The following is a 72,089-nucleotide window of genomic DNA, read 5'->3' as shown; positions in this document are numbered from 1 at the left end:
ACCCAGCAGAGACGCAGCTGTCCCAGCCCCCACCCCTGCCTTCCTGACCTCTCCAGCCCCCATAGTGGTCTCAGGAGCTCCAGTGTCGGTTGGAGGAGAGGTGGACTGCGCCTTCCCCACCCGCAAAGATAGGGTGGGGGTTGGCAGCCAGTTCTACTGAAAGCCAAGTGAGATCGATTAAGCGTAAGATGCCCATCTGCCTCAAGAGACAACTCGGGGTAGGGCGTCGGAGCGAGCAGCTTAGGGGGTAACCCAGCCTACACGACTCGGTGCCCGGGGCGCTGCCCACCCACTCCATTGTTCAGGGTCTCGGGTGCCCTGTAGTCCATGGGTGGAGAGGAAAGGAGGACAGTAGGGGGAATCTGGATCCAAGTGTATATATAACTGTCACCCAGCCCCACCCGTTCATTCTTCTCATGATCCCAGGTGCTCCTCGTTCCTATTTTAATGGCACCAAGCCTACTGTGGCCCTAGATTCCCAGGGGGAACGAGAGGAGGAACCTCTGTCCACTTCTACTGGGCGTTCGCTGCACCCTTCCAGCAACAGGCAAGGCACATGTCCTCTAGCTTCTCTCCCCCCCCCCCCACTCCCGCCCAACTCTCGTCCCTCTCGGGAGGGGTGTTCACACTAGCAGTTGACTGGCCCCTGGTTCCCTCACCCTAGGATTCCTCCTAGCTCATTTCACAGATAGCCGCTATTGAAGATCATCAGTGCACCAGAGTATATAAAATATTTCACGTGGAATAAACAGGCGGAGACCAAGGGATCAGGCACTCTAGGTAGACGGTTGCCCCCGCGGATACCCGCGGAAGGAGGATGTTTTGGAAACCGTGAGGTCACGGCGTTTCCCCAGTGTTTGGCGCTTACTGACACACCCCGAAATCGGGACTTATTCCGACTTGGCACGCGAGAGGGAGATCTGTCAAGGGCAATTTACAGAGAGCTGGAAAAGGAGACTAGACAAGGAGCCCAGGATCCTGGCCGAACAACCAGGGAGTGCAGAGAACAAGTGGGAATCACGCGTCTCCTCCGCGAGCACTAGGGGCGTTGGTTTCAAATCCCGAAATAGTGGTGCCCAGAGAAATACTCTCAGTGCTGGGTCCCCGCGCTGTTTGTCTATCTCCTTGGGGGCTAGAGGATGAACTGGTACGTCAGTTTCAAGCCCAGCCCAAAGCACTCACCCAAACTGCCTGCTGTCTCCCCTGCCCCCGGAGCATTTCCCCTTGCGCCGCCTGCTGAGCACCTCTCACCCAATCTCCTCACCTGAGACCCCGACCAACCCTGCCCCCGGCACGCCTCCTTGCCCATCTCCAGCCCTCAGATCCGCCCCTACTCCCGCCTCCCCAAAGGAGGCCGCTGGAGGCGCTGCTAGGGAAGCTAGACTCTGGCTAGGGTGCCGGCGCTAGGGAAGCGAGGATAGGATGTCTGGTGGCTTTGTAGTAACAAGGCATAACGCAGCCTTGCCCACCTGACCGAAAAGCGGGAAAGGTTCCTTCCCTGAACCCCAGGCTGGCGTTCTTTCTTGTCCTTCTATCTCCACATCTCTCTTCCTCCTTTCTTCCTCTTCTCTCCAGCCAGCCTAGTAACTCAGCTCCTAATGTTCTACACGGAGCCCCGCCAGGAACACAAAGGTCTGAGGGTCTGCTCGAACTTCAGCACGCCCCTCTTTCCACCACCCATTCAGAGGCAGAGACAGAAAAACAACCCTAGGGTTCAGGCAGGTTGACAAATGGTTGGGCCGGTTGGAGGGGTGGGAGATTAGAGTGTCCTGGGGACATCCGGGAGTCAGCTCAGTCTGTGCTCAGCCAGTGTTTGTCCCTGTAGTCCGGCACATTCAAGGCTGAGCCAAGCGGGCACGCAAAGAATAACCTTGCTCCTGTTTTTTTTTTTTTCTGTCTGTTTTTAGAAAAGTGCTAGTTCCCTCTTCTTTCCTTGCTGAGTACTGCCTTCCTATCATCTACCCCCCAAAATATGAGATTTGAGATGCCCTTCTATGCCACCCTACCCCCTGGCAGAACTGTTTGATGGATTCAAAGCAAACTATTCGCTTTTCCTTCTCACCAGCTATGGGCATTTGTGAACTCCTTCCTCCGACCACCTTAAAAAAAAAAGGAATAAACTCTGTAATATGGATAAATCCTGATTTCCAAGTCCTGTTATTCTCCTTAGGCCCACCCCTTAAATCCTGCCACGATTTGCTAGTTTTAGCAGACCAGGCTGGGGCTTTTGTTCCAGCCTCCCCTTGATTTCCCCACACGCCTGCATGGGGGTTGGTTCAGAGTAAACTATACTTGCTTATTACCTCTTTTCTGACACCCCCAGTAATGATGTAAAAAGCCAATCATAAATTTCTACAAACTCCAGAAAGAGGTGGGGATGAGAACACAGGAGTAGTGGGTGGAAGGAGGAGAGATTGCCGTCCATGAGAGAACAAGGGAGAGACCCTGGAGGAATTTAGCACTTTTCCCTAGGGTGGCATTATTTTAAAGTCTCACCTAACTCTGAGTTTAGGGCCTGATGAACACCTCATTCAAGCTTAAGTCCAGCCAATATTCTGAACTGGTCAGACTCAGTTTCATTGAATTACACATTCATCCACTAGCACTCTTATTTCATTGAACCAGAGCTTGGTCCTTGAATCAGCAATATCCAGTTTCATTGACGCTCGCAGAAGCTACTCAAGCCTCAGAAGCTGGCTTTGATCCCATTGAGCCAAACTGGAGTCAGTGGCCTTTTTTTTTTTTTTTATGAATACTGTGTAGTAAAAGCTCAATATCTTCCATCATCTTATCAATTTGTCAGAAGTTAGTTTAGATCCACTGTCCCCAGAAGGCCATTTTGACCCTCAACTTTATCAAATAATTTTGGGTTGAAGCAATATGGAAAATCAAGTTGACATTTTAGAATTCAGCGAAAGACTGTAAACACCCGGACACAGTAATATTGAAAAGAATCAACACAGAATATGATTAATACTCAGAAGAGTGGTTAATCGTAAAAAGTTTAACACTAAATCATAATTAAAGATGAACTGCAATTAAAATTTATTCCATTTTAGGCTGAATGGCAATTATATTAAGTGGCACTACCATGTAAATGATGTAATTTGCAAAGAAAGCATGTAGGACCCTATTTACAGCTATCCATCTCCATTTTAACTAGTGGCAGGGGAAGAAAAAAATAAACCATCCTTTATGACAGTTTATGTTAAACCTTTGAAAAAGGAATATAATATTGGAGAAAACCCCAACAATATGCACTTTAAATTTAGTGTAATGCAATTTTTTTTAAAAGTAAGGGATAGAAGTCATATACTAACAATGTCCAACTTTAAATATTGCATCTAGTCTGAGCCAATAAGAAAGTTCCCTAAGGATAAGAGATCTAATCTTATTGTTCTGAATTAATATGTTTAGAGTCCTAAGTTATGAAGTTTCTCTGACTGAATTTTAAAACAAAAATCATTAAAGGAAATTAAATGAAATTAAAATAATATTAAACAATATTAAATTCATTAAGCAATTAAATTTAAAAATCATTAGGTGAGAAAACATATGAATGATGATTTAGAAAGAAATTATGTTCAAATTATTAGAGAAAATTAAGAATATCATTGAACAATACTCAAAATATAAAAGAAGTAACTTCCCGCTAAGATTTAACTGAAATCTTATAAAATAAATTTTAAAACAAGTTTAGAAAAATGTTAAAACAGCAAATATTTTACTACTTCATAGAGAACTTAAATGTTGAATCTATTTTTAAAATATAAAACCAACAGACTCAAAGCCACAACCACTTTTACCTTTTATGGCTTCCTTTACAATTTACCAATATAGGTAGTTTCCAATTTACAAGACTGTTGCGGTCTAAAAGTTTCTTTTTAAGTAAGTTGTTTAGAACTCTAGTAATTTCCCATGGAAAATATGGTGGTTCTCAAAAACCCGCAAAGTGCTGTTTAACCTACAGTGTAGCTGTATCATAGCACTAATTTTATTATTTCAGAGTTTGTGTAGGAGGTGTGGGTGTGGAGGGTGTACTGGCCTGGGAATATAGCCACTATATTAACACATTTTCTTGGAAAAGTATTCCAGATTATGTAGGGAGAAAGAAACTCAGGGAGATGTGGAACACATAGTTCCCCCTTCCCTTTTGCGTATCATATCTGTAATGAACATTGATACCTAGAATGAGACAGTAATAGGGAAGCATCTCCTACCATTCACCCTCCCTTCAAGGTAGAAGAGGAAGCCACTGATGGTCTTATCTGAATCCAAAAGGGCAGTTTTGTAAACTTGGAGAAAATTTACTATGTTCCAAGAGGAACCAAGATCCCAAAAGAGGGAGATCATTAATGTATGTTGATGTAATTATTGATGTGTATGTGTATATATATATATATATATAACATGTATATGTGTGTGTGTATATGTGTGTGTGTGTGTGTGTATTCCCTGTGAGTCAGGGCATACCTGTAATGAAAAAATGCTTTGGTTATTGAAAATTTAAAATAATATGAAAAGTATTTTCCATTTAATTTTCCACTTTCTTAATAATTCTGGCAAAGTAATGTTAGATTTGAGGTTGATGTCACTTATGGGAAAATGACAAATCTTTACTTTTTAAAAGGAGCTGATCAGGAGATCCCTGGTTGATTTGATGAGTTCTCCTACTTCCCCAATCAAATTGAGATTCCAAGAGTCTAGACCTTTGTCTGAAGGCCACTTTCCATATGGAAAGATATGCAATCTAGCACCCTGGGAAGAAGACTCAGGGAATTCCTCTGATTGGTTCCCAGTGACTCTAGCTACTTCCAAGATAATTAGGACCTGAGTTAGGAGTGTGGAGGGAGGGAGGAGACAAGCAATCTGGACCTTACCAACCTCTCTATTGCTATGAGTTGCTCAGATGATACAGGTGTAAGATGAATGGAAAATATTTGCTTTAATCAAAAAAAAAACATTCTGGGGTGCGTATCTCTGTGTGTATATGTACGTATGTATATATGTATAGGTATGTGTGAGCCTAGTGGACCATTGGAGTGGTTTATTTTTTTATATTTGTTCATGTGCTCCTATGAGTCCTTTATGTCTCACGCATTTTCGTAGTGAGTGAAATGAAGGCAGTCTGTTCCATGTAGTATATTTAGCGCCCACTGAGGAGATGGGGGTTCCTGTTACCAATATTTGGAAAAACTTAGTCATCCTTAAGTCATCCCTAAGATTTATTCTGGAGATTTCTCAAGAGTGAGACTTCCAGGGAGGGAGCAAAAGCCAGAGAGAAAAAGAAATTATCCTCTTGGGCTGGTAGTTAGACCTCTGGAGTAGACTTGGGTCTTTGTGAACCCAGAGTCTGGGAGATGGAGAACACTGACCTTGGGCACTATCTAAATTGGATTCAGCATTTGAGAGTATAATGAAGGCAGATTGTCAAGTGAACTGCAGGTAGGTAGGCATGAAGGAGACAAATAAATATTAAGCACCTGCTGTGTGCCAGGCACTGTGCTAAGTTATTTACAAACATTCCTTCATTTCATCCTCACAACAACCCTGGGAGATAGGTAGTATTGTTATCCTAGCTTTACAGTTGAGGAAACTGAAACAGACTGAAGTTAAGTGACTTGCCCAGGGTCACACAGCTAGGAAATGTCTAAGGTTGGGTTTGAAATCAGGTCTTTCTGACTCCAGGTCAGGTACTCTAGCCACTGAACCACCCTGCTGAAATGCAAACAAACCTTAAAATGAACAAAATAACCCAGAAAAAAAGATGTGGCTGTGGTTATTTTGACCTAGTAAACATGGCCTCATTCACACCTTCAGTTCAGTTTCCGTGTCAGCTCTTCAGATCTGAGCAGTGTCTTGTGCATACAAGGTACTTAATAAGTATTGATGATTGGTCCTCACCTACATTCTACACTATCTCAATGGAACTGCTGGAAGACCAAGTAAATGGATTCTGGTCTTTCTACGGAGGAGTGGAGAAGAACAGGGCTTTCTTGGAATGTTTATAGACTAGAATAGCATCGGCTCACACATAACAACAGATTCTTAGCTTTTTCCGGCAGTTTCTCCAAGTTGTCAAATGGTTTTAAATACCCCCAACAAAAATTCTAAGTAAGAATGTTGACAGCCAAAAGAAATATCTAATAAGTTCTCAGAGTGGGTTTCCCTCTGTACTGCCTTACTTTGTCTTCCATCCAGGAATTTTTCAGTGAGAATTCTGGGTATGGACTAGGCCAGGGATGAAGAACAATGGTCCCCTAGGTCCTCAAGTGTGGCCTTTTGACTGAATCCAAGCTTCACAGAACAAATACTCTTAATGAAAGGATTTGTTCTGTAAAACTCAGTCAAAAGGCCACACCTAGGAACCCAGAAGGCCACATGTGGCCTCAAGGCCTCAGGTTTCCCACATTTGGGTAGACAAAAGGAAATGTGGGCAGTAAGGGGGTGAAATTTTAGAGCAACAGACTACTAAACTATACATATATATGTTTATATGTATATGTGTATATATATTATATATATGTATATATGTATGTATACATCTATATATTTATGTCTCTATCTATGTATCTATGTATCTATCTAAACATTTTTTTGGGCAAGGCAATCAGGGTTGAGTGACTTGCCCAGGGTCACACAGCCAGTAAGTGTCAAGTGTCTAAAGTCAGATTTATTTGAATTCACATCCTCCTGACTCCTGGTCTGGTGCTCTTTCCACCATGCCACCTAGCTGCCCCAAAATATCTATTATCTTGAAGGGCAGGAGTCAGGAAGACTCATCTACCTGAGTTTAAATCTGGCCTCAGACACTTACTAGCTGTGTCACCCTGTAAATGTAAAATGAGCTGGAGAGGGGAATGGCAAACCACTTCAGTATTCTTGCCAAGAAAACCCCAGATGGGGTCATGAAGAGTCAGATACAACTAAACAACAACAAAAATATTGTTTTAAAAGATGAGCTCCCTTGGAGCAAGAACTGTTTAACAATTTTTTTCTTCATAACCTCAGAACCTATCACCCTTCCTTTGCCCATGCTTAATGCTTAATAAATGAACAATATGGACTATAGCCCTAAATGTAAAATAAAAACACTAGCAAAGCAGAATTTCTGTACTGATCACAAATTGTGCTCATGTAGACACTGGATCAAATATTTTATAAGCAAGTCCTTACTCTCTAGATGGAGAAGCTGAGACACAAGGCCCTCATCTCAAGAGCACCTAGAACAGCAGAGCTAAGCCATACAACCAGTTCTGTTTCCAGCCCAGTGCCTGTAAGCCATCATCCAGTGAATCAACCTTGGGAGGATCAAATTTGTCCATTACTTCTGCAAATGTTGCAGACTCTTCCTCCTTTGGAAATATAGCTACTGAAAACTGGGAAAAGGAAGTTCTCACCACCAAACTCCACTACCAAATAGTTCAACATTCAGAAATGGTTATGGTTTTATCAGCGGAAATAACATTAAAGAAGATACATTATTATCTGCGTTGCAGTTCTTCTCTAAAGACCATGGTGCTTTTCCATCTGATTTGCCACTGAAACTGCCTCCATTTGCCTCCCTCCTTCAGAATGTGAGCTCCTAGAGAGGAGGGTCCATCCTGCTTTTCTAATTGCATTCCCAGGTGGTTAGCATGCTGCTTTGTACATAGAAAGCACTTAATAAATGCTCTTTAATTTATTTATTCACCAGGATTATCGAACTTGGCAAAAATCACATAGTTTTGTCACAATGGAGGTGCAAATGGAAACTTGGCATTCTGAATCTAAATTCAGTGTCACAAAGAATGTGGACCTAAGATTTACAAGTCAAATAGGATGAAAATCCCAAATTTATTTTTGATAAGTTCTTGAGAATTTGAGCAGATTTATAGTTTGTAAAGTCAACTGGAGGAAAAGATATTATGCCAGAAGTTCTAATGGCTGCTTTAAATTCATCTTGAAATATAGTCTAAAACCCTGAATGAAAAGGTAAATTGAAAAGTTTCCTTAGTTTCCTGATTTTCAAATATTTTGAAACTGTGGGAGCTTTCATTGCTATTCGAAATCTTAAGCCCTTGTATAATATTGGGGTGGGACCTGAAGCTGATGGAGGGACATAAAGTGAAGTTTGCCTGCTATGATGAAAATGTTCTTTCTGGTAACTCCTAGACCTGTATCTTTGAACTATAGGATTCTATAGAACACAAATCCAGAACCACAATCTATCAGAATTACTCAGATAGAATGTTGTGTTTGTCTCTTACAAAATCTTCTGTTATTGCCGGATCAAGACTTTTGATGACACTAAAACTATTAATTTGATATTATTTCATTGTGATAAAATATTCCAAGCGATTAAAATATTCCTCGGCTATGGCAGCAGCTTTCATATCACCTCTAAAAAGGAATTTCTCGCTTATAAGCTTAGTTTATACACATTTGCTTGCCTATTTAGGCATATATGATCTCCATGAGGGCAGAAAGCATCTTCTTCATCTTTGCATTTCTAACTACTTCACAGAGTACCTTATACATACATATTTGTTTAATTAATTCAATTTAATTGAACACACATTTATTAATTCAACAAATGGATGATGGAATGAATCAAGGAATCAAGGAATGAATTCCTATTACAGTGAAAAGAACACTCTATTTGAGGTCAGAGGACTTGTAGTCAAATTCCAACTGTCAATTACTACTACCTGTGTAACTTTGGGCCAATCGCTTAATCTCCCTGGGCCTGTTTCTATACGTGAAAAAGGAGGGGGGGTGGACTAAATGGTCTCTGATTGCTTTAAATTCTAAAAGCCTTTGATTCTGCAAATGAATAAGAACATGTAACATCAGATATATGTCTAGGGATTACATCCTTACTAGTGACAAAGGCTACATGGTAGCATCAATTTTTACCTCAACTTCAGTTCTTTCTTGGGTGTTTTTAGACAGAAAAGATAATAGAAACCTTAACTGTCTTTGGTATTTGTTTGTTTGTTTGCATTCTCGTAATGATGACATTGCGAGAGCATGGACTATCTTGTTTTCATCTGATTTTATTTTAGCTTTAGGGAACCCTCTTTTTTATATATTTATATATACATATGTATTTATTGTTTAATTTATCATTTAATATTTTATATATACATATATATATATATATAGGAGCAAGAACTGTTTAACAATTTTTTTTCTTCATAACCTCAGAACCTATCAGCCCTCCTTTGCCCATGCTTGATGCTTAATAAATGAACAATATGGAATATAGCCCTAAACATAAAATAAAAACACTAGCAAAGCAGAATTTCTGTACTGATCACAAATTGTGCTCATGTAGACACTAGTCTCAAATATTTTATAAGTAAGTCCTTACTCTCTAGATGGAGAAACTGATGAACAAGGCCCTGGAGACTGAGGAGCAGTAATAAGACCCAGCCCAGTGGTAGCTGAGACAAAGGTTTATCCAGCAGTGATTAGATTTGGATATAAACTTGGTGGGACTAATGTTATGTAGAAACTGTGCTAAGTCTGGGTCTACTCTCCCTAGAGACAGAGGTGGTATAGGGGAGATTGTACCCCTGAAAATTTGGTGGGGAAATGTTTGGACTCCACTTCTTGATGTATCTTTGAAATAAGTATTTCTTTGTAAAAGCCAATTGATGTGAGTTGATTAGATATAGCAAGGTGCTAGTCAACAGGTGGTGGACTACAAGGGAATAGGAGCACAAGAGGATAGTATTAGAAAAGAGTTACTGCCAGCCCCCTGGGGCACTCATTGCCAGCCTTGCCCTAGGCTAGTGAATTCAATATATTCCCTACAGAAATTTTAAGTGGTTTAAAATAGGGGGAAGAAGGAAAAGGTTGGTCACACTAACAAATGGGAAAATCTGGAAGGGCCTTCTAAAGGATGTGGTACTTGAGCCTAGCCTTGGAGGGTTCCAGGAGGCAGAAATGAGAAGGAAGAGCATTCAAGGAATGAGGGACAACTTGTGTAAAGACACAGTTCATAGGTATGAAGGATGTCATGCCATGGACAGAAATGTGTAGGTCAGTTTGCCTAGAACACAGAGTATATGACGGGGAATAATTTCTAATAAGCCTAGAAAGATAAGGTGGAGTCAGATTGTGAAAGATGGAGAAGTGAATGGTTTATTGTAGAGTTAATGTATAGACAGTGAAGTTTCCTTATCATGGTCAGATCTATGTTTTAGGGATATCAATTTGGCAGCTGTGTAGAAAATGGAGGAGAGATTGACTGGACGCAGCAAGATTAGTTATTAATGGAATCATTAATAACTCATCACTTCTTGACTGGACTATTACAATGCTCCGGGCAAGAGGTAATGAGGGCCAGGACTAGGGTATCTGTGGTGTGAATAAAGAGAAAGCTGTAGATGGGAGAGATTTTGAGGGGATAAAATTCATAGGACTTGGCAACTGAATGAAGAAGGGGGGGGTAAATGAGAGGAAAGAGTAGAGCATGATTTTGAGGTTGCAAAGCTAGGTAACTGGAAGAATAGCATGGCTCCCAGTAGAAATGGGAAGTTAAGAGGAGGGGTGAATTCAGGGAGCTCAGTTTGGATATGTTGAGTTTAAGAAGCCTAATGGAAATCAAAGAGATGTCCAGTAGGCAGTTGGAGATGCAGGCCTGAAGCTTTGGGTAGGGAAAAGGGCTATATATGTAGATTCTAGCATCATCTTCACAGAGAGAACTGGGTGCCGATGAGATCACTGAGAAAGAGAAAGTATAGAGAGAGGACAGGGCCCAGGACAGAGCCCTGGACTGTACCCAATATAGAGAATGGGATATGGACAATGATCCTGCCAAGAAGATTTAGAAGCATCAGCCAGGAAGACAACCACAACAGCTTGCAGTTAAGAAAACCAAGAGAGGAAAAAGAAGATGAGGGCAGCCAACAGTGCTACACGCAGCATAATGAAGTTTGAGAAAACATCATTGGATTTAGCAATACAAAGATCACTGATGGTCTTGAAGAGAGCAGTTTTAGTCCAAATGGTGGGGCATGAAACCAGGTCTCATTGATACATGAATAAGAGGTGAAAAAGTTGTAGCAAGGAGGTGTAGATAATTTTTTCCTTGGAGTTTGGCTGTGAAAGATGGAAGAACTATCATATTAGAATATGGTATAGAATATAGATTATAGTACAGGAAGATAGGATCCCTTGATGGCAATGATAGGGTCAATGAAGGATTTGAAAAAAGGCCTGAGGAGATATGGGCATATTTGTAGGAACTAGGGAAGGCACTAATGGAAAGGGGGAGATTGAAAAGTAGAGGGAGAGAAGAGATGATTAAAGGGACAAAGTGCCAGAAGAGATGAGACAGAAGGCACTGAGGGGCTGCTTTTGGCAAAGAGGGCTTCCTCAAACTTCAAAGACTAGAAAAAAAGGAAGAGAATGAGGAATAATGACAAAGTGATCTGAATTGTGGAGTTGGGGAGGAGAGAAAGATTATGATGTTTGAGGGAAGGTCCTCCACTGAGCAAGATTTTATCAGGCGTGGTGTTTGTGGCTTGAGAAGAAAAGAGGATGTCTGGAGTAGGTGTCGTAAGGTGTGCAATGGAAAATCCACTGGGGAAGTGGAGTAGGGTTGGAGTGCAGCAGTGAGGGCCCCACTGTGATAGAATAAGGTAAATCTGGAGTGACTCTAGGCAGCATGGTGCTGTGACTGCCTCCCACTTAAGCAGGAACGGAGAAGGCAGGTGGTAGGAAGAGTCCAGACCATGGCACCAGGGGGCTTGAAGGGACTCAAGGGTCAAGGTTTCCATACATAGAAGTGAGGTTGCAGAGTCTGCAAACCTTTTATTTCTTGTCTTTTTGAAACCTGAGCAGTATTTTCCCATTAGATTATAAATTCCTTGAGGGCAGAGACAGTCTTTAGCCTTCTTGTGCACTTAGCACAGTGCCTGGCACATGGCAGGTACTTAATAAATGTTTGATTGATATTTTCCGATATTGTCTTTTACTATAAATGTGATCATTATTATTATATTAATATTTTGTTATATTACATTTTCTTTTATTCCAGGTGCTCACTTTTGTACTGCTCATCAAATATTGAAATATATGTTCCCATGGTTTGGAAGTATCAGATCCTTCATAAAATTTGTCTCCCTCTTCAACCTATAGAAGTGGCGGCATATAAACTCTCGTGATCTTGATAGTGGGGTTTGTCTGTTTTTGGCTCCTAGGCCATAGCAAGATGAGATGGCCAAGTATCCCATGAAATGATGTTTGATGCCCCAAGATAAAAACAATCCCATAGGTTCACTTGTGAACCCTACTTAGCTGTGATCTCCCTTTGTCCTCCATGTTAGCCCATTGTGAGAATGATCAGTAATGATGTGCTTCAGTTCTTCAACTAACAAGTTAATTCTTTGCTCATTGGACAAGGGTCACTTATTTAGGGATCCACAACTGATGGTCTAAAAAGTGTGGGATTCTTGCACCTTCTGATTCCCTTCTCACTAATGTGACACAATTACTCTGGCAATGAAATGGGACTGTATAGGTCAGCTGTTTAAAATTTCTTTCTGTTTAGTGCATTGCCACAGTCAAGTAATTCATCACCTAGTGGCCAGTGGGCTAGCAGGAAGCCTCTTCACTCATTCAGTTTAGCTCTCTGATTGTAGATGAAATAGCTGGGATTCTATCTGACACCTTTCCAGCTTATCAGAACCCAACCAGACTTGAGGAGACAGGAAGATGTTTGGAACATTCAAAATGGGAAATTAGGCAGGGATTTGCTTCATCTGCAAAGTTTGACCTTAACATCAACTCTTGGAACAAAGGATTTGCCAGAATATGCTGAAATGTTTTGGGGACACGGTAGTACCTGGGAATAGTACAGTTTTTTTTTGGGGGGGAAGGCATTACTTTTGAGAGGGGTTATTAAAATGTATTCTTTTTTTAAAGGGGCAATTGGGGTTCAGTGACTTGCCCAGAGCACACAATCTGAGGCTGGATTATGAATTTAGGTCCTCCTGACTCCAGGGCCAGTGCTCTATCCATTGCACAACCTAGCTGTCCCTTAAAATGTAAGATAGTAATGTATGAATGGTGACAGCCTTTAACGGAACACATTTGACTACTAGATTAGGTTCTAGTAGAAGACTGTTTCCCATCATTGTGACTTTGCACAGGCTGTCCCCAGTGCCTGGAATGCACCCCTTTTTCATCACTACCTCTCAAAAATCCCCCGTTTTGTTCAAAGCTTAGCTCAAAACCACTTTCTATGGGAGGCTTCTGCCTCCTCCTCCCACTTACCCCATTACCTTGTAATTATTTTCTGTTTATTTCCACGTGTGCATGTTGCCTCCCCCAATAGAATGTAAACTCCATGCAAGCAGTGAACATTTCATTATTTTGTATCCCCAGAGCACACAGCAGACACTTTATAAATGCTTATTCATTGATTTATAGATTGATTCTTGTCCTAGCTTCTTCCACTGTCTATACATTACCTTGGGTAAGTCACTTCATTCTTCAAAATTTCCTACCAAGACAGTAGGTTTAGAACATAAGAAGTTGGGCTCCAAGGTCCTTTCAGCTCTTACATTCTGTGAATCTCTGATCCCACTGTCTCGGTTGATAAATTATTAAAACATTGCAGTAGATTTAGCACTATCAAATATCTATTAAGGGTCTATGTTCATAGAGTGCTGTGTCAGGAGTCCTGTGAACCAGGTTAAACTCACACAGCCGTTGTGCATCTCGGAGATATGACCACCTTCTCAGCTGGTATTTTTTTTTTCCTGCTTGAGCTATTTGTCTGCCTAACTTAGACCGTAAGTCTCTGGGGTCAGGAACTGTGTCTTCTATGTATCTTGTACGGAGCATACTGTCAGCACTCAATAACCAATGATAATAATAAAGAAAACGCTATCTAGGGAATGTCAGGAGATGACAAAAAAAATTCTATGCCTGTTTTTTGTTAAGTGAAGGCCAAGTGAGTGCTTGTATTTATCTGAGAGTGGGAGGATGGAGGCAATATAGGAAAATTCTGGACATTTTTGCAAGGTAGCTGGGTTAAATAATCAAGGAAGAGCTCCGTGGAGGAAAGGTGGAATAGCTACATTTTCCTTTTTTTGATTAGTAAAACATCAGGTAGCTCCTCTGCTTAAGTTGTAACAACACCATTAAAAAACACACCACCACCCTGGGTGCTCCGATTAATGGTAACAGCACATCAGCAAACTGAGTTTCTGCTCTCTCGTTTCCGGTTTTAATGAGAGAACAGTCATTGGAATGCTACTAGTTCTAGGTCAGGTCAAAGGCAAATAATGAGTGGTCTGTGTTTATGAATGACTTTTGATATAGTTTCCTGCTCTTTGCACCCTGTGGCAAATCCTCCCCTCTCCCTGGTATTTTCTACAACAATTCCCCAGACTTAATCATTGACTTAATTTTTCAGTTTAATCCCTGTTCTGACTTGCTCATGGTAGACAATGAATGGGTCAAAAAGAATTATGGAATTTGGTAGTTGAAAGGGACCTCACTGACCATCTAGTCTAACTCATACCCAAAAGGACAGCCCACTTTACCATATCTGACATTGAAAGGCAGCATGGTATGATAGTAAGGCCGTGGATTTTGGAGTCAATGAACCTGGGTTCAAAATTCAGCTCTTTTATTTACTGTTTTTTAGGGAGGTCACAACCTTTATGGGTTTCAGTTTCCTCATCCTGTGAAGTGAGAAAATTGGATTCGATGACCTCTGTGGTACACCTAACTCCAAATCTTTGAGCCTATATATGGTCATTCAGTTTATACTCAAGGACTTCCAAGGTGGGAGAACCCACAACCTTCTGAAGCAGCCCAGTGGATTTTTTTCTTGTTTTTCTTGTTAGGACATTTTTCTTGATATCAAGCTTAAATTTACCTCTTTATAACCTCCACCCATTGCTCCTGGTTTTGCCCTTTGGGGCCAAATATAACAAGTCTAATAACATGCGACAGCCCTTTAGATACGTGAAGAGAGCTATCATGTCTCTTCTGACTCTTCTCTTCTCCAGACTAAACATCCTGTTCTTTGCCCACTATGGCAAATTCCCCCTCTTCCTTCTTCCCCCGTGAAAGACATGGGTGCTTCAAACCACCCTCATCTAATACAGACTGAAGGATCTTCTCTACCTTCAATGCTTTCCTCTGGCCTTTCTCCAGCTTAATAACGTGCTTCCTGTAGTTCTTAGATCTGAGCACAATTTTTGAGACATGATCTGACAAAGGCAGAGAACAGAAGGACTAACACTTCATTTTTTCCTAGAGGCGATGACTCTTTCACGATCCAAGATTCCATTGACTTTTTTCTTTTTCCTTCATGGCCCTATCATACTTCTGACTTACACTGAACTTGCAGACCACTAACCCCTCAGATCTTTTCAGAGAAACTGCCGTGTGGCCCCCATCCTATATGTGTGAAGTGGATTTTTGGAACCCAAGGGTAAACCTTTATATTTATCCCATTGTGTTTCATCTTATTTGATTCAGTCCAAAGCTCCCTTCTGTCAGGATATTTTTGGATGACTCTGGATGACTCTGTCATCCAGGGTGTAAGTGATCCTTCCCAGCTTGGTGGTATCTGCAAATTTGATAAGCATACCTTTGTCAAAGTCATTGATAAAACACACTGAATATTTTCTCAGGGCTGGAGCATAATGTTTAGAACAGAGAAAGCTCTTGCTGAGGTTATTTTAATTATTTACTTACAGAAAGGGCTTGCCATGACAGGTTACCTGTATGGGCACATGACAAATCCTCACCTTCATGGATTCAGGATGCTATTTTGTGCTGATGACATGGTGGTTTTAGAATAGTTTGCTACATCTGGGTCCCAAAGGATAAAGAAGGATGAGGATAAGAACTATTGTTCCCTTATGACATAGTTACATAGTTTCTTCACCCACCCTTCCATTCCCCCAACATCTTTATGCATCTTTACATCTTTGCTACAATTGTTTCATCCATGGCACTTAGTAAAAACTGTCCTTGGAAAAAACAGGTCAGCTGTATAAAGGCTCCCAACAGTTCCATGTTTTCTAAGCTATAAAGACTGCTTGCTTTTTACTAACAACAACCAACCAACAACAAAAAAGGGTCTTTTTTTTTTTGGTTATTGTTGCTGCCTGTGAATTTTCCCATTTCATGCTCCCTGGGTGGATCTCTGTAAAATAAGTCTGTGGAAAATGGGTAATGAGGAAATCATTGCCTTAATTGAAGGTCACATCTACAAAGATTCAGGTAAGTATACTTTGGCTGATGGAAAAATCCTCCAGAGTGATATCCTGCTGCCCTAAAATAGAGGCTCTGTAGTAATTTGTCAGAGCCACCTTGGTCCCCTGGCTGGTGTTTGACCCATTGTTTTCCTTAATCTCACAACCAGGTAATTTCCATCACTAATGGCTACCTAGAGTTGAGGGAGTAAGGGGAAGAGACTCCAAGGGGGTTCTTAAATGAATGGGAATGTTTTGGACTATGTTTAAGTTCCCTGGACACACATTCATTCTAAATCCTCTTGATGCTGCCTTGATGCGATTCGCATACCACATAACTGTTTGCAACCTTTAACGTGCCCCTTTTTGATCCAAGTGGTTTATCCTCTGGTTGTGTCTTTGTTGTGCCCCCTAAGTAGAGTTTTACTCTTAAAAGAAAAGGGAAAGAGGGAGTTGTCATTCTTCGTGACAGGTATTGAAGGTTCAATTCTTAGGCTTAATCTCAGAGAAAATTCCAAATGCAAAAATTGTACTTCCGTGAACCCCAGTTTCTGAATCCACAGGTGAATCCTGGGATATGTCAAACAACATTGCAGGTGTCTCACACTAGCTATGTGATCCTAGGCAAATCACATAAGGGCTCTGGGTCTCAGTTTCCTCATTTGTAAAATGAGGTTATTGGATTCAATTCCTACAAAGTACCTTCTAGGTCTAAATCCATAGGGTAACAGGTAGAAATATTCCCTTACCACTGCTATAGCAGTGATGTCTAGTGAAAAGAGCACAACTGTAATAAGGCAGAAGATCTGGGTCCTAGGTCTAACTTCACTGCTTGAGCTTCCTTGGGCAAATCATTTAACTTTTATGAGCCTCAGTTTCCTCCTCTAACAAATGATCACTGTGATACCATTATAGGGCTATCTCTAACAGAGGTTTAGTGGGTATTGAATATATTTGAAAGTGTTTTTAAAACTATAAAAGTGTCATGCAAATGTAAAGTATAATTACCAATCACTAGTTTCACCTCACACTTTTATTCATTGCAAAGTTGGCCCTCTCTCCCCACCTTTTTTTTGGGAGACTTAGTTGTCCTTATCTTAGAGAAGGCATAAATTCAGTGACTACCCAATGGCTTAATCCTAACGCTGATCCGTATGGAAGGTGTAACCTGTTTCATTTTTCTCACGTAGGCCAGTCTGTCCCTTCTGAGGCACTCTAGTAGCCTTCCTTCCAAGGGTTTCCCATATTGGTGTCAGGCTACATAGGAATAGCTGATTGGCTTTAGTTCTCTTATACCTCAGAAGTCTTGAACTTAAGTGATCCACCAGACTCAGCCTTCCCAGAAGCAGGGACCACAAGAACCAGCCCCTTTTGAAATTCAAGTGGTCTGACAAACTAAAATACATGACCTCAGCAATTATGCTTTTTACGAAGATGTGTGCTAGCTTCTCTCTCTTCTCCAGAGGAATGTTAAATTCCATAATTTTAGTTCTTTATTTGGGGAGATGGATAGGCAATTCAAGACTTATAGATTTTGTGTTCCAAAAGTGTGTTTATAAAATGGTTGTTGGAATTCATAATACAATTGGCCACCCAAATGATATCATAAGTTTCAGGCCTCTAGGCCAACCCACAAAACCTATTTGACACATAATATGATTGAAGTAATAACCCAGAATTTGGAACCTGAATTCAGATTCCTAAGATCTTAAAACCCAAGCCTGGAATTCTGGGCCTTGGGCCTCCACTAAAGTCCTGAGCACCTCCCCCGCTACCCTCATGAATCCTGTGGGTAATCAAGAAGTACACAGAGTAAAGAGCTTGGGATGGATAGATTCTGGCAGCGAAGCAGCTTTCATGGCAGCACTAGGGGAAAGCTGGGATATCATGGAATAGGAATCAAAATTAAGGGGGGACCTTGGTGGCTCCTGAAGACTAAGGATGTTGGTCAACTAAGAGTGCCGGTATTAGGGGATCATGTCAGGAAATGTTAATAAGTGTTGGGTTGTTAGTAAGTCTCAAACCACCTGTATTGAATTTATACAGTATAGTTATGGATAGGTGATACGGTGTAGTCGATACCCCGGTGGCCTGAAAGACAGGAAGACCTGGGTTCGAATCCTGCTTCTGACATATATATATAACTGTATTTGTTGCTCAGATGTGTTTGACTATGAGCCCACTTTAGGGTTTTCTTGGCAAAGATACTGGAGTGGTTTGCCATTTCCTTCTCCAGCTCATTTTACAGATGAGGAAACTGAGGAAAACAGGGTTAAGTGATTTGCCCAGGGTCACACAGCTAGTAAGTGTCTGAGGCTGGATTTGAACTTAGGATGAGGCTTGCTGACTCCAGACCTGGTGCTGCATGCACTGTGGCGCCACCTAGCGGCCTATAGAGCCATATAACCCTGGGCAAAATCAATACTCTAAGCCCACTCTGAAATTATAAATTAAATAGCTGTCTGCTTATGTAAATAGGGTTTCCTTATCTGGGAGTTCCCTAAAAAATGAAATCACAAATCTAGCACTTGTCTCTGTCTCTATCTATCTAGCTATAGATACTTCCATTACTATAATATCAACCATATTTCACTTGTAAAAAGATTGTTCATTGCTTTCAAATATTTTATGTGCTCACAGTCTTTTAAAGTAAAAACTTTCCCTTTATTATATATTTATCATGTATTGTCAATTTCACCATGCTACAGGCTTTTCCCTTATTTCTTTTAAATGGTATTTCAAGTGCTTTCTAAGTAACTTTAAAAAAAAAGTAGCCTACAAAGCAATGAAACTTTTTTTTCAGTTCAATCTTATTTTAAGATTTTCTTCACCCCAAATTTCTGTTTGGTAGAAAAAACACCATCATTCCAATGCTGTTTGGACAATTGAAAATTCTTGCTCTCAATCTAGCTATAATTTTTTGATGTGTTTCTATTGCTGAAAATTGTTTGAAACTACCTTTTACTGACTTGTTTCTTATCCCTGTGGTGTAAGAATATGCAGATAACACATCTATCCTGAAATGCCCTTAATAGCTATCATATTTAGAGAAATGCCTCTTTCCCCCAGACCAATGTGGTGTTTTATATATCCTCTGAATAGTTTCTAGGATATCTGGGTGATGGATTTGATTTTGAGCAATAAGTCAGTTATAGAATCGGTAGAACTTCTTTTTTTGTTGTATTTTTAAAGCAGCCCTCACTAGTGATATAGTCTTGCATAGCAGCCTTCAGCTGGGCAACATCAGGTTGTGCTATGATAGTTGTTTTTTTTCTGTCTCTTTTTCTCCTTCCAAATGATAGGCCTGGAAGAAAGCTTGCCTTCTTACTGAAAGTGTCCCAGCCACATGATAATCTATCCTATTTTAAAAGACCAGCCAGCGGAAAGAATTTTAGAACTAACTGAAAAACAAATCTATTTTGTACTTACTATGTATAAGGCACTATGAGGGATAAAAAAGAAATCACCTGTATTAAAGGATCTTACAGTTCAAATCAATGAACACTAATTCAGTATTTACCATGTTTTAAATACTATAGTAAGTGCTGGGGATACAGAGATGAAAAAAATGACAATCCCTACCCTCAGCAGGCATACAATCTTAACGATGTCAAGGCATGTATACCCTAAAAGATAATGAATAATAGTGGGGAATAGAATTCTATAATGATAGAATGTTAGATGCTGGAAAGGGACTTGGATATTATTTAGTCCAGCACATAGAATTTGCTGATAAGAAACTGAGATTCTTAACAATTAATACAGTTGGGGCAGCTAAGTGGTGCAGTGGATAGAGCACTGGCCCTGGAGTTAGGAGCACCTGAGTTCAATTCTGGCCTTAGATACTTGTTAGCTGTGTGTCTCTGGGCCAGTCACTTAACCCCAATTGCCTCCCAAAACAAAACAAAAAAAGAAATTAATACGGTTAATGGTAGAACTTGATGTTAGTAGTAGAATGTAAGCTTTCCAAGGACAGAGACAATTTTGTTTTTGTCTTGGGGTTCCAAGAACCTAGTATAAGGCCTGGTATAGAGTAGGTACTTGATAAATGCGTATTCAATGGAATTGAATGTAGGCTTTATTTCCTGGCTCCACATAGTTAAGTACTTAATGAGCGCTATGAGGATTCAGAATAAGGAGGCACAATGGGGGTGAGGAATGATCAGAGAATACTTTACAAAGGAAATGGACTTCAACTGGGCCTCGGGAAATTAGATAAATGGGGCAGATGTTATAAACAGAAGACATGCCAATGAGCAAAGGGATGAGCAGGGAAATGTGGGCAGGATGGCATATTCAGGGGCAGTAAGGAGAATAATCTTGTAGGGTAGGTAAAGTTAGAAAAGTAGGTTGGATCAGATTGTGGAGGGCCTTGAATATCATCAAACTAAGGGGATTGAAATTTTTTCCCTGTGGATAATGGGGTTCTTTTAAGGTTTGTGAGCATGGAAAAATCATGATGAAATTGTTTTAGGGAAATTAATCTTAAAACTGTGCAAAACGCATTAGAGGGAATATCAATTACATGGTAGAATCATAGAATGCAGGTGAAAGACACTAGAAAATAATCTGGTCCCCTTATCCTTATTTTATTATAAGGAACCCTAGAGAAGGAGAAGTTAACTTCTTGTTAACTTGTTAAGTGACTTGCTCAAGGTCACTCAGCTAGTGAGTAACAGAGTGGGGTCTAGAACAGTGGTGGGGAACCTGGGTTTCTAGATCTCTAGTCCTGTGTTTTCCCCACTATATTTCCCTGCCTTACCAGCTGCTAATGCAATAATACAGGTGTGGGGTGAAACGTGTGAGCACCCTGCTCATTCACTTTCTCCATTTACAAACTATTGCATTGTTAGATACTGGAGGAAACATTGTCGATAAGTAGATCTCGAGTGCCAAAAAACCTTTTTTGTTCTCCATTCATTCTGGTTTGGATTTTGTTGTACAGAGCTGACTCTGGGCTCTTAAAGACGGTGCTAGTGAACTCTAAGATTTGGTAGCTTCTACCATGCTGGGAAAGTTTGAGTATGGGCCCAGTAATGAACTTCATAAGTATTGTCCAAAGGCCCATCTAGTTCAATTTGGAGATATTTATCACCAAGATCACCAGGCTGGCTGCCAAGGGATGGATATGCTTTTTGGTCTTAGAAACTTTTGAAGAGCTTCTGGGTAGTATCCATAAGGATGAAGCTATAAATCCTAGAAGTACTGAAAAAAATATAAGATAGCCATTAAGGGACATAAGCTTTTAATTTTCTATTTAAGTTGGTTCTCTCTTTATCATGCTTAAAATATAAGTAGTTTCTAGTAAAGGAGGAAACAATAACAGGAACAATAATAATATGGGGAATTTTCTTGCCAATCGTGTCTTCTTGTTATTGAAAGTGAGGGGAACTCACTGCCTTGGGATCCATTAAGGTGCAGAAAAAAATGATACTACTCTAATCCGTAAGAGTACCTATAGGCTGTAATTTGTAGATGCCTATAAGTAGGATATTAAATATTAATGCAAATCAGACCTATGATTGAGTTCTGGGAATTCAGAATTCTTCAAACTAAACAGTGAAATTACATTGTGCAGAGCTAAGTGAAGGAACTACAAGGCTTCCCATTTCTCTTTTTCCACTCCATTTTGTAGACTCTATCTTGCTTTCCGGTTACTCCATCTCTCAGCTCTGGGCATTTTCTCTGGTTGTCCATCATGCCTGGAATACTCTTCCTCCTCATCTCTCCCTTCTGGTTTCCATCAAGTTCTGACTAAAATACTGTTTTCTACAGGAAACCTTTCCTAACCCCTCTTAATTCTCATACCTTCCTTTTAAAATTATTTCCTATTTGTCCTGTACATAGATCATTTCTACATATTTGCTTATTGTCTCCCCATTAGACATTTGAAGGCAGTCTTTTGCCTCTCTTTTTATCCCCAGTGCTTAACACGGTGCTTGGCACATAGTAGGAGCTTAATAAATGTTTATTGATGACTGGGGTGCATGCTGAGCATATTTGTATCACCTCTTGCATTAATTAGAAGTGACAGCTAATACTGACCTAAGCTTGCTCTCTCTGTGTTGAATTTTTGACTTACATCTTCCTCTGGTTGGTGGATTGAGAAGGTATCAGTAATTACTGATCTATACACCTACTTCCTCATCTCTTCAAAATCTATATAAGAATGATCAACATGAACTTTCAGGGTGTCCTTTACGTAAATATCAGAAGGGAACAAGCTGGATTTTATAAATGGTGTTCTTTGTACTGTGTGCCATATCTATATAGTCACACAAGATAAGTATTATATCTTATAATACACACACTTTCACACACTTACAATGTACAGAGTACAAGACTCCACTGTGTTTATTGTTTGTTGATTACTAAAAAGTATTTAATCTTATAGAACACAGTTGAACCTTAAAGATAGTCCTCTAATGAGACATTTCATGGCAGCTAGGTGTCGCAGTGGATAGAGTACTGGGCTGGGAATCAGGAAGACTCATTTCATGAATTCAAATCCGGCCTCAGACACTTACTAGCTTTGTGACCCTGGGCAAGTCATTTAACCTTGTTTGCCTCAGCTCCTTATCTGTAAAATGAGCTGGAGAAGGAAATAGCAAACCACTACAGTATCTTTGCCAAGAAAGCCCCCAACAGGGTCGTGGGGTTTTGGAAACGACTGAACAACAACAACAGCAACAACGAGATATTTTATACTCAACATTATTAAAGAGTCTTTTATAAATAAAACCAAAGTATCTGTTTCCAAACATTTGATTATTAATACTGAACAAAATACAAAACATACAGAAGGGAAGAAGGTGTTTGTTAGTGTGGAAGACGTTCTGGATGGAACCCAAATGAAAGAAGAATTTCTGGTAGATAGTGAAGTCCTTCAAATGTTCTTGTTCTTGGGTGAACTTGTACTGACTGTCTAAAGCGCGAGGACATTTCGGAACTTCCTGAATAAGATTCATGACCTACGTAAGATTCAGCCTAGCCATCCACAGAGGAAAAATTACTTTGTTGAGAGATGCCTGTCATCCTGATTGATATGTAGGTCACTGGATATTCCATTGAGTTGGTTCATTTCTACTCATATCTTGGACAGATTGGATGAGTGTGAGTTGGGCCTCATTAAGAAAAGAGTGACTTGGATAGGCGTTCGAAATTTTGCATCACTTTCAATGTCCTCCAAGTTTCTTCCCGATTCCTCATCTTTTTATCACCAGTTTTCTTCCGGTGATATTTCATGGCTGCAAATATTAGGCTAGCACAATTCCCACAGAATAATAATTGAAGATCACCCAGAGGGCATCCAAAGGACACATGGGATATCTGAGGAGGCTGCCCGATTTTACCAATAATAACTTGTGTTCAAAGAGTGGCACAAAATTTATTATTCAGGAGATGTATGTCCAGAAAAGGAGGTGGGCTGGTCAATAGCAAGAGTGAGGAGTAACACAGGCACGCCTTGAGTACTGTGCTGCTATCCATGTAATGTTACAAAGAAAAAAAATAGAAACCCTAAGGGGAAGACTTTTAGTATGTCAGGTAGAAGAACTCTCGTGGAGAACTTCCAGACAGACGTAGACAAGAAGAATATAGGATGAAACATCAAGCCTAAATTTGTTTCTTTGTAATCTCTACCCATTGATCCCAGTACTGGTAACTGGAGCCAAGAAGCATCCCTCTGCCATGTGACCTCGTGGTTTGCTCCATGTACTGTGGGGAAAGAGGGGATTATTGAGCAATAGTTGAGCTGTTCTATCCATCCACGTTTATGTAACCCTAGATCCATTAAAGTATTAAAATAGAATTATTGTCGTTATTTTCACATCCCTGTCAGGAGAAACAATGATTTATTGACCCAGTCAGACAGAACTTTATACAAACATTCTGTACAAGTCCTGTTTTTGGTCTCTGCCATGTAACAGCTACCCTCTATAAATAAGATAACTTCTGTGAGCTGCTGGTGCTGTAGGTAAGAGGAGGTTTACTGGGCAGTAGCTGAGCTGACTGGATAGAGACATAGACCACATATTCATCAAATTTCCGTATTTTGCAAAGATAATAGGAATAACTCACATGTCGGGCAATGGTGTCGAAATCAAAAAAAGATCTCAACAGGATAAAATGATGGGGTAAACCTAATGAAATAAAATTTAATAGCATAAATCTAAGTTCCTATACTATAAAATCAAAGACACAAGTATAAAGCGGGGAAAGTAAGGCTAGATGCCCAATTGCTCAACAAGATATTCTAAAGAAATAGTTTATTATAGCAAAAATCAAAACAAAAACCAATCTGAGTGTACCACTTGCCTGTTACAAAGCCTTCAAAGTTACCCCATTACTGAAAGGATAATGTTTACTATTTAATTAGTCATTAAGATCTCCCAGATGTGAAGATCTTTCCAATCCTCTCGAGATTTTCCTACTCTACCCCATAGCTCCAGTGAGACTGGTCTATTCAACGTCCTATAAACAGCACATACATTCCTGCCTCTGCACCTTGTTCATCTTGGCCCTCCCTCCCCTCTCGTGTTTCTCCCTAGCCCAAGCCTGCCCATCCACCTAGCATCTGGCTCAAGTTCATCCTCCTCGGTGAAGCTCTATCCAAACACTTCTGCCTACTTCCATTTCTGGGCTCACACTCCTTCTTGTGTGTGCCATGCATTTCACATTTAATTCCATACTTCTAGAGGAAAGGGTGAAGAGTAAGAAGGGGAGAATCAAGACTAAGGACATACAAACAAAATGCCTTTAGAGTACCCACAAAAGCCAACTGTACAGAGAGAAGGCTGTCTTGCTTCCACTGTGCCCTCGAAGGTCATGTTTTCATCTGGACGTCATGATGTCTCATAGCAATGTTTCATGCAATTAATTTTCCACGTGTTTATGTCATATTATGAGAGCTATGTGCTGTAAGGGAATTGGCACTGGATATAGAGAGGACTTGGGTTTGAATAATGGCTTTGCCACTCACTACATGTATCAGTCATGGTTCTAGGTTGCTCCGTTGCAACGTCTCTTGTATATGCCTCCTTCTCTCCTCTGATACTGCCCTCTTCACCTCATGCCTGAACTATTGCAATAGGTGCTGGTGGTTCTGCTGCCTCAAATCTCTCTCCACTCTAATCCGTCCTCCATTCCACTGCCAAAGACATTTTCCTAAAGCACAAGTCTGACTATGTCACACCCCCCAACATACTTAATAAATTCCAGTAGCCACTGGATCCTGTTGCCTCCAGGTTCAAACACAAAATCCTCTGCTTTGCATTCAAAGCTCTTCATAACCTAGCCCCTTCCTACCTTTCAGGTTTTCTGACGCCTTCATCCCTGACACATACTCTTCAATTCAGTGACATTGGCCTCCTGGCTGTTCCATGAACAAAACACAACATCTCTCTGCTCCAGGGATCCTCTCTGGCTGTCTTCCATGCCTACAATGCTCTCCCTTCTCATCTGCACCTAGGGGCTTCCTCAAGTCCTAACCAAAATCCCATGTTCTACAGGAAAGCTTCCTCAACCCCTCTCAATTCGAGCGCCTTCTCTCTCTTGTTTCCTATTTTCCCTATATATAGCTTGTCTGTATGTCTTTGCATGTTGTTCCCTCCATTAGATTGTAAGCAACTTGAATAGAGGGACTGTCTTTTGCCTCTTCTTATGTCCCCAACACTTAGCATAGTGCCTGGCACATAGTAGATGTTGCTTAATAAATGTTTATTGATTGACTGAATGGATTATTCAGAGCTTGAGGACTGATATAAAAACTCCTTTAATAAAAGCATATCCAAAAACCTCAAGGTAAAAAATCAATCTCCCAGGTGATAAAAAGTCTACAGGAAAGGAAAAACAGATAGTTGTTCATTCTTCATTCTCGAAGAGGACCAGTGACATCAGGATGGTGATATCTTGACTTGCAAGTAAATTGGATTTAAGTGAGGCAGAGCTGTGCAAAGTCATCAGCCTCACTCTCTCCTCCAGTCATTAGAGTCCAGTGGCAAGATGGAGGTCAAGATGACTAGTCAAACAAACAAAGAGAAACAGATAAGAGTTATTAGCAAGGATAATAAAAAAGTCAGCAAGGAAATTTTATAGGGTCTCAAGACTACCCTACCAAAACCAGAGTACCATCTCTATATTTTCTGTCAAAGGGCCCACAGTTAGGTTCTGAGATCAAAGCCAACTCAAATCACCCCACATCTGCTCCACAGTGCCGTGGCTCACAATAGTCCCAATTGGTACCATAAGAGTACAGGTACCAGCTCACAGCTGCCTACTTTGATCAGTGTCCTGGCCTACAAACCCTCTATCTCCTGACTATGGGCAGCTGTAACATAGGCAGTTATAATCACAAATCTTAGCTTCATAACACAATAGCTCCCCGTCTCTTTCATTCCCACAGCAAAGGCAAAAGAGCTCTATCACAATGGCAACAGTGGGCCAGCAAGCCACTCAGGGTCTCTGGGTCCTAAGAAATGAGGGGACATGACTGGATGAGCATCTTCTGACTTTAAATCTATGGTCTTATTATTTCATCAATTAAGATTCCCAAGTATATGATGAGGGAAATATGGCTAGATGACAATTCATCTGAAAACAGAGCTGGTGGTTTAGTGGACAGTATGGTCAATATGAACCAACAGTGGGATATGTTAGCCAGGGTAATTAAGGCAGGTTCAGGCTCTATCATGAGCTGTGTTAACATGTGTAAAAATGTCATGATGATTCTGTTACATGGGACCTTTTCAAACCAAATCTGGAACATTGGGCTCAGTTCTGGGAACCACATTTTAGGAAGGACATTGCTAAGCAAGAATGTCCATAGAAGGGAGCCACCAGGATAGTGAAAGCCCTTTAGAAAAAGGCCATATTGGAAGAAATGCGGATGATTAGCCTAAAGAAGAAGAGATGTAGTGGGGATATCATGCCAATCTGCAAATATTTGAAGGACTATCACACTTAAGAGAAATTAATCTAGTTCCTGTTGAGTCATTTTCCAGTCTGACTGTTCATTTGGGGTTTTCTTGGCAAAGATCTTAGAATGGTTTGCCATTTCCTTCTACAGCTCTTTCTGACTCCAGGTCTGGGACTCTATCCACTTCACCACCGAGCTGCCTAGTTAAGTTCTGCTTGGCCCCAAAGCACACTACGTCTACTGGGAAAGGGTGGCAGAGGAATGGGAATGAACATTTATTAAGCACCTGCCATGTGCTAAGGACTTAGTAAATATGATCACAAATTAATATTATCAAATATTATTTGGAAAGAGGAAGAAGGAAGAAAATAAGCATTTATTAAGTTCCTACTATTTGCCACGTATATCGTGCTAAGTGCTTAAAAATATTGTCCCACAATAACTCTGGAAGATAGGTGTTATAATGATCCTCATTTGGCATCTGAAGAAATTGAGGTAAACAAGGGTTAAGTGACTTACCCAGGGTCACACAGCTACTAAATATCTGGGGCCAGATCTGAACTCAAGTTTTCTTGACTTCAGGCAAAGTGCTCTATCCACTGTACCACCTAGCTGCCTCAATATCGGCAAACACAGGCTTGTTGTCAGGAAAATTTTGGGCAGCTAGGTGACAAAGTGGATAAAGCACTGGGCTTAGAATCAGGAAGACTCATCTTTCTGAGTTCAAATCTGGCCTCAGACACTACTAGCGGTATGACTCTGGGCAAGTCACTTAACCCTATTTGCCTCAGTTTCCTCATCTGTAAAATGAACAGGAGAAGGAAATGGCAAACCACTCCAGTATCTTTGCCAAGACAACCCCAAATGGGGTCATGAAGTCAAGCACAATTGAAATGACTGAACAACAACAATAACAAAGAGGAAAAACTTCCTAACAATTAGAGCTACCCAAAAGTAGAATGAGCTGCCCTGGGAAGCAGGGAGTTATCCCTCATTGTTAATCCTTAAGCAAAGACCAGGTGACCACTTGTTGGATATATTGTATGGAGAGTTCATTCAGGTATAGGTTTGTAAGGGACAAGGTATCATGCTCCCACAATTTAAGATAACCTTTGACATCTTACAACATCAGCAAAGAATTTGGTAATAACAAGTTACATTGTTCTAACAAGCTTGCAAAACCTTGAAAGGGCAAGCCAATGAGAAAGGCCCTAATCTTTTAACAGACCCCAAAGTTCTAGAGGGCAGAGCTGGTTTTAACCTGCCCTAAGCAGGACAAAGGGCATGGGATTTTGGACGACGAGTGATGGGAGGGAATGTCGAGGGGACATAGGATGGGAGATTGTGTAAGATTGTAACCTGGAAAGGAATGGACCAATCTGGGCCTGGAAGGAAGGAGTTGTGGCGTTCTAACAGTATAAAACTTTTTCTGGCTTCTGTAATGGGCGCAATCTCTTCTGAGAGGTGTGCCCAGGTCTCTCGCAAGGACTGTAAATAAACTATCCTTCACTCACTCCAAGCTTAGTTTCCTTTTTAACTTGAAAGCTTTATTTCTCTAAGGCCTTATTTCTAACAGGTTGAACAGAATGGCCACTGCCATCCTTTTCAGCTCAGAAATTCTGTGATTTTTTTGTGACTCCATGTTCTCAGAAGACAGAAAATAAGTGTTAGATTGGGTATATCCCTCAGAGAACCTAGACCGTTATTACAAGGTACACAATAAATCTGGTCTGCTGTTAGTCTATTTAGTACTTCCTTTTAGCTCTTAGAGGAAAACTTTTTCATATTAGGAGAAGAGAGTGTGAAGTGTCTCCTTCTTATTTCTTTTATTATCTCCTAGAGTTTCTCCTAGGCCTGAGGATAGTGAAGCTAGCTTCATTTCCTAATTGATCTCCTCACCTGAAAAGTACTTAACACAGTCATGAAGGCAAGGCAAGATGAGGCAACAAGTATTGATTAGGAAGCATTTACTATTTGCCAGGCACTGTGCTAAGCACTGGGGATACAAATACATGTACAGCAAAAAGAAGGAAAAGTTCCCTGCCCTCAAGTAGCTTCCATTCTAATGGGAGAAGATAACACAGAAAGGAGAGAAGGTGACTCCAAATGTGGATTAGTATAGTAGAGGGATATTCCAGGATGAGAAATTCCCAGCTGATGAGGCAGGTACCAGAAAGTAGAAGGCAATTGAGTCATAACGGCAAAGGCCAGAGGATCAGAAACATAACTGGAAGGGCATCTCTCTTAATATAAACCTTAATCCATCTTTTCTGTGCCCGTATGCATTTACGTGTTCCATAGTCTTGTCGTTTGCACAAGATAAGGTCTGTACCATTCACTGGCTGGCTGGATTTAGCCCAGAAATAGCCTCAACTCTGTCTCATTCTCTTGCCTTCAGTCAATCTCCGGCCTAGCATGTATAGTACAGTAATTAGGCATTTCCACAATGGAGCATAATGTATATTTCATTGCATATTCAATTTTGTGTTCTTTTGATTACAATTCAGGGACTTAGGGCGGAGGGGGTGGGAGGCAGTGTTGCTTTTAAGATGATTGAAACACAGCTGCTGGGTGGATACTCCCTAAAAATGTAAACCAGTGGATTGGTGCTGACCCTAGAACAACTCTCCAGTTGGCACACTGGCAGGGGAATTGTTCCTTTTTCCCCCTGCAGAAGTGAATCTGCTTTTGTTAACAGTTTTTTTTTTTTAAAGTAGGTTAAGTTTTCACGGGTTATGTATAAAACTCAGAAGTGGGTTTTAGTTTCACTAGATGAACAATGGTAAACACATGTGACATTCAGAGAAAAGGCATATTAAAAAATTATGCCTATTGTTGGAACATTATGGTTCCCTTCCTTTGGGACAGTATCATTAGAGTGTTTGCAGTCTTTTCAGAGAAACGAGAGGGAAAGGAGGAAAAAATAGAACTCGTGCGGCTCTAGATCAGAAAGATGAGAAATGGGAATGGTTAGCAGTCTTCCCATGTTCTGTTGATCCATGATCCTATAAGATATTTTATACATAGCATTTCACTCAAAGAACTTTTACCTAAAGTCTATGGGTCTTAGAAGACTGGAGTCTTTGCCAAACGTCTTAGGAGGCAGAGCTAGTTATGGCTATAGTTTCAAGGCCCTTAGAAAGGCTCCATGAGAAAATAAATCAATTCATTCCTTACTAGTGGACATCTGAATTCCCATAGGTTATGTTCCTTTAGCTTAAGGGTCTAATTCCTCTAAAAATGCAAAAATCTTGGTGGGGCAGGGGACCCTTTAAGCAATTGTCAATCGATTACACTTCAGTGTGAATTATCTAATAGTGTGAATTATCTAACTTTTGTTCTATGATACGGTGGATAGCATACTGGGCCTGAAGTCAGGAAGACTCATCTTCCTGGGTTCAAATCTTGCCTCAGATACTTATAAGCTGTGTGACTCTGAGCAAGTCACTTAATCCTGTTTGCCTCAGTTTCCTCATCTGTAAAATGAACTGAGAAGGGTCAGTTAGGTGGCACAGTGGATAGAGCACTGGCGCTGGATTCAGGAGGACCTGAGTTCAAATCTGCCCTCAGACACATAACACTTACTAGCTGTGTGACCCTGGGCAAGTCATTTAACCCACATTGCACAACAACAACAACAAAAATATACACATATAAAATGAACTGAAGAAGGAAATGGCAAACCACTCCAGTATCTTTGCCAAGAAAATCCCAAATGGGGTCGCAGAGAGTCTGACGCAACTGAACAACAACAACAACAACAACAACAATGGAGGGAAATAGTAAGGGAAGATAACATGAGGATCCTAGGACCCAGGGAAGGGTCATGGAATTAGTGTTAGATCTTAGAGGCCATCTAATCTAACTTTCTCATTTTATAGATAAGGAAGCAGAATTGGAGAGATTAAGTGTCTTGCCCAGGAAAACACAGCTAACAAGTGGCAAAAGCAGGATTTGAACCCAGATCTTCAGTCAATCAGTCAAAAAATATTTATTAAGCACTTACTATGTGTCAGGCACTATGCTAAGTTTTACTTATGGAAAGAAAGGCAAAAGACAGTCCCTGCCTTCAAGAAACTCCGAGTCTGACGGAGGAGATGACATATTAATAACTAGAACAAATAAGCTAAATACAGTCTAATTTGGAAACGATCAACAGAAAAAGGGCACTAGAATTAAGGCGGACCAGGAAAGGCTTTCTGTAGAAGGTGAAATTTTATCTGGGGTTTGAAGGAAGCTGGGAAATCCAGGAGGGAGAATTTAGGAAGGAAAACACTGGGGGGTGGTGATGGGGGACCGTTAAGTGAAAATGACTGGAGTTTGGAGATGGAGCTTGATCAAGGAACAGCAAAATAGGGTAGTGTCCCTGGATCAAAGAGTATGTGGGGGATGGGAGTAGGGGGTGTGACTTGTAAGGAGGCTGAAAAGTATGGGAGTCAGGTTATAAAGGGCTTTGAATGTCAAACAGACGGTTAGATACTTGATCCTGGAAGTGATAGGGAGCGACTGGGGTTTATTGACAATGTGTGTGTGTTGAGGGAGAGGGGGCGTGGTGGGTTGTCTGGTGGGGTTAAATATGAGCTTTAACAAGATCACTGTGGTAGCTTAGTCGAAGATGGACTAGAGTGGGAAGACACTTGTGGCAGGCAGACCCACCAGACTTCAGGTCCAGCACTCAAGTCACTACACTAGCCAATCTGATATCGTGTCCCCAGAGGCATAAACAACAAACCCATCATTCTGCTGACGCTCGACCTGGCCGGCAAAGCCACATTTTCAGATCCCTTTTTTGCATTCTCTCTGTCAAGCAGATCTGTCCAAGAGTAGAACAGGATGTCCTTGGGAAGTGAAATGGGCTTCCCTCCCTCCAGATCTCCAAGAAGCAGGGTGATGTCTTATCAAGAGGGTCAGATAAGGGTTTATTTTTAGGTATGGGTTGGACTAGATGTTGTCTGAGGTTCTCCAACTTTGAGGTCCCGTGACTTCCCTGTGTCCCACCCCTACCCTCAAACAATCTTGGGAGAGCTGTAGTTGATAGATGATGGCAGAGGAAGTAAGAGGTTAGAAACTCTTGTGTCAGCATTTGTGTAACTTGCAATGGAATTCTGCATTCTAGAGCTATTTTCAGGGAGATTTCTCTGGAACTGAAACTAGAAATGTGTTTCAGGGAGTGTTTCTATGTGGTCTTTTTGAAGTTAGAAGATGAGGTCTGGCTCCTGACTCCGGACTTAAAAAGAACACAAGTTAATTTTAGGAATTATTAGAATTTTTTTCTTTCACCTATTCTATCAGCAAACAGAACTATATATATAGAAAAAGAGTGCCTTCCTTTGATGCACTGGAAAGAAATACCTCTCTTCTTTCAAGACTTAGCTCAAGCCCTGTCTTCACCAAGTCTTTAGTGATCCCTTCAGTGGTTAGCGCTCTCCTCAAACTACCTTGTTTTTGGCCATATAGTATTTATTCTTTTAATTTTTATTCAGTACATATTTATGTATGTTTCTGTATCTCCTGTAAGAATGTAAGCCATTTGCAAGTAGGGATGATTGCTGACTTGTTGACTGACTGAAAATCTCACCTCTTTCTTCTCGTCAAAATATTTTCAACATACAACTTTACAAACATTTTAAGTGCAGAGTAATCACTAAAATATCCACTTGTGTTTACAAGACGATAGAACAGCTAGTTCATTTAGTGTAAAAGTCCACTAAACTGGTATAGACCTTGTATAGAACAAACAAGTTAAACACTACTTAATTTAATGTTTTGTTTTTCGATCACTTGTCTTCACACAGATGTGACCTAAATAAGCTGCAAATGTGTTTATATACATGGTTAAACTAGATGCAAAGAAAAAATGGATGCTAAAAGTCACAGAGGAAAGTTATGCCAGCTCAGGAGGAGACAGGTGGGTCCTAGTCAGAGATAACAATGATTTATATAGCACCTACTATATACCAGGCACTGGGCATTTTCTAAGTTTACCTCATGCGTTCCTCATAACAACTATGGAAGATAGGTGCTATTATTATCCTCATTTTACACTTGAGGAAATGGAGGCAAACAGAGGTCAAGTGACTTGCCCAGGATCACACAGTTTCATAAGTGTCTGAGGTTAGATTTGACTCGGGTCTTCTTGACTCTAGGCCCAGTGCTCTATCCACTGAGCCCTTGAGCAGCCTCCATATAACCATAAATTCACCCAGGTCAGGAAGAGAAATGGACTGGAAGACTGCATTTCTCAGCTGCAGCTGATTCCAGCACTTGCTTTTGGACATAGCCATAGTTTGATTTGATTGCTCAATAAAAAATATATAATAGCTTTTCTTTAAAGGCGTGATCTAAAAGAAATGGTATTACATAACAGAGTAGATAAATCGGGAAACACCTTAAAGGGATCACTAGGAAATCATTGTGTATGTTAAAAACCTTCAGTTGAATGTCCAAAATGCTCCTTTGATTTGCTCCAATTCAATTCAACAAGCATTTATCAAGTGACTATGGGCCTTACTATGGGGCAGCTAGGTGGTGCAATGGATAGAGTGCTGGGCTCAGGAATCAGGAGGATATACCTTTCTGAGTTCAAATCTGGCCTCAGACACTTACTAGCCATGTGACTCTGGACAAGTCACTTAACTCTGTTTGCCCTCATCTATAAAATGAGCTGGAGAAGGAAATGGTAAACCATTCCAGTAACTTTCCCAAGAAAGCCCCAAATGGGGTCACAAAGAGTCAGACATGACTGAAAAATGACTCAACAACAACAGATAGGCCTTACTATGGTGCAATGACAAAAATGAAACAATTCCTACCCTCAAGGAACTTACTTCCTACTATGAGTAAACAATATTTACACAGAGAACTAAATACCAAGTAAAGACAAAATAATTTTGGGGAATAAGAGAAGGTATTAACTGGGTGTAGAAGGCAGTACCACACACTTACTGTATTGTATCAGAATCCCCTCAACTTAAACTTTTATCCCCAAATTAACACTATCACATGCTTTCCATAACTGTCTGAAGTTCAGCACAACCAAGATCTCTGTAAAACAAAATTTATTTCTGAGCCCAAATCGGTGATTGACAGTGCGATAAAAGACCATGTGCTTTCCTCAGAGGGAGCAGATTGATTCTGACCTGCATTTAACATTAGTTTTTTATTGCTCATTGGGAAGTTTAGAATGATTTAAAGGTTACTGTTAAAGCAACATGGTATTTTTAGTCTGTTCTCGGAAGAACATGTCAGAATTGCAATGTGAGGGTGGAAGAGCAGAATTGTATCAGTTTATTTTGCAGTCTGATCTGTAGGTTTTCATCATCCCTATTGAACTTCCACCGTGGAAAATCTTTCCACTGAGGCATGTTGGTAACTTGTCTGTATATTATACTCTGTATCTATTTAGATATGCATACATTATCATATAAATGCCATATATATATATACTTATATGTATATTTATACTATGAAATTCATAGTTGCCTGGCATGGGGCACTGAGGGCGGCTAGTTGGCGCAGTAGATAGAGCGCTGGGGCCTAAAGTCAGGAAGATTCATCTTCCTAAGTTCAAATCCAGTCTCAGTTACTTCATAGCTTTGTGACCCTGGGCAAGTCACTTAACTCTACCTCAGTTTCCTCATCTGCGAAATGGATTGGAGAAGGAAATGACCAAGCATTTCCAGTATCTTTGGCAAGAAAACCCCAAATGGGGACACAAAGAGTCATTACATGACTGAAATGACTAAATGACAAAGAAAAGGGAGCACTGAGAGGTTGTGTGAACTCCCATTGGGGACATAGCTGGCACATGTCAGAAGTGAAAACTGAACTCAGATCTTCCTGCCTCCAAGGGAAGCCTTCCTTTTTTATTTAAAACATTTATTAACTTGCATTAATTAATGATTGTTTAATTAATAACTAATATTAATGATTAATAATTAATTATTAATGCTAATCAAAACCATTTATTAACTGTCTTCTATGTGCCAGACACTCCGCTAAGTACTTTACAAATATTATCTAATTGACCATCCATACAATCCTGGGAGGTGGCTGCTATTATTAATCCCTATTCTACAGGAGGAAACTGAGGCATAATGAGGTAAATTACTTGCCCAGGGTCACAGAGTTAGTAAGCATCTGAGGCCAGATTTGATCTCAAGTCTTCTTAATCCAGGATCTATTCCCTGTACCACCTACTTATCTCAAACAGTTGGATCATACCACATCTTGTTAATTCAGAATACAGCTGGATAATCATGGGATCATAGGATTTAGAGCTAGAAGAGGCTTTAGAGAGTATCTAGTTTAACCATTTATCCCCCAGGGTAAATATTAAATAATTTTTTTCTGACAAATTCAACCAACCTCCTAAAAGTGAACATTTTGTATCTTAAAATCATAAAAGCAAAAGAACATCTCCTCATTAGTATAATGGCTTTTTTCCCATTTCAAGTCAGTGACTCTGAAATTTAATTTCAATTAATTTTAAGCTGCTATCTTAAGTCTACCAGTTTTGTTTATACTGAATATAATTTATATTTCAAAATTTAAGGAGTGTTATGTCTATAAAAAAGTGAGTTCAGGATCAATCATCTGGAGTACAAATTCCAGACCTCATGGTGTTAACAGAAGTCATGGTATCTGAAAATTATTGCCTGAATATCTGGAATTCTTAATAAAAATTACAGGAAGCCTGAGGGTCTTCTGGTCAGCATATGTGGATTTAAAAGGAAAGAAATATTTCATCTCCTAGTAATTTCCAATTACTGAGAGGTAACTCCTTAAAAAGTCCCAGAAGGATTAGTGAATTGGCTTCAGATCTTGCTTTTCTTTTCCCTCATCATCTATGCTTTGTTTAGTTTTTGTTTTTGGAGCCATTGTAGATTGATTAAGGAAATAGTTCCATTTTTTCCCCCCTTTGAGTTCTTTTGTGAAACATCCTTTCTATTTCCTACCTCTTTGGCAGTGAATGGCTTGTACAAACAAAGTCCCATGTTCCAAAGTACCAAGTTCTTTAGACTGATTTTCAGATGACATAAATGTAAGGGCCTTCTTCATCCAGGTTCCCTTTCTCTATACTCTCTAGCTTCTTAATATCTTTCTTAAATTCTGCTCAGAACTGAACCCAAGACTTTAGGTGAGGTCTGATGAGGACAGAATGCCATTACTTCCCTATTTCTTGCCACCCCATGCAATCCAAGATTGCATTTGCTTACTTAGTGACAGGGCAGCTAGGTGGCTCCATACTGCATAGAGTGCCAGGCCTGGAGTCAGGAAGACTCATCATCCTGAGTTCAAATCTAGCCACTGCATAGTTGTGTGATCCTGGGGAAGTCAGTTAACCCTCTTTGCCTCAGTTTTCTCATTTGTAAAATGAACTGGAGAAGGAAATGGAAAACCACTCTAGGATCGTTGCCAAGAAAATCCCAAATGGGATCACAAAGCATTGAACATAACTAAAAATGGCTGACCAACAACAGAATTGGCAGCCACATCATACTCTTGACTTATATTGAACTGATAGTATACTAAAACTTGTAGACCTTTTTCAGAACAACTGCTATCTAGTCTTGAGGACATGTCTGCCCCATCTTGTACTCATGAAGTTGATATTTTTTTTTGTATTTAAGTATAAGACTTTTACATTTATCATTATAGAATTTCATTTAATTCAATTCAGTCCAATGCTCTAGTATATTAAGATCTTTTTGGATCCTGATTTTCTGACCCATTATGTTACTTGTCCCTTCCAGTTTTTGTCATTGTTGATGAGACTAGAAATGCCAGCAGATCTGTCCCATTTCATGTTAATTTGTTATTTTCCCAGTTTCTTCTACAAATGTCCTCAGGATATTACAACATACTGGATCTCATACCAAATTTTCTGATGACTCATTTTCCCCTCAATTGCTTTTCCATGTTTTGTGAGGCAACAGGCTTATAATAATGATACTACTTTGAAACATTTTAAATACAGAGTAATAATTAGTATATTAATCAGATCCTCTGCTATCTTTCTTTCATTCTAAAGAAATATTGGACTAATCTATAATGAGTTCATTCATTTGACAAACATTTGTTAAACAATAGGGGAGAAAGGAACAAGTATTTACTATGTGTCAGGCACTTTATAAATATTTTCATTTGATGCTCACAACAAGTCTTTGAGTTAAATGCAATTGTTATCCCCATTTTACAGATGAAGAAACTGAGGCAGATAGAGGTTAAGTGACTTGCCCAGGGAAACACAAATAGAGTCAGAGACTGAATTTAAACCCAGGTCTTCCTGACTCCAGATGCAATGCTCTATCCCCTGCACCACCTAGCTGCTTTTAGTTGTTGTTTAGTCCATTTTTTCATTTGTATCTAACATTTCATGCCCCATTTGAGGCTTTCTTGGAAAGATACTGAAGTGGTTTACCATTTCCTTCTTCAGTTCATTTTATAAATGAGGAAACTGAGGCAAAGTGAAGTGACTTGCTTAGGGTCACACAGCTAGAAAGTGTCTGAGGCTAGATTTGAATGCAGGTCTTCCTGACTCCGGGTGCAGTGCTTTATTCATTTCATCACCTTGCCGCTACTTTGTGTCAAAACTATGTGCTGGGGATGCAGAGATTAGAACAAAGTAGTCCCTGCCCTCAAGAAGCTTCTATTGCACTGAAAGGGAAAATATGTATGCAAAAAAGTAGAATATATGTTTGTGTGTGTATACACATATGCATAGATACATACATACATGCAAACAAACACTAAGTATAATTACCAGGATGTCAAGATACTAGCAACTAGAGGTGTCAGTATCAGCTTTCTGCAGGAAATGTACCTGAATAGAGTTTCACAGAAAACTAGGGGTTGTTAGAGGCAGAAGGAGGGAGGGAGTATATTCCAGGCTTGGGAGAATCAATCTATCTCACTGAGCTGAAGATGCAATGTCACCTGTGAGGCATAGAAAATAGGCTAATTAGGATGCTCTATAGAACAATGCAATAAGCCTGGAATGGCAGGTTGAAGTCAGATTGTGAAGAGCTTTAAAAACCCAATGGACAAGATTGTATGGTTTTCTTTTTCAAGTTGCAAAAGGGAGCCATTGGGTTTCTTGAGCAGGGGAGTGACACGATCGTGGCTGTGGCTTAGAGCAACATCAAGATAGTGAAGGTGAACCATGGACTGAAGACAGAAGAGACTGAATGCAAAGAGACCACTATGGAGGTGATTGAAATAGTCTAGGAGAGAGGAGAAAAGGGTCTGAACTAAAATAATTGCTGTGTAAATGAAAGAGATGGTGCAGTTATAATATTCTGCAAGTGAGCTTGCATTCTAAATGGGCACAAACCGCTTATTACCTCTGCTCATCAGGATCATGTTTGCTGGATGAGGCCATTTCTTTATCAACATCCTCTTTGTGACAATTCTTTTGCTTTGGCCAAATGTCTTTAAGAAAAAAGAAGTAATCAACATCAACATCCTTTACTTTTGATCATTTAGCATTTTTAAAGCACCAACAACTTGTTTAAAGAAGTTGCATCGAAGTGTTGTTTTCACATCTTTATCTTTCCTTGTAATTTGCTGTTGATTTTTACCCTTGTCCCTCATGGACCAGATATGTGACTTGCCCCAGGCAACTAGTTCTGTAGGGAGATGATATGAAAGTATACAAGGATAATCATTTTTTCCTTATCGGGGAAGATGTAGTGTACTTCTCTCCATGCCTCTGCCTCTCTATCTCTTGGTCTCTCTGTGAGGTTCAATGTTCTCAATGAAGAAATCTATTTGCTTCTTTCTTGAAAAGTATTCATGTTGTACAAGGATGAGACTTCTGATGAGTTTTTGACCAGCAAGGCTCCCTGAGGGAAAAGCAAGATATGGCTCATGCTAGATGGATCAAACCACTGCCTCTGCCTTCCACTTCAACCTCTCCCTCCTCTCAGACTCTGAAGGAGACAGTTCTGAGAAAAACAGCATCATATAAACCACTGGCCCTACTTCCAGCCTGGCCTTCATCAAAGGAATTAACCCTATAGAGCATTCATCCTTTGTCCTTGCCCTTACGAACACCAATTACTAACTGCCATTCCATGGGCAAGTAAGCCCAGGAACCCTGGGAATAGTAGCATTGTCCTGATCCCTCTAGCCCCTGAAGCCATTATCCAAAGGATCAGTTCTTGTGGAGGTACCACCTGACAACTGCTTCTGAGGGTACTGCAGCCCCTAACTCTACAGCTACTGAAGACCCTGAAAAGAAAATTCTTTCTACCAAAGTCCTTGGCGCTGTCAAAGAATTCAGCATCAGAAGCAGATATGTATTCATCAGCATAAATAACATGAAAGGACATTCATTGCCATCTGCTTTGTTGCTGTGACCATGGGGCCTTTCCATCTGACTTGCAAGTGAAATCTCCTATATGTGTCATCTACCCCTGTTGGAATATGAACTCTTTGAAAGCAGGGACTGCCTAGTTTTTATTTTTGTATCCCGATGTGCTTAGCACAGTGCTCTGCACATGGTAAGTGCTAAAAATGCCTTTTAATTCCTTCATTTCTTGATTCCAAGCTATCTCTCCCAATATATGTGTTTTTCTTGCCTTGTCTTATGACACCCTTCACCCTTCCATGTGTAGTTAGGTTAGAGGGCTTTCTGAAGTGCCTCAAAGAACTGCTTTATTTCTTCATCCTCAAACTCAAGCTGGACTGCAATTGTTTCCATGGTAGTTTGTAAGCTCACCCTCAACAGGAGTACTGTTGAGGAAGGAAAGATGAGGAAGGATCTCATGAAAAGATCTTTCTTATATCTTTTGCATGCACAGTGAAAAGAATCCCATCAACCTCTTTGTTCATCTCTGTGGAGGACCTGTGAATCCTTCTCCATTTATCTGCAACTATTTCTGGTGTCATTTAGATAAAGAATGTTAATATTGCTGTTATGGTAGGGGATCCCAGGTGAAGGCAGACAGCTCTGTGGAGCTCAGCTCACAGCTGTGTGTGAGTGTTTATCACTCCAGGCTGTTCAAGAACATCAGGAAAGTATTGATTTGGCATGACAACACCTTCTAGTCATTAGGTGGTGGTGTTTTGTGATAGAGCAAGAAGAGGTTTTTGAAGTAATGAACCATGGATATGTTTGTGACAGAATATGTGTATGTGTGTGTGTGTGTCATTGTGTAAGAGAGAGAGAGAGAGAGAGAGAGAGAGAGAGAAAGAGAGAGAGAAGAAGATGAAGATGACAATGATGATGATGATGAAGAAGGAGGAGGAAGAAGGAAAGGGATAGAGAGAAAGAATATGGCTGGAATATAGAACAGTTGAGCATATGCAGATTAGGAGTTTCAATATGAGAGAGGAAGGGCAAGCAAGTATGGACCTTTTGGAGCTGGTACTTTGTTTAGAGAATGAGTTCTTAACCTTTTTTGAGTGTCATAGAACCCTTTGGCAGCCTTTGGACACCTTCTAAGAACATTATTTTTAAATGCATAAAATACAAAGAAAACTAATTATATTGAAATATAGTTATGACTGCATACATGCATACATACATACATACACACATATATGTTCATGGACCCGAGGTTAAAACCCCTGGTTTAGAAAGAAAGGAGGTGGGCATACAAATGCAGATTCTCAGAGTCACTTCTGTGTGGGATGTGTAGGAGTGGGTTCTAGAGTCCAGCAGGCAGAAACAGGTAACCTTTGCCTGTCTAGCTGGCTGGGGGATGGGTTGGTCTTGGGTTTTGTGCTGATCTTCACAGAGTGCTATCTCTTTCCATGTACTGCTACCTGTCTTCGCCTGGGGTTCTGAACTAGAATGATAGGTATGATTCAGTTCCTTTAGGAGTGCATCAGTTTGTTGGTCATTTGACAAAGAATCCTCATTAAAAGCACTGATGCTTTCTGTTTGTCGATAGTCTGAGGGTAATGTGATTTTTAGTACCCTCTGTCCTCTTTTCTGCCATGTCATCACCAAGGAAGCCCAACAGTACCACACAGGCCTGAAGTTTGTTTAATATTTTATATGTTTCATGGGGCACTGTGAACATAAAGCCACACTTTGTGGACATCCTTATGATGACAAGCCTTCCCATACTTACCCAGACTAGTAGTGATATAGTATTAAATACAAAAGAATAACACAATATTTCTTTAATATCAATTTTCAAATTTAAGGTTAAAACTAAAAAGGGAGAAATAGTAATCCCACTGAGTACTGGAGAGAGTGTGTATGTATTTATGCATATGTATATTCCAGACCTATGATTTTAGTGTATAAGAGTTGCCTTCACTGGAGGAGATCAGCAACTTCTCTGTAATTTATACTCTTGAAGATTGCCCGGGGCACCAAACAGGCTAAATGAAGTGCCCGTGGTCACACAACTAATATTTGTCAGAATATGTTCCAGATCAGAGGACCAGCAAAGATGGATTGATCTATAAATCTTCCATCACTTATGAATACTCAGAAGAAGCTTACTCAGGGAAGAAGCTGTTTCCAGAAGACCCATATGAGAAAGCTTTACAAAAGATGACTTTAGATACAAAAAAAAAAAAAAAACCCAAAGATCGTACTTGACTTTAGAAAGTCAGTCGTTAGATAGTCAGATATAACAATTCAAAATTGGGAATACTGTAGTACTCAAAAAAAAAAAAAGACTCCAATAGGAATCAGCAAATTGGAGTAGGTTCTTATACAACAGAAGTCAATTTTGTTTGATGGGAAGTCTGTATGCATGATTGATTGCCTCAACTGGCCCTGGATTGAATAGTTGGAATCATAGGAGGTAGCTGACTGCCTAGACCACAATCCAACTCTGAAACTGTGGAGTTCCATGAAGAAGGATCTCACAGTAGCAGCTCCCCCCCTCCACTCCAACTCAAGCAAAGACATATAAAGAATTCATTGATCTTTCTTTTCAGAATAATCCTGACGCTTTTGACTGTGGGCTGTGAGGGGGGATATAGTAGCAGCAGCTATACCTTCACCATATGTTTCACCATTTGTTCTCTCCAGCATATCCTCACAACAACATAATTGTGTTAGACTTTGGCTCAGGGCTGGTAATCTTTATTTTCTAAAAATTTCTCAATAACAATCTTAAAACTTCCTAAACAAACCAATAAAAAAGGCAGGATTTGATCCCTGGTCTTCACAACTCAAAGAATGACCTTCATCCGCATTACGTCCAATAGATAGGTGGGTAACAAATATAGATCAATGATAGATGAAAAAGATTGATAAAATAGATAATAAATATAGATGAGAAATATAGGTAGTTGATGGATAGAAAGCTAGGTACGGATGGATGATAGATGGAAGAAAGGAGAAGGAAAGGAAAAAGGAGATCAAAAGAAATAAGGGAAAGTTTATCTCACTGAGGCTTGGTGGGTAGTATTGTATATTAAAAGGATATGCTCAAGTGAGGAAATTCAGAAAGCCGAGTGAAATAGTATAATAAAGTATTTAGGTGAAGTTCAAAGAAGGGAGAAAGACAAATAACTTTGCCATTGGACAGAAAGATGAAATACATGAAGAGGTTGAGAAACAGATCACATACCTGATAGAGAAGTATGATATAGTAGTAATGGGAGACTTAAAAAATTTAGACAACTGCTGGAGCTCCCTCTCTGCCAAGGTTAGCTTATATCTCCTTGTTTTGCCTTTGTAAGGATTTCGTCGTTCAAAAGGTAGAGGAACCAAGAAGGGAAAATTTGTATCTGATTCTTTTTTTTCTTTTTTTTTTTAAATAGCATTTTATTTTTCCCGATTACATGTTGACAATTTTTAGCATTCATTTTTACAAGATTTTGAGTTCCAAATTTTTCTTCCTCCCTCTCTCCCTTCCCCTCTTCCAAAAATGGTAGGTAATTTGATATAGGTTATACAAGTGCTATCATGTAAAACATATTTCCATATTAGTCACAGTTGTGAAAGAAGAAACAGATCAGAAGGAAAAAAAAACAAGAAAAAGAATAAAGTGGATGAAAAAATATGCTTCAATCTGTATTCAGAGTCTATCAGTTCTTTATCTGGATGTGGATAACATTTTCCTCCATGAATCCTTTGTACTTGTCTTGGATCATTGTGTTGCTGAGAAGAGCTGAGTCATTCATAGTCAATCATCACACAATGTTGCTGATACTGTGTACAATGTTTTCCTGGTTCTGTTCATTTCACTTTGCATCATTTCTTACAAGTCTTTCCAGGTTTTTCTGAAATTTGCCTGTTCATCATTTCTTATTGCACAATAGTATTCCATTACATTCATATACCACAGTTTATTCAACCATTCCCCAATTGATGGACATCCCCTCAATTTCCAATATTTTGCCACCATGAAAAGGGCTGCTATAAATATTTTTTGCACATATAGTTTCTTTTCCCTTTTTTATGATCTCTTCAGGATACAGACCTACTATTGGTGTTGCTGGATCAAAGGGTATGCACAATTTGGTTACCTTTTGGGCATAGTTCCAAACTGCTCACCAGAATGGTTGCATCAGTTCACAGCTCCACCAACAGTGCATTAGTGTCCCAATTTCCCCACATCCTCTCCAACATTTATTATTTTTCTTTTTTGTCATATTGGCCAATGTGATAGGTGTGAAGTGGTACCTCAGAGTTGTTTCAATGTGCATTTCTCTAATCAAAGGTGATTTAGAGCACTTCTTCATATGCCTATAGATAGCATTGATTCTTTCATCTGAAAACTGCCTGTTCATATCTTTTGACCATTCATCAGTTGGGGAGTGGATTATATTCTTATAAATTTGACTCAGTTCTCTATATATTTTAAAAGTGAAGCCTGCATCAGAGACACTTGCTGTAAAGATTGTTTCCCAGCTTTCTGTTTTCCTTCTAATCTTGATTGCATTGGCTTTGTTTGTGCAAAAGCTTTTAAATTTAATGTAATCAAAAGTATCTAAATATATTTTATAATGCTCTCTATCTCTTGTTTGTTCATGAATTTGTAACTCACTTAACTTCTTTAAGAATCTGGATGCTATACCACTTGGTGCATGTGTGTTTAGTATTGATATTACTTCATTGTCTGTGATACCTTTTAGCAAGTTGTAGTTTCCTTCCTTATCTCTTTTAATTAGATCCGTTTTTGCTTTTGTTTGTCTGAGATCACTATTGCCACCCCTGGTTTTTTTTTTCCACTTCAGATGCAGCATAGTAGATTCTGCTCCAGCCCCTTACCTTTACTCTGTGTGTGTTTCTCTGCTTCAAATGTGTTTCTTGTAAATCACATATTGTAGGATTCTGATTTTCACACCCCTCTGCTGTCTGCTTCTGTTTTATGGAAGAGTTCATCCCATTCACATTCATGGTTATGATTACTACCTCTGTGTTTTCCTCCATCCTACTTTCCCTCCTGTTTGTCGGCTCTCTCCTTTCACCCTTTCCCTCCTTGACAGTGTTTTGCTCCTGTCTGCTACCTCCCTTGGTCTGCTCTCTCTTCTGTCAGTCTTTCCCTACCCCTTTCCCCTGCCTTTTACTTTAATCTTCTCTCCTCCCACTTTCCTGTTGGGTAAGATAGATTTCTATATTCAACTGATTGTGTATATTTTTCCGTCTTTGAAGAAATACTGATGAGAGTAAGGTTCAAGTGATGCCCATTTTTCCCTCCACTGTAATAGGTTTTTTAATGCCACTTCATGTGAAATAATACTCCTCTTTGTCATCCCTTAATTCATTTTTTATGTCATTCCCTCAAATTCACCTTATACTCATACCCTCTATGTATATTCCTTCTAGCTGTACTATTAGTGATACAATTTTTAAGAATTACAAGTATCACCTTCCCATGTAGAGATATAAACAGTTCAGCTCCATTGAATCCCTTATGTTTCCTTTTTCCCTTTTTTGGGTCTTGATAGTGGAGATCAAATTTTATGTTCAATTCTGGTTTTCTCCTTATGCAAGCTTGAAATCCTTCTATTTCTTTGAATAACCATTTTTTCCCTTGAAGTATTATGCTTAATTTTACCGGTAGGTGATTCTTGGTTGTAGTCCTAGCTCCTTTGTCTTCTGAAATATCATGTTCAATGACTCTCAAACTTTAATGTTGCAACTGCTAAGTCCTGTGTAACCCTGATTGAGGATTCCCGATATTCGAATTGTTTCTTTTTGGCCATTTGCAGTACTTTTTCCTAGACCTGAACGTTCTGTAATTTGGCTATAATGTTCCTTGGAGTTTTTGTTTTGGGATCTCTTTCCTGAGGTAATCAGTGGATTGTTTCAATGCCTATTTTGCCCTCTGATTCCAGGATATTGGGGCAGTTTTTCCTTGATAGTTTCTTGAAAGATGCCGTCCAGGTCCTCCTTTTCATTATGGATTTCAGGGAGTCCAATGATTCTGACATTGTCTCTCCTGGATCTATTTTCCAGGTCAGTTGTTTTTCAGTGAGGTATTTCATATTTTCTTCTATTTTTCATTCTTTTGAACTAGTTTGATTGATTCTTGATGTCTCATAGAGTTATTAGCTTCCACTTGCACAATTCTAACCTTTAAGTAGTTGTTTTTCTCAGTTAGCTTTTGTACTTCCTTTACCATTTGGCCAATTATATTTTTAAGGAGTTGTTTTATCTAGTGGATTTTTATATCTCCTTTTCCATTTGGCTAGTTCTACTTTTTAAACAGTTGTTTTCTTTTTCCAAGTTGTTGACTATTTTTTCATAATTCTCTTGCATCACTCTCACTTCTCTTCTCAATTTTTCTTCTACCTTTCATTTGATTTTTAAGCTCCCTTTTGAGCTCTTCCATGAGTTCTGTCTGGGATTGAGACCACTTCCCATTTTCCTTTGGGGGTCTTGCCCATAGATGTTTTGACATTGTTGTCCTCTTCTGAGTTTGTGTCTTGATTTTCCCTGTCACCATAATAACTTTCTATGGTCAGATTCTTTTTTGTTGTTTTTTTTTTTTTTTTTTTTGCTTACCTTCTTTGGTCTTTTCCCTTTCTTTTAAATTTGAGCTCTGCTCCTGGGGTAGAAGGGGCACTGTCTCAGGTTTCTTGTGCCAGAGGCTGCAGGCTCTGGTTCTTTACCTGGTGCTGCATTGATGTTGTGTTGAGGCCCACAGAGCACCCTCGTGTCTGGTGCTGTGCTGAGTAGGGTGGGTGGCTGGTGCTGCTGGAGGCCATAGGGGTCTGGCAGCTTACCTGGTGCTAAGATGGGGTTCTAGTGCTGGTGTCTGTTGTGTACTGAGGCCAGAGGGTGTTTCTTCATTTCCCTGGGCCTACACTGGACGATGCCTGTTTGCCTGGGGCTATGCTGAAACATGTGGTGGTTCTTGCAGCTGGAGTCTGCCTGTTCCCCTGGCTATCCTGAGGCATGTGGGGCATCCGGGTGTTGGCAGTTGCTTGCTCCACCACACTGGGGCTCAGGATCTCCTACTGGTTTGCTGAGGTGGGGCTTGCTGCTGGCTTGCTGGGACGCTTCCTGTCCTGGATGGTGTTTCCTTTTTACCCAAGTGAGACAGACCTTTCTTGCCAATCTTCCAAGTTTATTGGGCTAAAAGATTCTTTCACCCCATCTTTTTGCTCATCTTGCTGTTCCAGGATTTGTTTTGAGGAGCTTTTTTATGGTTGTTTGGAGGTGAATATGGGAGAATAATGGAGATTTACTGCTTACTCCAACCTCTTGGCTCCTGAAAGTCTCTGATTCTTATTAAAAGGGAGGAACTGGTTTCTGGAGTGGAAGTGATGGGAACTTTGGGGGTGAGAGAAGTGACTGCTCCTTTCTAGAATTTATGATAGAGGAGAGGAAATCTTGGCAGAGTCTGGCACAAACCACAGATTTTGGGAAAGCATACTTCAAAGGTTCAGAGGAAAAATAGACAAAGTGCTTGTCATTCTGGGAAGGATGGGGATTGCTCAGTAATGAAATTATGAAAACATAAAGGGAAACAATTTCAATGAAGAGGAAAAAAGGAATTTGTCTGATGAGACCACTGTGAATACGCAGGGAGTTCACCAACTAATTTGGATTTAAAAAAGAAATTTATAGAAGATGAAAGCAAGATCAGGTAGCAGAAGATGAATATAAGACTGTGGCATGGTCCTATAAAAATAGTATCAGAAATACTAAAGATCAAAATGATCTGAGCCTGGCAAGGAAAGTTAAGGATGAAAACAACAACAAACATTTTAAAGCTATATTGGAAAAAAAAGATTGGAGGCTTGAATGGATTGGACCTTTACTTGGGACAGATGGCATGATGAAAATTGACATCAGAGAGAAGGTAAATCCTCATTTGTTTTCTCTTCAAACAATGACCTTTATATTTGTAATGGGGAACTGACCAATGAAATCCCAATATATGGAGCATAGAAGATTTGTACAGCCTGGTGGGTTATACTGGGCATGTGCAATGTTCTCTGCCTGCTTCCAATACAAAACTTGGAGGCTTGATTAGTCCACTTCCAACCATGAGTGACTGAGGAATTGGTACTGTGGTGATAAAGTCTTCTAATCGGCTAAGGAGCCAGAACTAAGGGTATATTCAAAAAGTTTGAGCAAATGATCTCTTATCCTCCTCCCTGACTCTTTTCAAGTGAAGTAGACTTGATATATGGGGCTTTATTGGGCATCTCTTCCTTTATATGGCTACCACGTATCCATGAGTTAACGATGCTGGGTTTGTGTGTGAGTTACATTTTTTTCTTGATATTTAGTGAATGAGTATCTGGAGATGGAGTGACCAAAGTTACAATATTGTAAACAGTTTGAAAGGTCAGAAGTGCAATCCCTACCAGCAACTGTCATTGATAGGAGAAGTCACCAGATTTAGTAGCAGTAGTAATTCAATTTGATGAGGTGTCATTCCTGACCTCTTGACCCAGTCCATGAGTGGGTTGACCCGATATCCAAGACACCAGATCCTTCAAGGAGCTAGTCCAATTGAGCATAGACGTGATTTCTCCATCAGCTATGTACTCCAGGTTGGGAGCAGTGGTTTATACCAACTTTCGTTAAGTTTGAGCCCACTCTCCTTAGGCACTAGGTCTATGCAGATAGGAGATTGTGCCTTAGTTTGATTTGGGTGGGGGGGAGTGTTTTCATGACTTTTGTTCTTGTTATACCTTTTAAGTAAATATCCTTTGTTGCTAACTTATATCAACTTGTAATTCTAGATTGAGGGGGTACACTAGTTGGGGGCTTCTAAGTGATAGTACTAGAATCCCTAACCACTTAGAGTTACCCCCTAGAACCCTGTTAGAAAAAGTAATCAGTTGCCCTTTGGGGAACCAGCCTGCCATTGTCAGTAGGAGTTGAAACAGTGAGCCCAGAGGGGTATCCAGTAACAAGAGTGTTAAATGGAGAATCTCTCCAAATTGGAAATCCTGAAAATTTAAGATAAGGTTAACAAAATTGAATGTAAGAAAACTGTTGAATTAATAAATAAAACCGGGCTAGTTTTATGAAAAAAAAAACCCAACAAAATAAACTATTGTTTAATGTGTTTTTTTTAAAAAGAGAAGAAAACTGAATTGTTTGTATCAAAAATGGTAAGGGTGAATATACCACTAATGAAGATGAAATTAAAGCAATTAGGAGTTATTTTGCCCAATTATATGCCAATAAATTTAACAACTTAAGTGAAATGGAAGAATGTTTATAAAAATGTAAACTGCCCAGATTAACAGAAGAGGAAATAGAATATCTAAATAAAGCTATTTTAGAAAACGAAATTGAACAGGCCATAAATGAGCTTCCTAAGAAAAAAGCATCTGGACCAGATGGATTTACAAGTGAATCCTACTAAACATTTAAAAATCAACTAATTCCAATATTAAATAAATTATTTGGAATAATAGGCAAAGGAGGAGTCTTACCAAACTCTTTTTATGAGACAAATATTGTGCTGATACCTAAACTAGGAAGAGCAAAAACAGAGAAAGAAAATTATAGACCAATTTCACTAATGAATATTGATGACAAAATCCTAAATAAAACACTAGCTGGGAGACCATAGCAATATATCATGAAGATTACACATTGTGACCAAGTGGGATTTATACCAGGAATACAGGGCTGGTTCAACATAAGGAAAACTATTAACATAATTGATTACATAAGTAACAAAAGCAACAAAAATTGTACGATTATATCAATAGATGCAGAAAAAGCTTTTGACAATACAGCACTCATTCCTATTAAAAACACTTGATAGCATAGGTATAAATGGGTTTTTCCTTAAAATGATAAGAAACACCTACCTAAAATCATTAACAAACATTATCTGTAATAGGGATAAACTTGAAGTCTTCCCAATTAGATTAGGATGCTGGTACTAGCAATAAGAGAAGAAAAAGAAATTGAAGGAATCAGAATGGTTGAGGAAATAAAACTATCTCTTTTTGAGATGGTATGATACTATATTTGGAAAATCAACTGAAATTGGAAAATTCAACTAAAATTAGTCAAAATTTTTTTATAATTTTAGCAAAGTAGCAGGATGTAAAATAAATCCACATAAATCGTCAATATTCTTATATATCACCAACAAAACCTTGCAAGAAGAGAGAGCAAGAGATATTTCATTTAAAATAATTATGGGCAATATAAAGTAGCTGGGAGTATACCTGCCAGGACATACCCAGGAACTTTGTGAACACAATTATAAAATATTTTTATCCAAAGTCTGATTTAAATAATTGGAGAAATATTAATTGTTCATGGGTAGGCTGAACCAATATAATAAAAATAACAATTCCACCTAAACTAATCTATTTATTAGTGTCATCCCAATTAAACTACCAAAATTGTTTTATTGAGCTAGAAAAAAAGTAATAACAAAATTAACTTGAAAGAACAACAGGTCATGAATATCAAAGGAATTAATGAAAAAAAATGTAAAGGGTATGAAAGGGGCCTGAATATGTAAAGGGTCTAATATTTATCCTAGACAAAACTTCCACATGTAGCTGCCTTTGTTGAATTCAAGTCACTCTGCATTGTTTAACATTTTTATTAATGACTTGGATAAAGGTATAGATGGCATGCCTATCAGATTTTTAGATGACACACAGCTGGAATGGGTAGCTAATAGCAGATGCCAGTCAGGATTCAAAAAGATCTTGTCAGGACAACTGGGTTATCTCAAATCAGATGAAATTTATTAAGGGTTAATTGTGAAGATATATTTGGGTACAAAAAAATCATCTTGGCAAGAGATGGGCATGAGTAGAGATCAATTTTGTTCTAAAAAAGATCTGAAGATTTTAGTGGCCTTCAAGCTCAGCATAAGTCAGCAGTGTGATGTTAGCTGTCAATTGTGACTGTTAATTGCTTATATATCTTGGATACCAAATCCTTATCAGAGATATCTGATACAAAGATTCCCCCTTCCCTCACCAATCCATGTCTCTTTTTATTCTAGATTAGATAGTATATTGTTAACCAGCTTTTAAACTTTTGACATTTGGGGGAAAATGACTGAGAAGATTTGGTTAAGAAAATAACAGGAAAGGAATTTTTAGCTCCAAGATAAAGTCCACAATCGCTATTTAATTAGTAAGGGGGTGCCTATGACCAAGTGTTTATTAATATAGTTCCTGTAACCCTTGTAATGTCTCTCCACTCTATAGGCAATGTGTCAAATGAAAAAAAAAATTATCTCACCTTCTTCTGAAAGCTTGTTTATGAAAAAGGATAATTTAGCTAAATGTTGAAAACAACTTGAAAGTCCCTTGATTTTATTTCTTTCTTCTCATTTTCCCGCCTTCCTATTCCACCCCCTCAGGTATTCCTCGTCTGTCTTCAATTCTTCATTCCTTTAGTAAGGAAAGAAAAGAGGGCAGAGAGAAAATGAAAAGATAAGAAGAAAGGAGGCCAAAACAATGAGGGCAAAGCAGGAAGTAGTAGGACATAGGGAAAAGCAGAGAAAAAGGCAGTTTCAGCCACCTAGCCATATATTTTAATAAAAACACTGCCACTCCTTATTGCATTCCTCCTTTCTTTTCTCTCTCTCCTTCTACTCATATATATCCCATTCCTCTCACATTATTCCCAAGGTAGTCATCACTACAGCTTACTTGGTGCGGGAATAAGGCTATGTAGGGGAATGAAAGGGGAAGAAAGCTATGACATACCCTTTATGGAGCCATCCACGAGTACCAGTCAAAAATTTGGATTGTTGACAAATGCAATGCATCCTCTTCAAAATAACCTTGCTCTTTGTCTGGGTTGGGGGAGTGTAACAATTTATGGTGGGGGAGGTAGTGAAGATGCTGATTTCATTCAATTTACTTACACTTTCTAGACTAATCTGTTGTGTTTTGAGAATTTCTTGACTTTCAGAGATGCAAGGAACCTTAGAGATTATTTAATTCAACTCTTTTAATTAATAAAGGAGAAAATTGTGTCTGACCAATCAGAGTGGGGCTAAACAGATATTCAGCCATTGGAGTTGTAGGGAAATGCTAGCTAAAGTCAGGGTAAAGACTGATTAGTGGAAATAAGACTCACGAGACTCCTCATCTAATTCGTAACTTCAAGGCTGACCTCAAAGATGTCACAGTCTCTCTAAACCTCCATTTAGGTGCAAAGCTGGGGCTGGAATCTGGATCTTCTACCTATTAGGTTCTCTTTCCACTCTTGCATCCTAGGGTCTATAGCACTCACAGCAAATAACACTCAGGTTCTCCAGTAAAATCTCCCTTCTGCCCACTTCCAGACTCAGTTGCCTGTGTTAATTCTGATCGATAAAGTCCTCTAGACTGCACTTTTCTGGTTGGTTACCTCATTACTTATGCAACTGGGATCAGCAGCAGTATGACGACAGGCTCCTTGGGATTGAATTCTGGGAAAAGGACATTTGGTTTGGCCTCTGAGATCTCCATTTCTCCATCATCAACGGGATTTATTGAGCACTTACAGGCTGTTCTTACACACAGGCCCTTCTTCTCTCATCAGGGCTTGAGGCTGCCGGGGTGTAGGTAAGGCGTTTTTCTAATGCCATGGGAGGACTGGCAGGTTTATAACTATAATTACAACCTATAGAAAATGAGTGTTACTTAAACGGTATATTGTTCTTTGTACATGGGCCTAGAGGCTCAGCGATAGGTGCATTTTAAAAATCAATAACACAGTGAGCCAAATGTGCAGCACGTGCTTAACATGCTAACCAAGGCCCAGATAGACCCAAGGAAAGGCAAAGTTGTCATGATGTTGCCTCTTGGTCATGTGCACCTATTGTGAGAACACAACAATCCCAGTACACGGCTAATTGCACCACATTCATTATGGATCAGCTTGGCTTCTCAGTCATCATTCATGTTCTTTATTAGAGGTTCTCCATCATAATTTGCTCTGTCACTTACCCTGGCTGATGCTAAATAGCTTTTCAGCTAAATGCTTGCTGGGGTTATTTATTAACAAGATTATGTTTGCAGCCACATACTTGGAAGTTATAAACCAACTGGAGGAGCTACTTATGGACAATGGAGTGTGATTCAAAATTCAAGAATGGCATTTCAGATGATTAATTCCTGGATGCCAGATGATTCTAAATAGGATAACCTCACCTCTCCAAACAGGGTTAATGAAGAGTTAAATAAGCTGGAAATGTCATTCTTCTTCCTTTACCCAGGAAAAGATATTTATAGATAATAAATGGGATGGAGATAGGTACCTCTTGTTGCAAAATAGGGCATTTATTTGTGGCCCAACAATCAATAGACATTTATTTTTTTAATTTTTTTTTTTTACATTTGCTAGGCAATGGGGTTAAGTGACTTGCCCAGGGTCACTCAGCTACTAAGTGTCAAGTGTCTGAGGCTGGGTTTGAACTCAGGTCCTCCTGAATCCAGGGCCAGTGCTCTATCCACTGTGCCACCTAGCTGCCCCCCTTTTTTTTAAAATTTTTTTTCAATAGACATTTATTAAGCACTTACTATGTGGCAGGGACTGTGTTAAGCCCTGGGGATACAAAAAGAAGCAAAAGACAGTCCCTGTTCTGAAGGAGCTTATGATCTAGACAACATTCAAACAAATATATGCAAAGCAAGCTACGGACAATAAAAAGGAAATAGCAAAGGAAAGACACTAGAATGAGGAGAAGTTGGGGAAGGCTTCCAGCCCATGAAAATGTGAGGAAAGGTGAGATCCATGTGACTGAATTCTATTTAAGTCAGGAAATAAGGGTAATTATGGTCATTTCTCCAGGGGTCTACAGAAGCGTAGAGCTTTAAGGATACTTAGGGCTCATCTAGTCCAGCTTTTTCACTTTCCAAATGAGTAAACTGAAACCCAGAGAAATTGAATAGTATACTTCTCCAGGGTCACACACAGGTAGAGTCCTGTTTTGTCTTGTAGTATTTTCCCCTTAACCTTTCTTTCTTCTTCAATTGGGAAAAAAAAAGTGCAATCATATCCTATTGAATTTATGTTGTCTGTTAATCAACTTATATGTCCCATAATGACAAGGTCTGTATAATTTACATACCCCATGTATTTCTAATAAATGTTTTTGATGATGCAAATGGAAACACAAATCTTGTTGTTCAGAAGAAGTAAGGAAGAAGAAACGTGGTTAGAAGAATGGCCTCAGGTGAATTAATCAACAGCAAATGGGGATATGTCAGGAAGGAAAGCAATTAAGGGAGTCTGGTTCTATGATTCTCAATCTTCTCAGTTTCATATCATTCAGCAGCAACAATGATCAGCGATGGTGATAGGGACTGAGAGCTTGAGGAGAGATGTGAAGATTTTGAAGAGGAGATGTAGGGTATGAGGAGTCAATGAGTAAATAAAGGTGGTGTCTTCCACAATTTTGGTCATAATTTAGGAATTAACGTGCACACATTTCTTGAGTGTGGGGAGGTGGGTGACTACATACACTTGGGATAATACAATATGGATAGGTGTGGTTTGCCTCTCCAAAAATGGATCCTTCAGAACAGGATTATTTAGTGCTAAATCCCAATTTAGATCTTGAAGGGGCTGGTATATTCTACTATGGTCCCTTGCTCATGCTAAATATGGTGAATCTGTTGGTTGACAATCTCAAATCTAAGAATTATAGGATCATAGATCTGGATCTAGAAAGCACTTGGAGCAGGGACTAGACAAAACTGAGGTTTAGAGAGATTAAGTCAATGATCAACCAGATAGGGAGCGGCAGACAGGTTTCAAACCCAAGTCTTTCGGCTCCAAATCTTACACTTTCTCCACTGGACCATGTTGGGTATCAAAAGTCTCCTTGACACTGTCCACTATTGGCCCCTTAATAATAATATTGCCCCCAAATAATGTCCTACTAAATTGTAAGCAACTTGAGGGCAAGAATTGTGTCTTATTATCTTTTTATCTCCCATTACACCTTCTGCAAGTATCTCGAACGTTGCAAAGGCTCAGTAAGTATGTGTTGAATGAAAAAAAAGTTAATGAATGATTGTACTTTCCCAGGCAAGTAATTTTGTTCTTTAGTACTAAAAGAACTGAGACTTTTCAAATTAAAAATACATAGAACCATAAAATCCTTCAAGCAATCTGGTTGAGAAAAATGCACATAAAGTGGGAGGCTCATACCCTGACTTCCAAGTTTTATTTGCAATGGTTAAATGGATGCAAATAAGTTGTGAACTAAACTACTTGCTTGCCAGTTTCTAAATCTTGATACTGGTAGGAATGAATGGTGCCAACAGGTATATTTAAGTAACTGGAGCTGAATCCTGGGGACGAAATGCCACTGGCAAACTGTATTGATTAAAGGATCTGGCTCCTTGGCCACATAGTAGTCGGGTCCTGTCACTAACCAGCAAGGTGGTTTCCTTGCTCTTTGTAATCAGCTAGATGGTATCAAGCCTTCCAGCTTCTGAGTTCTGGCATACTGAACCCTAGACTATCTCCAGCGTTGATTGAATGTTGTTACACAGGGCAGGAAGGGAAGAAGGATCTTGGAGTTGAAGTTCATGGATAGATGATTTTTCAGTTTCTCATGCAGTAAGGAAAGATTTTAAAAAGGACTGATCAACCAACTTTGATAGACTTAGCTCTTCCCAGCAACGCAGCGATGTAAGACAATTCCAAGAGACTCATGATGGAAAATACTGTCCACATCCAGAGGAAAAAACTATGGAGTCTGAATGCAGATCGAAGCATATTATTTTCTTTTTTTTTTTTGGGAGGGTGTTCTTTCTCATGGTTTTTCCTTTTTGTTCTGATTCTTCTTTCACAACGTGACTAATATGGAAATGTTTGATATGATTGTACATGTATAACCTATATCAGATTGCATCCCTTTGGGAGGGGGGAGGGGAAAGAAAAAAAAATTTAGAACTTAACATATTGTAAAAGTGAATGTTGAAAACTATATTTGCATATAATTGCAAAAAATAAAATACTATTAGGCAGGGGAAAAAAAGGATTCATCAATGTAACAAAGAGTAAAGACTCCCCTCCCCTTCCCCACATGAAATGTATCCTATTGGTGGATGACATTCTGGGAGAAAGGATTAGGGTTAGCCTGCCATGCACCATCAGGTGGTATGACAAGTTTTCTCCCTGCAAGGTATATTTAGGATGTGATGGAGTCTATCTTGAGCCTTTGAGTCTGAAAGGCCGTACTCATCTGAGAACAAATGAATACCAGGAGGAGTGAGTTTTAAAGAATTTTGAAGACCGAAACTGAAGGATTTGAGTAAACAGGGACTTTGGAAGAGACTGTTGTATGGTTAGTGAATAAAAGACAAGACAATAGTATTAGGGAAGAGAACTGAACTTTCTGAATCATGGCACAAGGTACAGGAATGAGATACTCTTGTGAGATAAAATACATCTAAAAAGGCCAGGCAAAATGTAATGGGGAACTGGGCAAATGGATTAAGATGACCTTATACTGAAAATTAGGAGGAGAAAGACAAATGTTCAGCTATAGCTCCTCCTCTAAATACTGTAGAGAGTGGCAGGTAGGATATAGGAGGAAAAATAGCAGTACAAGTGTTCAGTAATTAAAAGAAGAAAATGACAAGGAATAGTAACAGAAATGATAGTTACTGTCTTAGAAGCAGCTGGTGGCTTGGCAAATAAAGTTCTGGGCCTGGACCTAGGAAAACCTGAATTCAAATCTGGCATCAAGACACTTGGTAGCTCTGGGATCCTAGACAAATCACTTGACCTCTGTTTGCTTCAGTTTCCTCAGCTTTAAAATGGGGATAATCATAGCACTTACCTCTCAGGGTTGTTGTGAGGATCAGATGAGATCATATTTATAAAAAAGAACTTGGTACAGTACCTAGCACATAGTAGGTGCTATATAAATGCTCATTCCCACCTTTCCCCTTCCCTTAGATGTGTGTTTGTCCAAAAAGAGGAACAAGTAAAGGAGAAATAATAGGAACTTTGAAGGGTTTTGGGAAAGAGCTCAAGCAAGTCACTGCTTTTACTCCGCCATCTTGGCTCTGCCCCTGAATTTTGAAAGAGAGTGATCATATCACTTGGCACAGTGGATAGAGTGCCACACCTGAAGTCAGTAAGACTCATCTTCCTGAGTTCAACTTAGGCCTCAGACACTTACTAGCTGTGTGACTTTGGGCAAGTCACTTAACCCTATTTGCCTCAGTTTCCTCATCTATAAAATGAGCTGGAGAAGCAAATGGCAAACCATTCTTGTATCTTCATCAAGAAAATCCCAAATGGGGTTGCCAAGAGCTGGACATGACTGAAACATGACTGAACAATGATCATATTGTTGTACAGTCTGTGACATATAAAAAAAGGAAACACTGGGCATAGTCTGACATATGCTACTAGACTTTGGGAGAACAAGATTTTAGCGCGTTCAGAGTAAGTGTAGGTCTAAGATTCTATAAGAAAATTCTGTTTAAGGGGGAGGTACTCTCTCAAAAATAAATTCTGATGACACAATCATGATTTTTGGCCTCTGCTTACCTCAGTTTCCTCATCTGTGAAATGGGGATAATAATAGCATCTACCTCTCAAGGTTGTTGTGAGGATCAAAGGAGATAACAATTGTAAAGTAACTAGTACATTGCCTGGCAAATAGTAAGTGCTATATACATGTTAACTATTATTATTATTATTATCATCATTATCCTGGTGTGTGAGCAAAGCCTAGAGACTGATGTGGTTGCACAAGAAACTTATCAACCACATTTGGTTTGGTAAAAGGAAACAGAAGTAAAGGCAGGTAGCTAGGCTAAAAACATAACTCTTGCACAATCCTGTACAAATGGCAGAAGAGGAAATGCCCAAAGGAAGATAAAACTTGCAGTTTAACTTCTCTGGTCATCTGTTTTCCTAACTGTGAAATGAGACGGCTGGGATGGAAGACCTCCAGACTCCCTTATGTGGATGATCTATAAATGTTAAGGACAACAAAAAAAAGGTGTTTTTAAAAAAGTCGTATTAGGGGAAAGAAGAAGATCAGAGAAGGGATAAGACTTTCTTGGAGATCAGACAACGAAAGAAAGAAGGCACAGCTATTCGACTTCCAGGTTCTGTTCAGTTTTGTTTTTGTTTTTAAACAAGAAGAATGATCTTCATTTTGGAATACTGCAGGGAGTAGGGAGGAGGATGTTTAGCAGGAAACCAAAACCCAGATAAATGAGAAGATGGCAAGAGAGCACCAAGTTTTCTTTATTGAGTTGAAATCACCAGACATTGCTGATTTCATTTCAATAAAGATAGAGAGTGTAAAAGAAGTTACAGGTGTGATTACTAAGCCATTGCTGGTGATCTTTGAAAAATCATGCAGACTAGGAGAGGTGCTAAATGATTGGTGCCAGGGAAATGTCTTGATTTCCAGAAGAGGGAAGAAGAGGAATTTTTCCAGCAATATACTAACATCATCTTGACTTTAATTCCTGGTAAGATTCATATTATTAAAAGGATATTATTGTTAAAAGGACAAATTATTTAAAAAAAACTAATTTGTGATCACTTTGAAAGGAAAGTGGTGAATACTGTGGGCCAGCACAGATTCATCAAAAATAAGTCCCACTTCCTTAACTTCATTTTCTTTTTTGATAGGGTTACTGGACTGACAGGTCAGGGGAATGTTGCAGCTACATCACAATAAGATTTTAGCAAGGCATTTGAGAATGTCTCTCATCATATCTAAGACAAAATGGAGAACTGCAGGATGAATGACTACAGGTTGAAGTAGAACTAGTTGGATGATGAGGCCCAAAGAATGGTTTTGTTGTGGACCATTGGTTCAATAATGAATAGTTCCATATGTCATCCTGATAGAAAATCTCTAGTGAAATACCACAAAGGTATCTCTTTGGAGCTTTTGTGTTGAACGTTTTTATAAATGGTTTGGATAAAGCCCTAGATGGCTTAACAAATTTCCAGATTATATGAAGTTGGAAGGGATAACAAGTAATTGAATGAAGTAATCAAGAGCCGAAAAGATCCTGACCACTTAGAATGATGGGCAGAATCTAATAAGATGAAGTTAGGGATGCATATAAAGTCCTATATTTGAATTTTAAAAATCAGAAGTTCAGATACATGATAGGGGAGACTTGATTAGATAATAATTAGTGTGAAAAAGTGCCAGGATATTTAATGAATCATAAACTCAACATGAGTTAACAATGGGACATGATAACTAAAAAAGCTAATTCAACCTTAGGTAAATGAGTAGAATTGTGGTTTCCAGAATAGTGGAGGTGACAGTTCCATTGGATTCTACTTTGATTAGAACACATTGTAATAGTGAGCTTCATGCTGGGTGCCATACTTTAGGCATGGACAAGCTGGAGTGTGTCCAAAGGAGGAACAGAATGATGAGGTTTAAACATAAGTTATATTAAAGTGAATTGAAATTCTTGGGGATGTTGAGCCTGCAAGACTTGGGGAGAATATGACAGTTGTCTTTAAGTATTTGAGGACCTGTCTTATGGAAGAAGGATTAGACTTATTTTCTTTGGACCCAGAGGGATGGGACTTAGAGAAATGAGTGAAGGTTACAAGAGACATGCTTCATCTAAGGAAAAACTTCCTAATAACTAGAATCGTATGAGGGCAGAAGATGTTTTAGTCAGTAGATACTTTCTTATCACTAGAAAGGTAGAAGCTAAATGAATGCTTGCCAGGGATATCTCAGTATAGATTCTTGCTCAGTAATATGTTGAACTAGACCTGGGAAGTCATCTAACTCTAAGATTCTATGATTCTATTTTATGTTTCTCAATGGCACATGGAGCCATGGGTAAAATTTTCGGAGAGATATTTAGGATATGTATTAGAAATAATAAGATAAAGTGGATGTGTAGTCAACTCTTTCCACAAAGACAGACAATTTGTTTACATATTTAGCTTGGAGATCAAGGTGGTTTTACTTTGGAAACCAACCTTGTGAACATAACACTTCAAATAGAAGATGGGTCACAAGATGTATAATGGTGTGGGTCAATTTCATTACTTCTGTGTGAAGTGTCCACGGAGATAAAGACAGAAATATTCACCTCTGTCATTCTGCACACAATTATCTACACATTGGAATGTTTTTGTGCAATGAAGAATGAATAACATAAGTTTTGTGGTCACCTGGAGCACAGTGGGAAAAATTATTTGCAATCTTCACCAATTCATGCCTGATAAAGAGTTTTATAAAAGTCAGATGCACTAGATGATGTTTGTTGTACAAAGGTATCCTATCATCAGCAAGGAGGATAGAGGAAAGATTGGATAACACAGGATCACTAATAGCTAAAAGGATGGAGAATGATTCAATGGCATGAGTGAATGGTATAGCTATTTCAATAAAATTGAAAACAGTGGGCATTAGAACATTGATTTTGAATTTGGTGGGTGAGCACTCTTGTTATGTCAAGTAGGGATGACTCTATTTGAATGAGTAGATTACAAGGAATTTCATAACAAGTAGAGTTACCAAACAGTGGACTGCTTTTTAAAGTAATGAATTTCTTATAACTGGAAGTATTCAAGCAGAGATTGGAGGATCAGTTGTTGGGATGGGGTAGAAGCAATTTATGTATTGGGAAGGAAGTTGTGTTAGAAGTCTTCCCAGATCTTTTCAAACTTTAAGTTAAATCACAGAAAATCCAAACACATACACAAGTATTTAACATGTATTTAACATTAGGCCTTTGAAAAGGCATAATGAGAGGACGTGTTTAGTATGGCTGACCGAAAGAGAGTCTCCCTCTGTGTTCCTGTAGTATTCTTCTCTGTACAGATATCCTCAGGATTTTGAAGGGAGCGCCAACAGTAAGTATGGAAAGGAGGAGAGACAGTGCTTCCTGGGCATTGTTAAAAAACAAGTTAATAAAAATAATGGGCACACCCTAGCCAAGATTTTAGAGTTCTTAAAAAGGGAGTGGTTTGCAAAACTCAAAATTGGGCTACATTTCCCTACCACATTCATAACTGGGCCATGTTTGTCTCCTATTGAACAGTGGCTTTAAAGATCAGAAAAATTAAGTTTTCTATATTTCAGTATATAGTACCCAGACTGCATTTCATGTATATATCACTAAACCGTGTCACTAGTGACACTAACGGTTACTGGGTGAGGTTAACTTTGATTACTTTTGGTCAAAGGACATCATGAGCCATGTTCCAGTAATCAGCAGCAGGGAGCATGGTGTGGTAGGTTCATCAATATAAAGCTGGAGGGTCCTTATCAACCACCGAATCCAACTCCTTTTCACATGAGAAACTGAGGCCAAAAGAATTGCCCAGAGTCACAAAGTTAGTAAATACCTGAGGCAGAATTTGAACGCCTGTCTTCCTAAGTCCCAGTCAGTCCTCCATTCACTACTCCATGAAGCTGGTGAAATAAAAATCAGAAGAAACCTGACTCAAATCTCGCCTGCAATAAGTACTATGTGACCATAGGCAAACCAATCAACCTCTTTAAGATTCAGTTTACTCATTTGCAAAATAAGGATAATAATGCCATTAGCACCTAATTCACAAGAGTATTGTGAAGAATAAGATGACTCATACAAAGTGCTTTGGGAACTCTAAAATGCCAGTGGATAGTGGGTGCCAATTATAATTACAGTCATGCTCCTTAAAACTTATTTCTTCTATGGAATTTTCCTTAAATAATTCCCTTAATCTATCCCAAAAATTATCCCAAAAATATCCCCAAAACTAACCCCCAGGTATAGAAACATGTATTGATGGTCTATTTTTAATTCATGCGGAGTATACATACGGCATATTGTATTGTGAGATATTGTATCTGTGTTTTTGTCTAGGTCACCGCTTCACTAGTTTGTTAGGTCCCTGTGGGCTGGGAACACTTCTAAACTTAATCATTATAAACCACATAGCACCTAATCCAGTGCCACGAACTCTGTGGGATGCTTGATCAAAGTCTGATGATAACAGCTCCAGAGCCTTTGATGTGGAAGATTCTGGGAATGTGATGTTTTTCATGAGAGGATAGGCTCAAAGCTATCCCTAGGCACAGTCTATGTCCTTACCACCTGAACAGCTTATCAACTAATTTCTCTGTTTCTGGGAGCCAGCACAATGGACTTAAGCAGGGCAGACATCTGAAGGAGGTGAAAGAGTGGTGAGTTTTCTTTACTCACACAGTCATAGACTTTTAGAGCTGGGAGAAATTTTGGAAATTATGTGCTATAACCCCTGGTTTTACAGATGAGGAAACCAAGGCTAAGAGAGACTAAATAAACCACTTGCCCATTAGCACCTTTTCTCCAAATTGTATAAGTTGGGAAGCAAACTGATATACATTAGATTCTAGAAGGAAGAGCTCATTCACTTACTCCGAGATATGAGAGTTCTAACAATCTGGGCGAAGTGATCCTTTTTCTCTTGAATTCTCTTGAATTCTCTTACTTACTATGTAAGTAAGTAGTCTCTGAAAATCATGCTGCATTCAATGCTGCAGTTGTTCAGAAATATTTCTTCCGTGGTGGCCCTATACAGGGTACTGGACAAAGAATTGTGGGGGACACAATTCAGTTTCTTCATTCAGTTGTTCCAACCTACCTTTCCAGCCTTATTACAAATTGCTCTCCTCAGACATTACAATCTATGGTTCATCAAACCTAACAATCCTTTGTCTCTGTGCCTTTTCACTGACTTTTCCCTATGCCTAGAATGCACTGCCTCCTCATCTCTGCCTCTTAGAAACCTTGGTTTCCTTCAAGTCACAGCTGAGATACCACCTTCAACATTAAATCTTTCTGGACACCCCAAACTGCTAGTATCTCCCCTCTCTCCCCTCAATTACCCAAATTTTGTACACATTGTGTGTGTATATGTATGTGTGTATTCTATATATATATATATATACACATATACACAATGTATCTATATATAGTATATATATACATGTATATATATAACATATATATGTTATATATATACATGCATATATAATATAGTGTATATGCACAAAATATGTTATTGCTCCCAATAGAATAGAAGCTCCTTGAGGTCAGGGACTATCTTACTTTTGTCTTTTCATACTCAGCACCAACTGATTAATCAATAATCAATCAATCAATTTTTATTAAGCTTCTACTTCAGGATACAAATACTAAGAACGGCACAATCCAGACTATTAAGAAGTTTATATTCCATGATGGGAGACAATATGAAGATATAGAGGTAGATACAATGTAATTGGAGGGTAGGTGGAGAGCCTAGTTACCGTGGGCACCAGAAAAGGTTTCATGTAGAGGGTAGTGCTTTGCGGATGGTAGGCACTTCATAAATGCGTTTTTGACAAATAGTTCAACACATTTTTGTTGAGCACCTACTATGTTCAAGTTAGGGTGTTGCTCGTTCTTCTCCGGGTGCCATTCTGGACTTCCTCTACTATGACCCAACTCTCCTTCCTGAAGCCTCACTCTGGAAGCACCCTTAGGCCCTGTGACCTTTCCCTCAGATTGAATGGCTCCTCTCAGAACCTCCATTTAAGGAGGGTGAGTAAGCCAACCATGACTCATCCTGCTTCAGATAGCACCTAGACTTTCTCTGAGATGATCCACACTTGGTTACTTTGTCTCCCTCTTTCCCAACACATCCTGATTTTCAGCTTCCTTTTATGTGTTGTCTTCCTTTACTAGAATCTAAGTTCACTGAGGACAGGGACTGTCATTCTTTCTACTTATGTTTGTATTATCAGCACTTAGCACAGTCCCTGGCACATAGTAAACATAAAAAAGGCTTTTTGCTGACTGGTGCCAGGTTATAATGCTAAGGAGGGTTTTGAAATCCTAATAGGGAGCAGGGGCGTTAAGATGTTATTGCAATACTGTAGTTGGTTTGGAATTAGGGCTATTACAAGTGTGGTGGCAATGGAAATACAGAGGAAAGAGGCTCCAGAGATGTTATGGAGGTGAAATTGACAGGATCTGGCAATTGATTAGATCTGAAAGGTGAGAGAGGGAGAGTCAAAGGTAACTGTTATGACACCTAGTGGAAGAGGGGTAACCCATCCCATTTCCACCAGCTGTTGTGCCTGCTTTATTCCTAAATATGATAGATTGGAATGTCCATGCTTTTGGGATCTTTGTGCCTTGATCTTAGCAAGCCTTCAAAATTGAAGCCCACAAAGAAATAAATCAATCCATAAAAATTCATTAAATGTCTACCATGCACCAGGCACTATGCCAAGCACTTGGGATACAAAAAGAGGCAAAAGACAGCCCCTGCCCTCAAGGAAAGACATTACATGATCGTGTGCTAGAGAGATATATTTAATAGGAACCATCAGAATATTAACTGTGGGGTCATTCCAAGGTCATTAAGGAAAATCTATCAAAAATCACTTCTTTGAAATGAGAATAGAATCTTTAGCAATAATTCTAAATTAACATTTAATATGCACATTTATTAATAGATCAATAGCTTTCCTCAGCTCAGCAGAGTATACATGCCTGGGCCTAAGGGTATGTGGATTTTCCAAGAGGGGAGATAAGGGAGATGACCCCCAGGTGAAGAGGGTCATTGGCATTGTTCAACTCCAGGAAGAAGAATGAGACTGGGCTCTGCAACTTCCTGGAGGCTACTCGGGAAGGCAGGAGCCTCAACATAAGGCTACCTCTTGGGTGATTTCAAGGGGAAGGAACCGCAGCAGTGACAGCCCAAGGTGACTATTTTTACTGTCACTTGAGAGAGACAGGAAAAGAGGTCAAGAGGCCAAATTTTGAGTCTATTTTCTGGTCAAACAAGGTCCCAGGATTCCAAGACCCACTGCTAACCTATGGTTCACGATTCAGTCTTCCTTTGGAAGCTCTGCTGGTGCTATACTCTATTTGGAAGGTGTGTGGAGTCCTTTTTTAAATGATCAAAAAGCCACCTCCCTAAGGCTAACCCATATGGCTCCTCTGCTCCAAAAATCCTCCTCTGTTCAGACAAAGAAAGTTATCCTTTCAACCCTGTGACCCACTGGGGTACAGTCCTGCATGTGGGGGAGGGGCAGACTCTTCTCCTGGCACCTCCCTATTCAAACAGCTAAAAAGTGTTAATTATAACATTCAAACAGCTAGGGTCTATGTGAATTATGACGTTGTGAGGCATAGTGGAACCAGGGACACAGGAATACAGTAACAGTTATTAATGATGGTATTACCAAGGAAAGCAGGGAGCTGAGTTCATCCCACAATATAACCCGAAGGTTATGAACATGGAGGATTGGAGTAAGTTTAACAGGAAATTATTTACTATGGCCTGGTACCAGAGCAGAAGCAAAACCAGCCCCTCTGTAAGAGGATACCTTTAACAGACTCTGAAAGTTAGAAAGAGGTGAGTTTACCATTTATAACTGGGAAGGTAAGGGTTTGTTTTTTTTGGGAGGGGGGGTGGGGGGGGGGAGCATGGCATAGAAACCAGACAAAGGAGTGGTCAATGAGATAGAGAATGGATATATAATATAAACTCAAAACACTCAGGCCTGGTTTTAAGTCTTGAGGAAATTTGAATTTTGTTACTTAGTACCATAGCCTCTGTTCTACAATTAAGCACTCTAGCTCAAAAAATCTTTCTTCCCTGGAAATGATCAACATAATGATACTTTGATAGTTTGGAAAGAGAATAAAGGACACAATACTGCTATCCATTCTATGCTCTCTCAGACTTAACCAACTAATTAAATCCACTTTGCTTTCTGGGCTTATGGTGACTTTGTATAATTCAGACTGGAATCTTGTCACATTCAGAAGATCTGTAGTTGTCCAGGTTGCCATGGCAGCTAAAATTTCTCCTTTTTGTAAAATTATCTTCAGCCCCTTGGCTTCAGTTAACCACATAAGCTGGTGTATTATTAGCTTAATGAAGGAGCCCTTTCTATAAGCGGCTCCCAATGCTTGTCAGGTAGCTGTCCAACTAGTGTGTTGTTATGCTTGGTGTCTTATTCTCAGCATCCATCTGGAGAGCCCTCACCAAGCCTTACAAAGGCTGTTCATTGCGTGCCAGGGAGCATCTTGCTGGCTCAGAGGAAAATGCATCTGTCTTTCCTTAAAGGCGCCCCGAGACATCATCTTGTCCTCCTAAACCCATCCCTGGGCTCCACAATATTCAGGGAGTGGCTTTGTCTTCATCTCAGCATTGATGCCCATTGTCAAAGAAAGATTTCAGTGTTCACGAATATAACTATAATGCAACATACTCTGGGATTGGTTTCAAATTCTAATGATTAACACGTGTTCATCCATTCCAAATGGAACCACGGCTGTAATCCCTGCAGCACACATGTTATTGGGGTTGGGGTTTTTTTTTTGAGGGGGAGAAATTAGGGGAGAGGTTCTTTTTGTTTTCTTTCCTTAGCTCTTCACATGGAGCGCAGAAAACAACCAGCCGTTTACGGGTGTAAATCTTTGTTGTCTGCCTTTAAGGCATCTTTCTGCTCTGGTTCTGCGCCTTCCATGAGGTGAGGTTGCAGATTGCTTTCTGGTCAGTTGAGAGATTGTCAAAGCTGTTCAGCCCTGTGCCCTACATTAACTCAAGCGGCCGACATTCCCCTGACCTGCTCTCTCCACATAATGGCAGTCTATTAACTCCCTCTCCCCACATACACATGCCCACTATAGATCTGAGATAGCAGTGTGTACCCAAAACATGACTATAGGAAAATTCAGGTTCTGTGTTCAGTCCAGAAAGCAACAGGGATGAGTACTTGATGATATGAGAAGGGCAGACCTTGTATTCAAAAGGGGATTAGAAAAAAAGGATGGGCATTTCTTGTTAACAGAGAACGTTAAATATGGTATTGTCATCATCTACCAATTCCTGCTCACAGCCTGCTAGCTAGGATGTCGTTGAGTGAAGCCTGATCATGTTCCCCAGCTGAGATGTTAAGCTATTGACCTACTGCCCTCCACATGACAGTACTGTCAACTATAATCAACTCCCCAAGAAGAAAGTTGCGTTTACCAATACAGGAAGGCACTGATAGTTTGGGAGCAAATTGGGATTTCCACAGGAACTACTTGGGTTCCAATGCCTTTCTGTCCTCTTTGAACCCCGCCCCACTCTGAAATCCCAGAACTGAGCTGGTTTCTGCAAATGCATCCTAGCAGTGGAGGTTAAAGTGCCACTGTGAAATTTATTTCGTCTCTGAATTTACAGCTTTGTTAAGCAAAGCTATATAAAAGCCATAAAATGAAAGAGACTAAAAATAAAAAAGCGGAAAACCAATAACAAATAAGCAGCCCCAGCCAGCTTTCTTCCCTTGCTCAAGATGAAATGCGAAAAGTGAGCATGAAGCATCATAAAGGATTGTATTTCCCTCCAGTTTTAATGGTCTACAAATGATCTTGGATAAGGGATATTTTTTTCCTGACCTGAACATCATTCTCTTGTCATTTTCCTCCTCTGTGCCTGCAGGGTCTCCCCCCTGGGCAATCAGTCTCTAGCCATGAAGGAGGGCAAGATAGCTACTGAGATTTTTTTAAACAGTACCTAACACACTGGGAGTATTGGCTCAGTAAATGCCAAATCATAATTATTTCAAATGCTCCCTTTTATTTATCCTATGACTATGGCCTTTATTTTGAATAAAGACTCACTGGGGTCCGTGTTTTAATGGCAGGGCACACTTACTCACAGGGTGCCCTAGATCATGGGAGTGGCTATAGGTGCTACACAGAGATGCAGCACAAACATTTGCAAGCTCTTCACCAGAGTGAATTCCTTTCCTATAAGTGTTCCAATGATCTATAAATAGCTTCAGTTGTGAGCATTGTTGAAATAACTTGTTTGTGCAATTATAATGACATTTCTAGCATGTCATAATCATATAGGCCTATAAAAATAGAAGCATGTTATTTCAGATTTATTTTTCCAACTGGATTTATGTTTCACTGAACAGAATAAAAAAAAAAGACTCAGGGATGCTACTTGTCCGGGGTAGGAGCTTGCAGCATCATCACAGAGAGGGATAACGACAGAAGAAAATCAAAAGTACTTACTTGAGAGAAAGCACAGTTCTGAGATGCTTTGAAATTGCTATGGCTTTGGCCAAAAATAAAAATAAAAATCATGAAAGCACATTGCACAGAGTAGACATGTGATGACATTACTCCAGCTGAGGAGCTGAACCCAACCCCACACATTTCCATTTTTCACAAGGTTGTACATTTTTGTTGAAACATTCTTTGCTGAGGTAGCTAGTGTTACTGGAGTCACAAATGTCTGAAGGAGAAGCATTCTGATTGGTGGTTCTTGAAGAGAGTGGGAAGGATGTTAATTGCATTGCATGGTGACTCCTTTGCTTTCACAAGCTCAGCAATGACCCAGCAAAAGCCATTCAAACAAAATAGAGCCCAAATAATAATGTAAACTACTTCAGCTGGTGAGCAATTGTGTATCTTGAAACTGACTCTTCTGTCCACTTTTTGGTACTACTACTAAGTAGTACCACATTTCTTTGCTAAAGATCTAAGCTAGCAAATTGATTTTTCCCAAAGCACAGGTCCGTCACTATCCTCCTCAGGAAATTCTAGTAGCTCCCTATTGCCACTAGGAAAATAGAATACAAATTTTTTTCTACTTTGCTTTTAAAGCCTTTCCCAATCTGGATCCATTTCCAGGCTTTATTGCTCATTTCACCCCTTTCACATACTCTATATCCCAATCAAACTGGATTACTTGCAGTTTCCCTACTCATTCTCTCTCCCATTTCCATGCCTTTGTAGAGGTTATACTCCATCCATGCAGTGAACTCTGTTCTCACTTTCACCTCTAGGAATCCTTAGTTTCCTTCAAGAATCAACTCAAGAAACCAAAGATTTCTTGCTGCCATGTTTCACCTTTATCCCTCCAAAAAATTTCCCCATGGACTAAGGTCTTTGTGCCTTCCAAGCTGATAATTAACTAAAACTAAAAACTAACGCATTCCATGTGCTGAAGGGAGTACTTCAGAGTGCCTTCCTTCCCTTTTAGGTAACATGAGAATTTTAACAATAATTTTTATAAGAAAGTGTTCCTACCTTTGCTTTCTAACCTGGGGGAGTGACCCTAATTACAGACATTTCAGATCAAATTGTAGATATGGGTAATGCCTTGGAAGACTACTGGGGAGAAATTTGGTGGCTTTGCAGTATCCCTTAAATCAGAGCTACAACTTCAGCTACATTTATTTTTTAAGCTAATTTTGTAAGCAAGCCTAGAGTTCAAGGCCCTGGTGGATGGGAACTGTCACCTATGATTCAGCATCCTAGCATGTAGTGGGGTCACAAGACTCATAGATTTAGAGCTGGAAGATTCGTTAGAGCTCATCTAGTTCAATCTTTTCATTTTATAAACAGGAAAACTGAGACCTAGAGAGGGTAATTGACTTGCCCAGGGTCACACAGTTAGTAGACATCTTAGGGAGAATTTTAACCTAGGGTCTTCCTGATTCCAATTCTGATACCCTATCCATCATGCCATGCTGAAACAATTACAGCTAATCTGGGGAAATCACATTTCAGAAAGAAGCCTTGAGTTTATGGAAGTGGGACCAGGATTACAGAAGTGGAGCTCATTACACATTTTGTGAAACTGAGAATTTCTCAATGGGATAGAAATGGTTGAGTCCTGTTTCTTGTGTGACATATCCCCCACAACATAAACCATGAATTACACACTTCTATAGGGCTGATAATTCCTATTAGTTGGGTTGCGGTGCTTTTGAATTATATCTGAGATTTCTGAGGTCTTTGTAAAAGAATCTCTCATACCCAGACTTTTCAGGGAACATATGGATTTAGAGGAAATGTAGCCTAGTAGATAGAGAGCTGACCTTTCAGGATCAAGGAGAGATAGGTTGAAGTCTTGTCTTTGACACGTACTGGCCAGGTGACCCTCACAAATTGTCCCAGGGAACTATCTTAGACTGTCAGTTGTAGAGCAAGTACTGATATTTGTTTGTATAGGGAAAGGGAATTTCTCAGTGAGAATTAGCTGTACTAATGAACACATCAGGTCTATTTGAATTTAAGGGGGAAAGAAATACCACTTTCTAAGGAACTCCCAAGTACCATCATAGCTGACTCATTTTTAACAAGGTGTTAATAAGCCTGTTGCATCTTCAGTCCTTGCTCTTTTGTTCCCATTTTTTTTTCCAAATGGTCCCTTGAGAATTGGCCTTGTAAACCCAAATACAAAGAGATGACAATAATACCACACCACTCCTAGAAACCAAAAGCTGATTGGAACCTGCCTGTTACCCTCAGCATTTGCTTCTTTTGTTTGAATTGGCTCTATCTTCCAATGAACACGTTGTATCAGCCCATCTCTCCCTATTCTGTGTGTAAAGGAGGCACTGTCTAGACCATATTCTGTGCCTAGTTGTAATACTAGAGAATAGAATTATTGGGATGTTAAATCCTGATACCTTAACTTATGCAGATAAAGCTCTGGTTTTATTTTGTTGCTTGTTAAGATTATTTTGGATCATATGGGATACACACACACACACACACACACACACACACAAACACACACACATACACATTCACAGTTAGCAGCCAGCCCTCTTAGCTATCCTTGGCAATAATGTAATTTTCCTCTGACAGTTCATTCATTACCTTCTAGCTATTTAAAACGTGTGTGTGTGTGTGAGTGTGTGTGTGTGACAGAGACACCCTTTCTTCAATTGGATCATACAAGGTCTTAGAAAAGGGGCCAACAATAGGTCATATGACTAGACTGAGAAGGGGGTGGCTTTCTATTAACAGGGTTGGATCATTCTAATTCCAATCCAACTTCTCCTTTTTCAATGGGGAAGCACTTCCAATCATCCCTCAGATCTAACAAAGATCTTAGAATTCATATGGTACATTATTTTGACTCCAACCTTCAGGAACAGCTAAAGAACCAACTGTAGACACACCATAAGTAAGAGAGGACTAGGCTAAAAGTAGCAGAAAAGACAGGATGATGTCCCACAGGAATGAGTCTCTCCCATTCAACTCTATCTCCCCTGGGGGACACATTAGAGTAGAGTTTCTTAATCTGGGGTATTTGAACTTTTTAAAAAAATATTTTGATAACTTTCAACATAACTTTTTTTGTAATCATATATTTTATCTTATTCATTTTCAATGTTTTTATAATCTTATGTATTTTATTTTATTCATTAAAAAACATTATTCTATATGTATACATAGTCTATACATATACATATTGTCAAACGGGTCCGTGACACATCGGCCGACTCTCTCTCTCTCTGCTGTGTGGCCTCATGTCAGGGTATGCTGGGTAACGTAGAAATAGGGCTTTATAACCTAATCCCACCCCATTTTCAGGAATTCTTGCTATTAAGAAGGATCTATTAAATTTCTAGAACTGATTTTTGATGGATTGGCATGTTTGCACTGAGCTAGAAATTTCCCTGCAAGTCCTTGGGCTTGTAAGACCCTATTAAATAGTTCTCTCCAAGAAAACAAAGCCGGAGATAGAAGAACTTCAGACATACCGAGAAGAGGATGGAAAGCAAAAGCGTTTTCTTTTCTTTGTTGTTAATTCACTTGGCTTTGTTTTCCTAAATGCAAAGGGGGTTGTGCGGGGATTAATTCTTCTTGTATGTTTGATTGTTTTTATTGATGACTATTAAGTTTGCAGTACTTAAAAAAAAACCCACACCAAAAACACACCTGTCTTTGAAGCAGTAATCTCTATTGAGCTAGAGTCAGCCTCCCTATCGTTCTATCAGCCGTGGCTTAAAGATCCGGGAGGGGAGTCAGTTGTATTCTTTCCAGTACAATAATAATAACAGGAACCCCAACAGGAAAAGCAACAACAACGATGACGACGTAGACAATGACAATAACAACACCCAGGCCTATCTATCGTAACTGTCCTCTTTAGCCTGTGCCCACCCTTCGATTCTCTGGGGGCCCCTTGGTTTCACTGGAGGTAGCACTAAAGTTTTAACCAAGCCAGTTGCTTTAAGGAAGAGGTTACTGGAAAATACAAGGCACAACATCTGTTTTAGTCCCTACTTTGAACCTCAAAAAGTCCAGAGAGCCCAAGGCAATTTTGATTTACATTGGCAATGCTTTCTCCAGCTTTTCTCCCTCCTTTCTCCTAATCCTTCTCTTAGAGCTGGCACTTTTCAGGTCCAATTATTTGCTTTATCTTTAGTTTGAGGCCAATTTTGCACGCTGGTTATGGGACAGGAGCTTTTAATTGACAAGCGTGACGCTTCCTCCTTTGGCATGCTTGACAGCCATCCAAAGCCACTTAATATTCTTGTGGAAGGATTGTACTCTTCTAATATTTTTTGGGGGGGTTTCTTTTCCCTTACGCTCTGATTCGGAGAATTCAACTGTGCTCTTTTTTTTGTTTGCCTACAGCCCCTGAACAGTAGCTTTACGTTGGGTTGGCTGATTCCAACACATGTTGTTACAAAAAAGCTTTGGTTATATATATCCATTTGTGGTCCTAATAAGGACTACTTCCTTGTTTTGGCAAAACAACAGCAGCCTGCATTTGGTATGACAGAGAGACACAGAATCCATAACGTCATTTTATAAAAACGATTGACCGGGTGAATCTA

General features: G+C 39.6%; 1 protein-coding gene and 1 pseudogene across 1 annotated transcript in view; one reads left to right on the top strand and one right to left on the bottom strand.

Moving 5' to 3' along the window:
* Positions 1 to 329, bottom strand: part of LOC114027495 — a 1,267-nt gene extending 938 nt beyond the window's left edge. The window contains exons 1-2 of the mRNA XM_027841565.1: positions 262 to 329; positions 1 to 156 (exon numbers count right to left, since the gene is read on the bottom strand). The exon at positions 1 to 156 is cut by the window's left edge and continues 226 nt beyond it. Coding sequence (XP_027697366.1) covers positions 1 to 156; positions 262 to 329 — 224 coding nt within the window. The remainder of the gene's footprint in view (positions 157 to 261) is intronic.
* A 13,395-nt stretch (positions 330 to 13,724) lies between these two features.
* LOC114027494 lies at positions 13,725 to 42,069 on the top strand (annotated as a pseudogene).
* The last annotated feature ends 30,020 nt before the right edge of the window (positions 42,070 to 72,089 follow it).

Source organism: Vombatus ursinus, unplaced genomic scaffold (genome assembly GCF_900497805.2).
Source record: "Vombatus ursinus unplaced genomic scaffold, bare-nosed wombat genome assembly UNPS02014861.1, whole genome shotgun sequence".
In the NCBI taxonomy this organism is placed as follows: Eukaryota; Metazoa; Chordata; class Mammalia; order Diprotodontia; family Vombatidae; genus Vombatus; species Vombatus ursinus.
Note: the sequence above shows the minus strand (reverse complement) of the source record. Positions and strands in the feature narration are given on the sequence as shown.